The sequence below is a fragment of the Nicotiana tabacum genome, chromosome 23 (assembly GCF_000715075.1).
Source record: "Nicotiana tabacum cultivar K326 chromosome 23, ASM71507v2, whole genome shotgun sequence".
NCBI lineage: Eukaryota > Viridiplantae > Streptophyta > Magnoliopsida > Solanales > Solanaceae > Nicotiana > Nicotiana tabacum.
In genome coordinates, this window is record NC_134102.1 from 91,668,400 (window position 1) to 91,740,488 (window position 72,089).

Below are 72,089 nucleotides of genomic sequence, written 5' to 3' on the forward strand. Positions count from 1 at the left end.
GCATTTTTATCCATCATTTGTTTGAACATATTTTCAATCCATCCCATCTCATTGTTGGAAGAACTAGGACCTTGAGACAGATAAGGAGGCGAGTTATTTGGTTATTGATACATCGGGGGCCTTTGAGAGCCCGGCACCCGATTCCCTTGGTTATCGTTTCAACCCCCTTGGTTGTTGCCTCCCCAATATCCTTGATTGTTGCCACTACAATTACCTTGGTTGCCTTTATTGTTCCAATTGCCTTGATTATTGTTATTGTTCCAATTACCTTGATTGTTGGTACCACCACTCCAATTGCCTTGGTGGTTTTGATTGTTCCAATTTCCTTGATTTCCTTGAGATCACCATTGTTGTTGATTAGGGCCTTGAGAGTTGTTCCTTTGCCCTTGGTAGTTATTAACATATTGCACTTCTTCCTCTTGCTCATTGTATGGTTCGCCCACTATCATCTTGCACAAATTGTTCCACACGGTTTTGCACTTGTTGACCCTTTTGCCTTCGCTTGTTCACCATCATATTTACACCTTCCATTGCATTTACTTGCTTAGGACCTTGAACCTGTTGAAGTTGAGCTTTGGCCAATTGATTCATTGTAGTGGTCAACTCGGCAATTGTTTGCCCGTGATCATGCAATTCTTTATGTAGGTGAATCACATTTGAATCACCTTGAGGAACATTTGCTCTACTTTTCCATGCCGATGAAGTATCTGCCATTTCATCTAAGATTTCACAAGCTTCGGCATATGGTGTTGTCATGAAATTTCCACCGGCAAGTTGGTTGATCATGCATTGATTGGTAGTATTGATCCCCCTGTAGAAGGTTTGTTGAATCATAGCCTCGGTCATGTTATTATTCAGGCACTCTTTTACCATAGTACGGTACCTCTCCCATATCTCGTGCAAAGGCTCATTGGATTCTTGTTTGAATGCTAGAATCTCGTCTCTAAAAGTATCCATATGCCTAGGAGAAAATAACTTGTCAATGAATTTTTCCGCCAATTCATCCCATGTATGGATATAATGGTTTGACAATCTTTCTAACCAGTCCAAGGATTTCCCCCGTAGAGAAAAAGGAAATAGTCTCAACCTTAAAGCATCATCAAAAATGTTGGTCTGTTTACTCCCTAAGCAGGTGTCCACACATCCTTTCAAGTGCTTGTACGCATTTTGATTCGGCGCCCTGGTGAAGAATCCTCGTTGCTCAAGCAATGTAAGCATAACATTTGTGATTTGAAAGTTACCCGCCCTAATGCGGGGCGGGATTATGACACTTGCGTACCCTTCATTCGGCAACACCCGGTGTGGAGCCGTTCTTAGTGGATTTGGGAGAGGAACAGGAATGTTGTCTTGAGGCGGTCGGCCTCATCTATTTGCTTGAGGTTCTAGAGGAACCTCTTCAACTGGGTCATCTTCCACGTCCACATCCCCCAAAGGCATATTTCCAAGAGGATCATTGTTGAGAGCCATTTTTGTACCTACAATCGATTCACAAAAAGGTTAGTAACCCAGAAGGAAAAGAAGACAAGTCACACAAAAAACCAAATATATAGCTAAATCTGTTTTTAGCTCCCCGGCAACGGCGCCAAAAATTGATGTCGCCCAAACTCACACCACTAATTGGGATTGTGAAGCGGTAGATGCAATTATAAAAACCCAATGCTAGTCGGGGTCGATTCCACAGAGAGCTTTATGTTGGATTAGGTATATACCTAGTCTAAGTATATGACGTGCCCAAGATTACACTTCCACATATTTGGTTGTTTCTTTTCTAATTCTAAATCTTATGTTAATGCTGTAATTGTAAAGCTAAGAGATGATATTTTTGATATTGTTGTTTTTCAGGTTATAAAAGATCTAGGGTTGTAACTTTCTCTTAGTTGGTTACCTAACAGATTGAGAGCTTTAGGGCATGTTTGGTTGGTCGGGATACAATATAGCAATCACACGCGATTACTCACTCTATGCCTCTCGGTAGTTTGAATGATTTTGCCCAATTTGGCTTTCTCAAGTCCAAATGGGTATCTCACGAAACAAGTGATAGGTGCTCAAGCCGGGTCTTACTATCTCTAGATTCAACACTTTAATTGGGGCAATCAATTTCTTGAGTTCACCCCAATTTATTGTTAGCCAAGTTTTCCTAGACTTAGTCTCTCTTTCTCAAGTAGAGACTAAGTTAATTAGGCATGAATCAATGTTTGCAACCATTAATTCTCAAATTCAAGCAAGAACTAGGCTAAATATCATATACCTAATCATAAATAAGCCCTAATTCAATCACCCATTAAGTACTCATACTAGGGTTGGGTCACAACCCTAGCTAAGGATTTAGCTACTCATAGAAAATAAAGAAATTAAAGAAGAAACTAAGATAAAACTCATAATAGATAATTAAGGGAAGAAAATCTAATGTTAAAATGATAAACTATTACAAAGTTGCCCAAAGCAGTAAAGAGAAACGACTATCTATTTTCTGGAGTTCAAAACTTAACCTAAAACTGACAAAAAGATCTATTTATACCCAGCTAAAATTATCGGATAAAATTGCCCCTACAGAGATTCTGCGTCTGCACAATTATATGTGTGGTCCACACTTTGACACTAGCTTGACAGGATGGAATTCTGCGGCCGCAAAATTCTGGGTTGCGGCCGCACTTCTTAAAATTCCGTGGTCCGCATATTTCTGAGTGCGACCACACTCTCGAGTTTTAGCTTGGACATGCAAGACTTCTGCGGACCGTACATTTCTGAGTACGGTCGCACTTTTGATTCTGCGGCCGCACAATAATGGTGCGGTCCGCACTTCTTCATGACCTCAGAATCCATCTCTCTGAACCTCATCTTCTACGGCCGCACAATAATTGTGCGGTCTGCACTTTACATGGAAATTTTATCAGAGGCTTCCTCATGTTCTGCGACCGCACTCAATATTGCGCGGTCCACATTTTGCCCTTTTAGCTTTGTTTTGGTCCTTGTCCAAAATTACTCCTTCTTGAGTTATTTTTCATCTCTTTGACTCATATTCCAACACTCCTGCAAGAAAGCACATTTCATCAGTTTTCGGGAATACCTTTAAGCAATTTTAAGCTAGAACGGAAGTAAAAGAGAGCAAATAAATAGTCAAAATCCTTACTTATCAAAACGGGGGTCTACAAAGTAAAACGACCGGTCCGGTCGTTACCCTACCCTAGACAAAATAACAACACAGAATGAAAGAAATTAAAAGAAAAAAGGTAAAATTGAATTTGTGGCACAAGCCAATGGAATCAAATTTTACAAATATTTTATTTAATCTTTTCCTTCCCTTTTCCATTTAAGTTGCCTTTTTATTCTATTTCCTTTTTCTTTCTTTTTTTGTTGCGCAAGATCGTGGGTTAACTAGCACACAATTACACACATAGAAAATAGAGAAAAAAAATTAACACAATGATTTAACGAGGTTCGCTCAGCCTAATCCTCGGCCAGAAGCTTTTCATAGGAAATTGTAGAATCCCGAGCACGAATGGCAGCAGAGAGTTCGCGAAATTCAGATGCGAGTCCACTGAGTATTTTAACGATGAGTTCGGCGTTTGATACAGGGGCACCAACAATTGCAAGTTCATCACATATCGCACAAAATAACATTTTCTTTATTACTCCTTACACATTTATTTTTCAAAAAAATAATAATTACAAAGCTCTTTTTTCTTCTTCTCTAATTTCTCACAATAAAGATAGCAAGTAACCAAAGAACCTCAATCTATAATAACTATAGGTAACCAATGAGATTCAAACGCATAATAATGGTATGTAACTAAATAGGCACAATGCATTTTTATGTAGTTTTTTAAAATAAAACTACAAAAAAAAAAAGGAAAAATAAGAATTCTTTTTTATTGAAGGTTATTGAAAGAGTCATAAAAAGCATTAGTAATTATTCTCATCTTCGTATAAGAAGGGTACTCTCACCTCTTTAATTCTCTCTTATCCCCTGAACAGCAATGACAGAAAAATCAAACGTATAAAATAGAAAACACATAAAAAGATTAAAAGGGAATATGCACCAAAAACCATTGCCTGCAATTTTGGAATAAATGAATAAGGAAAGTCAGCATCCCATTCAACACAAACAAAAATAAAGAAATTGAGAATGAACTATCAGAAGTCCCAATCTCCTTTGAAATCAGAAAGAAAAAAAGTCACATGAATCAAGAAAACCGTAACACCAAAGCAGAGGTTTCAATAGTTTTATTTATCCATCCGCATTTTCATATATAGCTGTGAGATATTTTGAATACAAACAATATGGTAGGTACTCAACAATGAGAATGAAAACTCATTACCAGTATATGCTACATTAAAATTTATACGGTAAAATAGTAGTAAGGCATGGAAAGAAATACATGATCATACCTTCACGAATGAAAGATCACAAAAACTCTTTAAGACAAACAAAAACGTAAATGGGAAACCAGTTAATGTTTAGTACGATTCATGTCATTCCAAATCCATTTAAACTCAAGAAAAATGATAAAAGGTAGAAGGCATAAAACACGTATCAATCTACATAAAGTAGAAACTATGAAGACTTACAACTTCGTTTTTCTTCTTTCCTTCCGGCCATGGCGGCAAGAATGTAATTCAATCTTGGAGTTCACAGCTGAGTAAATCACTGTATAGAGAAAGATACAGATAGTATTGACATAAGCAAAAATTGATTTATCGTCATTGTTTAGAAAATAAACAATAGTCAATATGTGCGAACTTCCAAACGTCTAATGCTTTGCCTTCTGATCTATCCAACATTTATGCTTTTGGAATATGAAAGCTTTGAATAGTGATAGCCATTCTTCTAACGTATTTTCTTTCATTAATGTGTGAGCATTGAGCATTTAATTGCATTAAGTTATTGTTTTATGTTGGCATGCATATTTTACAGCTTTTAATATTAATTTTTGACCAGAACCAAAAATTTGAGAAAATAGATAATTGTGATTCTTGGCCAAAGAGAGGTGGAACATCACTTTCTCTATTCCCAACTTTATATATATAGAGAGAGGGAGATTTGATTCTTTATACTCTTAATGAAATTAAAATTATAATTTAATAAAAAAATAAGGGTATTTTAATTCATATTGTTGCATCAATATTTATCGGTTGGCAGGTTTATATAATAATATTATCTACTATTTCATGAAGAAAATAAAAAAAATGATAAATATTTAATAATTGAAAAAAAAATTAAATAAATATCACTCAAAACATTAATTGATAAATTTAAACAATAGAAAATATTTGAATAGTAGACAAAGATTTGATACTATTTCGATAAATTATGTGCCAAGTGTCATAACTATAACATGTCAAAGTTTAATTTTTTAAGACAAAACTCCAACAAAAGTTTCAAAATTATTAAATAGAATATAGAAAATAAAAATAAAAAAATTAAACCTGCCAATTTTAATAAATTAATACTTCCTCCCACGTTTAAGAAAAATTAAAATTTCCTCCCATGTTTGTTTGGCAATTTTTTTTATTTTATTTATTAAACCTTCCAATGCCAAAAAAAATAAATATATTTTCTCCCACATTATTTTGGCTGCAGTTTGTAATTTAATTTTATACTTAATATTTTTTTAACACAGAAACAACAAAAAAGGAACGAAAAAATAAATCACCCAAAAATTTAACCCCACGATTGATGTCTTCCCAAATGTGAGTTTGAAACAACAATTCCAACCTACCTCCATAATTGATTCATATCCACATTTTCCTATGCAAATAATTGTTTATGTTTTTTTTTTCTCCCAAGTATCCACATTAAGCCAAGTTATATAGTAATAAGTCACTTGGCATTGCTCAAGACAATCGACAATATTACGATAAGATAAATAAATTTTCACAACCCAAATTTCCCTCAGTGAGATGTCGCGACGGCATCTAGTCTCTATGACTAAGTAAGCCTAACAATTGTGCGGAACAACAGAATATAAGCTGAACTCAAACCTCCACACATGAAATATAAATAGAAATTGTTATTCAAATAATTACAACTCCCAAAACCCGGTAGGAATAAGTCGCAAGCTTCTAAGAGAAAATACTGAGTGTCTCTATACATCAAAGTCTAAAGAGAATAATGAAAAACAATATAATAAGGATAGAGGGGGACGCCGAGGTCTGCGGACGCTGGTAGAAGTACCTTGAAGTCTCCACGCACGGCTATCTCACTAGTATCCAGCCTGGTAGGACGAACCTGGATCTGCACAAAATGATGTACAGAAGAGTAGCATGAGTACACCATAATGGTACCCAGTAAGTGATAAGCCTAACCTCGGTAGAGTAGTGACGAGGTCAGGTCGGGGCACTACTAGAATAAAAAGGGAACAAGGCAGAAGATATAATAACAAAATGAAACGACTGAGAATTTAATAATGAGGAACTACAGAAAGGTAACAACACAACAAATAAAGGTAAACAAACAGGGGCACTCCCGAGGTACCGCCTCATAGTCCCAAATGTAAATACACAACAAGGGAGCTCTCGAGGTACCACCTCGTAGTCCCAAAAGTAAATATGCAATGGGGAGCTCCCGAGATACCGCCTCGTAGTCCCGAAAGTAAATATACAACAGGGAGCTCCCGAGATACTGCCTCGTAGTCCCAAAAGTAAATACACAACTCATAACTTATGGAACAACGAATTTACGGCAAGAAATCCTACAATTAAGGACTGAATACAAAATCAAGAAAGTAGGTAATTCAACTAAGCATGTTGCACAAATTGCAAGTAAGAGTTAAGACACATATACATATGATACTAGACTAAACATGAAAACTACACATGCTAAGGCAACTCGGTTAAGGAATTTAAAAGAAGACTACTCAGCAAGAACTGAATTTTTCACCTTTATCCCGTGTACGCACTTGTCACCTCGTGTACATGGCACTCACATATCACAAATTATTACAACGGTACCAAACCCTAAGGGGATTTTCCCCACACAAGGTTAGACAAGTCACTTACCTCAAACCAAGCTCAATCAGTCAATAAGAATGCCTTTCCCTCACTTTTCCGACTCCAAACGACCCAAATCTTGCCAAAAGCAATTACACACTATAAATACAACTACAAGAAACTAATTTAAATAATGAAACCACGAATTTAGCAAAGAATCGAAAAATCGCCCCAAAAAGTCGATCCGGGTCCACGTCTCGGGATCAGGTAAAAGTCACAAAATACGAACTCCCATTCGATATCGAGTTCACCCATACCAAAGTTACTCAAATCCAGAACCAAATCGCCACTCAAATTTCCAAATTAAACTCTCCAAATTCCTAGCCTCAAACTCCCAAATTCCACCTCAAATACACACAAACTAGGTGAAAAATTCAATGGGAAAACAAGATTATTGAATAAAAATGTCTACAAGTGGCTTACCTTAAGAAATCTCTCGAAAGTCCTCTCAAAAATAGCCTTAGACCGAGCTTGAAATGTCCAAAAATGATAAAATCATGAACCCTCGAATTGATATAATCTACCCAGCATTTTCGCTTTTGCGATAAAAAATTCGCTTGTGCAGTACCGCTTTTGCAGTGAAATCTCCGCATCTGCGGAGTTCACTTAAACTCCTAGACTCTGCACCTGCGCGCAATCATTCGCATCTGCGAAAGTGCTTCTGTGGTCCCTCGTCCGCTTCTGCGGAAGGTCACTGCAGCTGGCTAACTGCTTATGCAGTCCAAAGTTATCGAGTTCACCCATACCAAAGTTACTCAAATCCAGAACCAAATCGCCACTCAAATTTCCAAATTAAACTCTCCAAATTCCTAGCCTCAAACTCCCAAATTCCACCTCAAATACACACAAACTAGGTGAAAAATTCAATGGGAAAACAAGATTATTGAATAAAAATGTCTACAAGTGGCTTACCTTAAGAAATCTCTCGAAAGTCCTCTCAAAAATAGCCTTAGACCGAGCTTGAAATGTCCAAAAATGATAAAATCATGAACCCTCGAATTGATATAATCTACCCAGCATTTTCGCTTTTGCGATAAAAAATTCGCTTGTGCAGTACCGCTTTTGCAGTGAAATCTCCGCATCTGCGGAGTTCACTTAAACTCCTAGACTCTGCACCTGCGCGCAATCATTCGCATCTGCGAAAGTGCTTCTGTGGTCCCTCGTCCGCTTCTGCGGAAGGTCACTGCAGCTGGCTAACTGCTTATGCAGTCCAAAGTTATCGAGTTCACCCATACCAAAGGACGGGCCCCCCAAGCACTCGTCCGCTTCTGCGATCAATCTTCCGCAGAAGCGACTCCACTTATGCAGCCTTCACGTCGCACCTGCGATCACTGGCCATCCTCATCATTCCCGCATCTGCGATCGCCTGCTCGCGTCTGCGAGCTCGCACCTGCGGTCAATCTTGCGCTGGTGCGATTGCACCAGAACTGGTGCACTTCAGCCATTCTCACAAGTTCAAATTTTAGTCTGTTAAACATCCGTAATCGACCCGAGACCCCCGGGACCTCGACCAATTATACCAACCAATCTTAAATCATCATATGAACTTAGTCGTGTATTTAAATCATATCAAACAACGCTAAAAATATGAATTGTGCATCGATTCAAGCCTAATGAACTTTAAAGCTTCAAACTTCTACATCCGATGCCGAAACCTATCAAATCAAGTTCGATTGACCTCAAATTTTGCACACAAGTCATAATTGATATTACGGACCTACTCCAACTTCCAGAATCAGAATCCGACCCCGATATAAAAAAGTCCACTCCTGGTCAAACTTTTCAAAAATTATCCAATTTTCGCCAATTAACGCCGAAATGACCTACGGACCTCCAAATCAATATACGGACACGCTCCTAAGACCAAAATTATCCTACGGAGCTACTGGAATCGTCGAAACTATATTCCCGAGCCGTCTTCACACTAATCAAACTACGATCAATTTCTACGACTCACACTTCCATTTTGGGGACTATGTACCCCATTTCACTCCGAAATCAAAAATAAATCCTCCCGATAAGTTATGTAACCACAAAATGAAGTAGAGAAAGCAATAATTAGGGGTTCAGGGCTAATACTCTCAAAACGGCCGGCCGGGTCGTTACATAATTAATATAATTAAATTATTTATTTTAGAATTAGTGTGGTAAAATTTGCTATATGATTGTCAAAATGCGGAATTTCTAATTACATTATACGTAAAAAAAAATTAAATGATTTTATTCCTCAGATAAGAGATTGTTATGATATCGTATAATATGCTCTAAAATTAGAGGTTTGAGTTGATTTGGTTAAAAAATTTAGCACATAACCTAGCAGATTTAAGTTTGCTATAGGTTTTTTTCTCCTAAAGTGTAGGAAGCTAAAAATTATGCAGATTTATGGAAGAAAAAAATAGGAGTCCTTCATTAACAAATTTTTATTATTCATGTTCTTCAATCTGTCTAAATTTATAAATAATACTTCTATATATTATTTACTGACTTTATAATTTTAAAGATCAAGCATATTTGAAGGATCATCTAATTAGTTTGAATTGCCTGAATTGCAGAATTTAATAAACTACGTGATTCCTACGCGGGGTTATGTATTTGAAGATAACTACCATATTAAGAAGAAAACTACTCCCCAATTTGAAGTGACTGTTTTTATTTTTGAGCTTTTATTTTAAAATAATTCTAAAACTCAAACTATGTTGGAGCTTTGTCCTAAATATTTACAATGTCATCTTATAGTTATGCCACTTAGCAACATATAATTGTTTTGCTTCTATTTTTCCATATAGATAGCTTAATTATTTTTATTATTCACATTCTTCAATTTGTCTAACTTTATAAATAATACTTCTGTATATTATTTTAAATACTAGATGAGTTTTGGCTCGCGCTTAGCACAAGCCCAATATCGTAAAGTTGGAATAGTCATATATGATTTTTATTTTTTTTTTGACATGAAATTGTAAAAAAAGAAATTGAAGCACCCTAAGTAAATATCAAACCAAATATCTATAGCATTGCATACTAGTTACTTCATAGTATTTACATGCATTTAGGAGCAACGTTTTTTAAGCTGTAAAAAAGCTAACAAAATATTTATTTGTGGATATTGAACGGCTGCAAAATGACACATGCTGTACATCCACGAGAAATTCATATTGCTTACGTTGTGTGGTTTGCAAAATGGCATATTCTTTGCATGCACGGAATTAACTTATTTACACATACTTTATTTTTCTATTAGCAAAATGTAATGCAACCACTGTACAACGATTAGCCTCGTTTGTTCAATCTTTATATTAGTACCTGTAGAGATTATTTGTTAGCCTTAACTCACCTCATTTTTCATTGTAAAAACAGAAAAGGGTATAAATGAAAGGAGTTGAGAAAAAGAATAGAAACATGAGAATTGAATTAGTTGATAGTCAAGCATCAAGGTTTCAAACAGGAAGTTGTATTTGCTTTTTATATAGTTTGATTGAATTTTAACATTTAAACATGTGTGGTACTCTGAGTAGGATAGCTGAACAACTAATAAAATATAGAAGTTTTATCCAACACTCTCTATGTACAGTTCTACCTCATTTAGAGTAAAAACAGAATAAGAAAACTACCAATTTTCTATTCCACAAAAGTTCTATATCAAGTCTGTTACGACACAATTTCTCCTATAGGCCGTGATTGCACCCAGCGTCATCGTTAGGCAAGTCAACAATGAACTAACTACGTGAGTACTCTTTTTAATAAGGTTCCAAGTAATTAAATTTACATCGATTAGAAATTTAGAAGCAGCAGATTTATATAAGTCGAAAGTAGCTGAGTGCAGTCATGATAATGGTAATAATCCAAAACCATAAAGTCTACTAGTGTGTGTGCCAAAACCCGGTGTCACAAGTATATGAGCGCTAGTGGAATATATAAAACCCTAACTACTGTCTGAAATAAAATAGATAGAAAATGAATAGAAAAGAGAGACTCTAGGTGCTGCAGAACGGCTCAGGAAGTAGCTCACCACTAGGCCTCATTGTAACGGGGATGCGCGCCGGTGTGATCGCCGAATGCACTGTCACGACCCAAAATCTCACTTGTCGTGATAGCGCCTATCTCAATACTAGGCAAGCCGACAATCTCAATAAAACACCATATCTTTTAAGTTTAAAAATATAATATTTAAATTCAACAGAAGAAATCTCATAATACAGTTATAATCACTCCCAAAACCCGGTGTCACTGAGTATATGAGCATCTAATATGAATACAAAGTCTAACTGATAAAAACACTGTCTGAAAGTATAGAACAATACACTAACTGAAAGAAAGAGAGTCAAGGTCAGCGGACTCCAGGCAACTACCTTGATAGTCTCCAATTGATAGCACTCTGAGATCTAACGGTCGCCGTGTCCGAAAGCACCTGGATCTGCACACGAGGTGGAGAGTGTAGTATGAGTACAACCAACTCAATAAGTAACAAGACTAACCTCTGGGCTGAAAGTAGTGACGAGCTTGTACCAAGGTCAGAGTTCAACTCCAATAACCAACAACAGTTCATAACAACATAAAACAAGTAATAAAAGAAGTAACTCAAAGATAAGATGCTCAACTTAATCATAATTTCTGAAAATAATTCTGCCTTTCAAGTGTATCAGTGAAAACCAAGTTGTTTACCAAAATTTCCAAAAATATGAGTAAGTTTGAAAAACAGTAATTCTCCCAAAACTCCTTTCAACAATAAATAAAATATTTTATTTTCTTTCCAGATAGTCAGTGTAAAATGCATCACTATGCCCATATGTCAATATGTGTGAGAATTCATAAATGACGTGATACCGTACAACATGAGAAAAATACATCTCTATGCATGTATGTCATGTGTGCATGTCAATGCTACGTATCTCAGAGATGAACTCACGTAATCGCACTCTCAGAGTATTCAATCACTCAGTACTATATATGGCAATCCAGCCTAGGAAAGATCCATTCCAATATATATACATAGTAACTGACATCTAGTCACTCAGTACTGTACAAGGCCAATCCAGCCTAGGGAAAAGATCCATCTCCAAATATCAATAATTCGGACAAGATCCATGTCCAGGGAAGATCCATCCCTCAATATAAATGCTTCGGACAATATCCATGTCCAGGAAAGATCCATCCCTCAATATAAATCAACTGCGCTCACTGGGGGTATGTGCAGACTCCGGAGGGGCTCCTTCAGCTCAAGCGCTATATAAAGCCGATGTGGCCTACTACGGTGTGCAGTCCGATCCCATAATAATAAAGCCTATAAGGCCTGCTGTAGGCGGGCAGCCCCGATCCATATAATAATATATATATATATATATATATATATATATATATATATAAAGCCAATATGGCCTGATGAGCGTGCAGCCAGATTCCATAAATATCCTCACAATCAGGCCCTCGGCCTCACTCAGTCATCAATCTCTCCAGTCTCTTGGGCTCAAAATGTCATGAAAATCAGCCCAAAAATGATAATATGATGTATCAATAAATAACAACAGAGACTGAAATATGATATGAAATGAATGAACATGACTAAGTATGAAATTACAATTTAAAACAAGTAATTCAACAACAATACAACCCCATGGGTCCCAAAATATCGGTACGTAGCCTAAACATGATCTTTAATAAGAGCCTCGGCTCAATTTCTCTAACACGTGGAGGATACACGGGTAATAACATGGTTCTTTAATTTATCAACTCCACAGAATTTACTTAAGTCACAATTTCTATGGCGCACGCCTACACGCTCGTCACCTAGCATGTGTGTCACCTACAACAATTGATATAACACAACATTTAGGGATTCATACCTTCAGAACCAAGTTTAGAAATGTTACTTACCTCAAATCGCGTAATTTCTTACTCCGCTATGACCTTGCCTCGTGAATTGGTCTCCGAAAGTCTCGAATCTAGTCATAATTAATTCGATTCAGTCAATACAATTTATTAAAATTAATTCCATATGAAAAATACTAATTTTTCAATAAAATCCGAAATTTAATTCAAAAATTGCTCGTGGAGCCCATGTCTCGGAACCCGACAAAAGTTACAAAATTCGAAAACCCATTCAATCACGAGTCTAACCATACCAATTTTACCTAATTCCGACATCAACTCGACCCTCAAATCTTCTAATTAAACTAAGAGGGTTTTCTAAGTTTTCCAATTTAATTCACCGATTAAATGTTAAAAACAACCATGGATTCGGGTAATTTGACCAATATTGAGTTAAGAACACTTGCCCCATTGTTTTTCTTCAAAATCTCTCAAAATTCGCCTCTTCCCGAGCTCCACTTCGTCAAAAATGGAGAACTTAAACTTTTTGTCCAGACCTCTCTTCTTTGTGAATGTGAGACTCTGCTCGCGAACGCGATGCTTTACCGAGCTCCTCTTCGCGAATGCGAGCTCCCCTTCACGAACACGAAGGCAAAAACCCACCCCAACTATTTTTACTCCGCGAACGCGATACCCAATCGTGAACGCGAAGAACAACCTCGCCTGACCCCAGCTCCTCTTCGCAAACGCGAGACCCTCTCGCGAACGCGATGAGCAAAATTTTCTTGCCTCAAATTCCCCTTCGCGAACGCGAAGAAGGAAACTAGAAAAATACACCATCAGTCTTCAGCCACTAAGCCAAGTCCAAAAATGATCCGTCACCCATCCAAAACTCCCGAGGCCCCCGGACCTCAACTAAACATACCATCAAGTCCCATAACATCATACGAACTTAGTCGAACCTTCAAATCATATCCAACAATGCTAAAAAACGAATCACACCCCAATTCAAATCTAATGAACTTTGAAATTTCAAATTTTCACAAATGATGCCGGAACCTATCAAATCAAGTCCGATTGGCCTCAAATTTTGCACACAAGTCATAAATGACATAACAGACCTAATAAATTTTCAAAATCAGATTCCGACCCCGATATCAAAAAGTCAACCCCCCGGTTAAACTTTTCAAAAATTTGACTTTCGCCATTTCAAACTTAATTCCACTACGGACTACCAAATAATTTTTTGGATACGCTCCTAAGTCCAAAATCACCACACGGAGCTATTGGAATCATTAAAATTCAAATCCGAGGTCATTTACACATAAGTCAATATGCCATCAACCTTTCCAACTTAAATTTTTAATTATGAGACTAAGTGTCTCATTTCACTCCGAAATCCTTCCGGACCTGAACCAACTAAACCGGTAAGTCATATAACAACTGTAAAGCACAAATGGAGCAGTAAATGGGGGAAACATGGTAGTAATACTCAAAACGATCGGCCGGGTCGTTACATGCACCTGCCTCAGATCCTACACGGTTAGTGCAAAAGTGTAGCGTGAGTACATAAACAACATGTACCCAGTAAGTATCAAGTCTAACTTCGAAGAAGTAATGACGAGGGGTCGACATCGACATTTACTATGGGCTAACAATTAAATACAGAAGCTCTAAATAAGCATGAGTTATGTACATAATTACAATCATTCAATAACAAACAGGAAATAAATAATTCTTTCACACATGATAAATCCCAAACCAATTTCTGTTTGATATTATTTTAACCTCTCAAGCCATGAAATAACATCAAATATATAATTAAACTCTAAGTATTATCACGCACGATTATGCCGAGGTCGTACGGCTCGATCCAGAATAACATGTATATTGCCGAGGGGCGTGCGACACGAACCATAGATGCATTTATCTACTGCCGAGGCATGCGGCCCGCTCCACAAAAAGAGAAGATACTTTATAAATATTTGGTTTAAAAGTTATTACAAGGTGTCACGCCCCAAAATCCCACCTTAGGCGTCGTGATGACACTTAGTCTCTAAGACTAGGTATGCCGATTACAATTTCATTTGAAGCCATTTTTTTAAACATATAAATTAATACAAGTGTCGAAACCAAAAGCGAAAAAAATATAAAAACCTCCCAAGACTGGTAATATTGAGTCACGAACTCTAACTGGATACATGTAATGATCTCAAGGATCGAATATACAATACTGTTCGAATAAGAGTTGACAGTACAAGAAAATAGAAAGACTCCAAGGGACTGCGACGACCAAACAACTCTACCTTGAATCCTTGCGATCACAATTTAACTTTGTCCGAGTCCGATATCTCTAATACCTGGCTCTACACAAAAATGTACAAAAGTGCAGTATGAGTACACCACAGTCGGTACCCAGTAAGTATCAAGACTAACCTCAGTGGAGTAGTGATGAGGTACAGTCAAGACACTCACTAGTCTAATAACCTGTGTAATATAGTATACAAAAATAATAGTAATAATAATAATAACACTCACTAATCAATTAACCTGTACAGTGTAGCAATATATAATAATAATAAGAATAATAATAGAAACAAATAGCAATGATATAAACAACAAGACAACAAGAATACCATAAATATTGCTCAAACGAATAAGGATGACAAATACAACCAATCAATCAAGTCCTTCAAATATACGTCTTTCAAATGTAAGTACTTCAAGTATAAATCTTTCAAATATAAGTTTTTCAATAAAAATCCTTAGAATATAATCCTTTTAAATAAATATATATTTCGAATATACTCCCTTCAAATAAATATCTTTCGAATATAATTCTTTCAAATAAATATCTTTCGAATATAATTCTTTCAAATAAATATCTTTCAACTATAATTCTACGGCACCTCGTACCCATATTTCTATCACAACTGCACGGACAACTCACGTGCCAAAAATATCAGTATATAAAAATTCGCACGATCAATTTACTTTAGAAATTGTTTGAGTGAAGAAAATGACATTTGCACTTAAATTAAATCATCAGATAATCTACTGATTTGGATGTAAAACTTATTAATTTCAAATATAATAGTAACTTCTTTTATTTAAAACAACCCAGTCATCGAAAATCAGTAAAAACCATCAATATAAATCTTCATAGTCTCGTACTAAAAAGCCAAAGCCAATACAATACAACAAGGAGCACAAAACACATAATAATAAAGTCAACTAGTACATCACGGAAGAAGACAAGAATTTATATATTACGGAAAAATAAAATAACCAAAGGCAAGTGCAGCCATAGAAAAAAATATTAACAAAGAGAACTCCCGAGATACCGTCTCGTAGTCCCTAAAGTAAACGCTCAACAGAGGATCTCCCAAGATACCGCCTCGTAGTCCCAAAAGTAAATGCTCAATAGGGAATCTCCCGAGGTACCGCCTCGTAGTCCCAAAAGTAAATATGCAAGACATGGGGATCTCCTGAGGTACCGCCTTGTAGTCCCAAAAGTAAATATGCAAGACATGGGGATCTCCCGAGATACCGCCTCGTAGTCCCAAAAGTAAATATGCATCAATAGGGGCACTACAAGTGCTCAAATATCACAACATTTTATAAGTTACACCTCAAGTGCTCAATTATCACATCATTCACAAATTGTACTACAAGTGCTCAAATATCACAACATATCACAATTTATACCTCAAGTGGTCAAATATTACAACTTGCCACATAAATCAATAATAATATTATTTTTCACAATAAGGGGACCACGACTCGACCATAATGTGCACAACATCTTACAAAATATTCGAGAATGAACAATTCAACCGAATAATATTTTACAATTTGGCACTTTGCCTCAATATGATTCACGGCCTTTATAATTCAATACCAAATTTTCAACAACATGAACTGAAAGGTAATTCATCAAGGAATAACACCTCTTTTAAATCACAACTTCAGAAACTAAATAGATTTATTCATCTTATTAATTAAATTTCACATTTAAATTATCTATAGATAAAATCAATAATGAAAGTATTTCCATAAAAATGGTATATGAAACAAACACAGAGTTCACATAAAGATCAAGTGTCAATCATACCAAATTATCATATAAAAACAACCTCCGCAAACAAAGAATGAGGCATGACAAATACGGGATTTAATACGTTCCAACAATTTTCCAATTTAATACATAAGGGTGTCTACGAATTTTAACCGACATAATTTGCACATATAAATCAAGTACGCACTCGTCACCTCACGTACATGGCTTTTAATCACACAATTTCCACATAAGACTCAATGCCTAAGAAAAAATTCCCCCACTCAAGGTTAGGCAAGATACTTACCTCCTGACAGCTCAAATCTATCCAAATTAATTGTATAACTTCATTAAAATTTATCGAAAATAATTTTGGATAATAAAACATCAACTTAAAATTTTATTCTAAAAAGTCAACAAAAGTCAACACGGGGCCCGCCTCTCGGAACCCGGCATAATTTTTACTAAATCTGAACATCCATTCCGATACGAGTTCAACCATACCAATTTTATCGCATTCCAATAACAAATCATCCTCCAAATCTTGAATTTTCATTTTTGAAACATTTTTACAAAAATCCCAATTTTTCTCCATTAAACTCGAATTAAACGATGAATATAACCATAGATTCATGAAATATAATCACTTTCGGATATAGAACACTTATCCCAACCAACCTTGTGAAAAATCTGTCACGACCCAAAATCTCACCCGTCGTGATGGCGCCTATCTCGATACTAGGCAAGCCGTTAATGTCACTTAACCACATTTTCTTTTAAGTTTGAAAATATAATATTTAAATACAATACAAAATCTCCCAAATACAAATATGAACACTCCCCAAAACCTGGTGTTACTGAGTACATGAACATCTAATATGAGTACAAGTCTAGAAAATATGGTCTATAATAGTTTGAGACCAAATATAGTAAACAAGGAGATAGAGAAGGAGAGACATGGTCTGCGAAATACGACAGCTACCTCAAAATCTCTTGAAAATCAACTGCGCGAAATGATCAACACCCGCTATGTTTAGGAATACCTGGATCTGCACACGAAGTGCAGGGTGTAGTATGAGTACAACCAACTCAGCAAGTAACAATAATAACTAAGGAACTGAATAATAATGACGAGCTACACAGTCATAGTTCACTTTCAGTAGTTCCAGCAAAGAATAGACATGCTTCCAAATCCGGCAGTTTAAGTCAAATAATTTTATACAGTTCAATTTCATGTAATCCGGATATAAAATCTTTCAGAGATTTCACAACAATGACAGATAGCAATCAAGTGCAATAACAAATGCAAAGCAAGTACAACCTCTCAGGCGACAGTCACTCAACTCATCACAACAGCTCAACCACTCGGCTCTCAGCCCTCAGCACTCACACTCAATGGGTACCCGCGCTCACTGGGGGTGTGTACAGACTCCGGAGGGATTCCTACAGCCCAAGCACCATAATCCGCATGGACAACTCAAGTGCTGTACGGATAACTCACGTGCTATAATATCCTGCACGGACAACTCACGTGCCATATATCCTTACCTCACCGACAGGCCCTCGGCCTTACTCAGTCCTCAACCTCTCTAGTCTCTCGGGCTCTTGAAAATCACAAAGATCAGCCCAAACAAAGATAACATAGTAAATCAACAAGTATCAAGAAAGACTGAGGTATGATGCACAAGTAAAATCACGACTGAGTACAAGACAACATTTAGCAAATAATTCAACAAGTACGCGACCTTTGTGGGTCCCAACAGTACTATCACATAGCTTAAGCATGATTTTTAACATGATTTACAGCAGTTGTTGTAGTTCAATTTTTGATCCGTTAACCATCCAAAACTCACCCGGGGCCCTCGGGACCTCAACTAAATATACTAACAAGTCCTAAAACATCATACGAACTTAGTCGAATCCTCAAATCACCTCAAACAATGCTAAAACCATGAATTACGCCCCAATTCAAGCTTATTGAACTTTGAAACTTTCCATTTCTACAAACAACGCCGAAACCTATCAAATCACGTCCGATTGACCTCAAATTTTGCACACGTCATAAATGACATAACAGACCTATTAAAATTTTCAGAATCGGATTTCGACCCCGATATCAAAAAGTCAACCCCCTAGTCAAACTTCCCAAAAATTCAACTTTCGGCATTTCAAGCCTAATTCCTATACAGACATCCAAAATATTTTTTGGACACGCTCCTAAGTCCAAAATCACCATACGGAATCATAAAAAATCAAATTCGAGGTTGTTTACACATAGGTCCATATCCGGTCCACTTTTCTAACTTAATTTTTTAATTATGAGACAAGTGTCTCATTTTACTCCGAATTTCTTTCGGACCCGAACCAACTAACCCGATAAGTCATAAATTAATTGCAAGGCATAAATTGAGCAGTAAATAGGGAACGAGGTTATAATATTCAAAATGACCGGTCGGGTCGTTACATTCTCCCTCTCTTAAACAAACGTTCGTCCTCGAACGGGTTTAGAATAATACCTGGAGTCTCAAATAAGTGTGAATATTTTCTCCGCATATCCTGCTCAATCTCCCAAGTAGCTTCTCCGGCTGGCTGACTTCTCCACTGCACCTTCACTGATGCTATACTCTTTGACCTCAACTTTCAAACCTGCCAGTCTAAAATAGCCACCGGCTCCACATCATAAGTCAAATTACTACCGTTTAGTTGTACTGTACTGAAATCCAGAATGTGATACGGATCCTCGACATACTTTCAGAGCATGGATATATGGAACACTGGATGAACACCTGATAGACTAGGTGGCAAAGCAAGTTCATAAGCCACCTCCCCAATTTTCTTAAGTATCTCAAAAGGCCCAATATACCGAGGGCTCAACTTGCCCTTTTTCCCAAACCTCAACACACCCTTCATGGGTGAAATCTTGAGCAGAACCTTCACCCCAACCATGTGAACAACATCACGAACCTTCCTGTCGGCATAACTCTTCTGTCTAGACTGTGCCGTGCGAAGCCGTTCCTAAATTACTTTGACCTTCTCTAAAGCATCCTGAACTAAGTCAGTACCCAATAGTCTAACCTCACCAGGATCAAACCAACCCACCAGAGACCGACACCGTCTCCCATATAAATTTTCATACGGAGCCATCTGAATGCTTGACTAGTAGCTATTATTGTAAGCAAACTCTGCGAGTGGCAGAAATTGATCCCAAGAACCCCCAAAATCAATGACACAAGCACGTAGCATATCCTCCAATATCTGAATAGTGCGCTCGGACTGTCCGTCCTTCTGAGGGTGAAATGTTGTACTCCACTGAACCTGTGTGCCCAATTCTCACTGCACTGCCCTCCAAACCTGTGAGGTAAACTGCGTACCCTGATCTGAAATAATGGACACCAGCACACCATGTAGGTGAACAATCTCGCGAATATAAATCCCAGCCAACCGCTCCGAAGAATAATCAGTACCAACTGGAATAAAATGTGCGCACTTGGTTAGCCGATCTACAATCACCCAAATAGCATCAAACTTTCTCAAGGTCCGTGGGAGCCCAACTACGAAGTCCATGGTATTACGCTCCCACTTCCACTCCGGAATTTCAAGTCTCTGAAGCAATCCTCTTGGCCTCTGATGTTCATACTTTACCTGTTGACAATTTAGACACCTTGCTACAAACCAAACTATATCTTTCTTCATTTGCCTCCACCAATAGTGCTGCCTCAAATCCTGATACATCTTCGCGGCGCCTGGATGAATATAATACCGCAAATTGTGAGTTTCCTAGAGAATCAACTCATGCAAACCACCTACATTAGGCACACATAGCCTGCCCTGCATCCGTAATACACCGTCATCTCAAATAGTAACTTCCTTGGCATCACCGTGCTAAATCGTATCCTTAAGGACAAACAGATGTAGATCATCATACTGGCGCTCTCTGGTGCTATCATATAAAGAAGACCGAGAAACCACACAGGCCAAAACTCGATTCGGCTCGGAAACATCCAATCTAACAAATTGATTAGCCAAGGACTGAACCTCCAAGGCTAAAGGCCTCTCTGCTACTGGTAAGTATGCTAAGCTTCCCAAACTCTCTGCCTTATGACTCAAGGCATCGACCACCACAATGGCCTTGCCGGGATGATAGAGAATGGTGATATCATAATCCTTAAGCAACTCCAACCACCTTCGTTGCCGCAAGTTAAGATCCTTCTATTTAAACAAATGTTGTAGACTCCGATGATCGGTATATACCTCACACTGGACACCGTATAAGTAATGCTGCCAAATTTTCAAGGCATGAACAATAGCTGCTAACTTAAAATCATGGACTGGATAATTCTTATCATGTACCTTTAACTATATGGATGCATAGGCAATCACCCTACCGTCTTGCATCAGCACTGCACCGAGACCAATACGCGACGTGTCACAATACACAGTATAAGACTCTGAACCTGTAGGCAATACTAATACTGGAGCTGTAGTCAAAGCTGTCTTGAGCTTCTGAAAGATCTCTTCACATTCATCCGACCACCTGAACGGAGCACCTTTCTGGGTCAATTTAGTCATAGGCGATGCAATAGACGAGAAACCCTTCACGAAACGACGATAATAAGCCAAGCCAAGAAAACTACGAATCTCAGTAACTGAGGATGGTCTGGGCCAATTCTGAACTGCCTCTATTTTTTTCGGATCCACCTTAATTCCTTCATTGGACACTATATGTCCCAAGAATGCCACGAACTAAGCCAGAACTCACACTTAGAGAATTTGGCATAAAGTTTCTCCTCTCTCAGCCTCTGTAATACAATACCCAAGTGTTGTGCATGCTCCTCCTGGCTACGTGAGTACACCAGAATATCATCAATAAATACCACTATAAATAAATCAAGATATGGCTGGAATACACTAGTCATCAAATGCATAAATGATGTTGGGGCATTGGTTAGTCCAAAAGACATCACAAGAAACTCATAGTGGCCATAACGAGTTCTGAATGTCGTCTTCAGAATATCCGAATCCTGAATCTTCAACTGGTGATACCCAGACCTCAAACTGATTTTGGAGAACACCCTCGATCCCTGAAGCTGGTCAAATAAGTCATCAATACGTGGCAAAGGATATTTATTTTTGATTGTAACTTTGTTCAACTGCCTATAATCGATGCACATCCGCATAGTACCATCTTTCTTTTTCACAAACAGAATCGGTGCACCCCAAGGTGACACACTAGGCCTAATAAACCCCTTTTCAAGGAGTTCCTAAAGTTGTTCTTTCAATTATTTTAACTCAGCTGGTGCCATACGATACAGAGGAATAGAAATGGGTTGAGTGCCTTGCACCAAGTCAATACCGAAATCAATATCCCTATCGGGCGGCATACCCGGCAGGTCTGTAGGAAATATATCAGGAAAGTCTCTCACTACCGGTATTGAATCAATAGTAGGAGTATTTGCATCAACATCTCTCACGAAAGCCAAGTATGACAAACATCCCTTCCCAACCATACGTTGGACTTTCAAATAAGAAATAACCTTGCTAGGAACAAAATCTAGAGAACTTCTCCACTCAACCTTTGGCAACCCCGGCATGGTCAATGTCATAGTTTTTGCGTGACAGTCCAGAATAGCATGACATGGAGACAACCAATCCATACCCAAGATTACATCGAAATCAACCATACCGAGTAATAAAAAATCAACCCTAGTCTCCAGTTCCCTAATAGTTACCACACACGACCGATACACGCGGTCCACAGTAATAATATCACCCACCAGTGTAGATACACTAACATGTGAAACTAAGGACTCACAGGGCATTTCCAGATAATGAGAAAAATACGATGATACATATGAATAAGTAGAACCAGGGTCAAATAATATAGAAGCCTCCATGTGGCACACTGAAACAACACCTGTGATCACTGCATCTGAAGCAACAACATCTGGCATGGCAATAAAAGCATAGAATCGGGCCTGACCGCCACCTAATCTGCCTCCCCCTCTTAGGCGACCCCTAGCTGCCTGACCCCCACCCCGAGCTGGTTGGGCGGGTGGTGTAACTGCTGGTGCTGGTGCCGTTGGTCGAGAACTCTGCTGTGGAGCCCCACTCAATAGCCTAGGACAATCTCTCTTGAAATGACCCAATTCTCTACACTCGAAACAACCCCTCCTCTGACGAAACTGCTGCTCCTGATAACCCGAAGAATTACCTGTAGAAGCCTGAGCGGAAGAGGCCTGATGAGAACTCTGCGCTGGTAGTGCACTGAACGAAGACTGGCCTGAGTGAGCACTGTAAACACCGTGGCTAGCTGATGTACTCGATGAACTGGACGACCCGCCTGAGCGTATCTGTAAGAACGACCCCTACCACGGTAAAACTGACCCCCTGAAGGAACTCCGCTGAAATCACCGGAACCACGAGGACTCTTAGCCACCATTTCAACCCGCTCCTGGGTGCGAACCATCTCAATTTGACGAGCAATGTCAACAACCTCGTCGAAAGTAGCACCAGACACTCTCTCTCTAGTCATGAATAATCGCATCTGATAAGTGAGGCCATCTATGAACCTTCTGGTCCTTTCCTTGTCTATAGGAATCAACCAGATAGCATGACGGGCCAATTCTGAAAATCTCATCTCATATTGTGTCACAGACATATCACCCTGACGAAGCTGCTCAAACTGCTTGCGCAGCTCCTTTCTGCGGGACTGAGGTACGAACCTCTCCAGGAATAGATCGGAGAACTACTGCCAGGTAAGGGGTGCTGCACCTACCGGCCTACACCTCTCGTAAGACTCCCACCATCTGCAAGCAGCCCCAGAAAACTGAAAAGTAGTGAATGAGACCCCACTGGTCTCCAGAATACCCGTTGTCCGAAGCATCCGCTGACACTTATCGAGCAAACCCTAAGCATCCTCTGACTCAGCACCGCTAAAAGATGGAGGTCGAAGCCTCTCAAATCTCTCAAGTCTCCTATGCTCATCATCTCCCATAACAGGAACTACCGGGGCCTGAGCAGCTGCAACCGGCTGGGCTGGTAGTGCCCCCGGTATCTGAAGTCCCTATACTACTTGGTCTGGAGTACGGGTAACGGGGGTATGAGTACCTCCCCCGGCCTGAGAAGCGACAGGTGCGGCCTGGGCCGAAACTCCCTGAGCCAGACCAGTGCAAACTGCCAATATCTGGGCCAAAGTCTCCTGAAGGCCTGGAATCTCAATGGGCACAACTGGTGCCTGAGCTGATCCTGTCGGCTCAGCTATATCTGGAATCTGCTCCTGAGCTGGAGAAACTGGTGGTACTATAGGTGCTGGCCCAACTGTGGTACGAGCTACATCTCGGCCTCTACCTCGACCCCGGCCTCTACCACGGCCCCAGCCTCTCGCGGCCCTAATTGGTGGCACTGGTAGCTGACCGTCCGATCCGGTAGTACGTCTTCTCACCATCTGTGAGAGAATAGAATAACATAAATTTAGTTTCCAGAATCAACAATATCGCACGACGAAACACAAGAAAGTGAATTTTCCTAAGGGTTCTGCAGCTTCTCGAAGATAAGTACAGACGTCTCCGTATCGATCCACAAGACTCTACTAAACCTGCTCATGACTCGTGAGACCTATGTAACCTAGGCTCTGATACTAACTTGTCACAACCCAAAATCTCACCCATCGTGATGGCGTCTATCTCGATACTAGGCAAGTCGTTAATGTCACTTAACCACATTTTCTTTTAAGTTTGAAAATATAATATTTAAATACAATACAAAATCTCCCAAATACAAATATGAACACTCCCCAAAACCTGGTGTCACTGAGTACATGAGCATCTAATATGAGTACAAGTCTAGAAAATACGGTCTATAATAGTCTGAGACTAAATATAGTAAACAAGGAGATAGAGAAGGAGAGACAAGGTCTGCGGAACACGACAGCTACGTCAAAATATCCTAAAAATCAACTGCGCGAAATGATCAACACCCGCTATGTTCAGGAATACTTGGATCTGCACACGAAGTGCAGGGTGTAGTATGAGTACAACCAACTCAGCAAGTAACAATAATAACTAAGGAACTGAAAAATAATGACGAGCTACACAGTCATAGTTCACTTTCAGTAGTTCCAGCAAAGAATAGACATGCTTCCAAATCCGGCAGTTTAAGTCAAATCAATTTTATACAGTTCAATTTCATGTAATCCGGATATAAAATCTTTCAGAGATTTCACAACAATGACAGATAGCAATCAAGTGCAATAACAAATGCAAAGCAAGTAAAGCCTCTCAGGACTCACACTCAATGGGTACCCGCGCTCACTGGTGGTATGTAAAGACTCTAGAGGGGCTCCTACAGCCTAAGCGCCATAATCTGCATGGACAACTCAAGTGATGCACGGACAACTCACGTTCTATAATATCCTGCACGGACAACTCACGTGCCATATATCCTTACCTCACCGACAGGCCCTCGACCTTACTCAGTCCTCAACCTCTCTAGTCTCCCGGGCTCTTGAAAATCACAAAGATTAGCCCAAACAAAGATAACATATAAAATCAACAAATATCAAGAAAGACTGATGTATGATGCACAAGTAAAATCATGACTGAGTACAAGACAACAATTAGCAAATAATTCAACAAGTACGCGACTTCTGTGGGTCCCAACAGTACTATCACATAGCTTAAGCATGATTTTTAACATGATTTACAGTCAAACTTCTTCAACACAAAGAGAGCTTATAGCTAACAACACGTTATTCAACTTTACAGTTTCACGGGACGGACCAAGTCACAATCCCTTCGGTGCACGCCCACACGCCCGTCACCTAGCATGTGTGTCACCTCCAAAATAATCACATGACACAAAAATCTGGGGTTTCATACCCTCAGGACCAGATTTAAAACTATTACTTACCTCAAAACGTGAAATTCTTTACTCTTTTATGCCTTTACTTGCAAATCGGCCTTCGAATGCCTCGAATCTAGTCACAAATAATTCTTTTCAATCAATAAAATTTATTGGAATTAATTTTCCATAAAAATCCGAAATTTAGCTCAAAAATTGCCTGTGGGGCCCACGTCTCAGAAACCGATAAAAATTACAAAATCTGAAAGCCCATTCAACCACTAGTCTAACCATACTAATTTTACCAAAATCCGACCACAACTCAACCCTCAAATCTACAAATCTTATTTCCAAATTTCTAGGTTCCAATCTCCGATTTACACCTCAAAATCATGTAATCTAGTCGGATTATTCGATGATAATATAATACTATGGAGTAGAAATGATTACAAGGGACTTACTTCAAGTTTTCCTTGAAAATATATCAAAAATCACCTCTTTTCAAGCTCCAATTTGTCAAAAATGGCGAATGAGACGAAGTCCCTGCTTTATAATTCTGCCCAAACTGCCTCGGTTCTGCCTCGATCTTGGCCTTCGATCGAGATCCTCGATCCTGGGCCTCGATCATGGCCCTCGACCCTGGCCTTTGACCCTGCCTTCGATCGTGGCCCTCGACCCTGGGCTCGATCGTGGCCCTCGACTCTGGGCTCGATTCTGGGCTCGATTTTCTGGGCTCGATTCTGGTAGAAGAAATTTCCAACAGAAGAAAATTGCAGCAGCTGTTGTAGTTTAATTTTTTATCCGTTAACCATCTGAAACTCACCCGAGGCCCTCAAGACCTCAACAAAATATACTAACAAGTCCTAAAACATCATATGAACTTAGTCGAATCCTCAAATCACCTCAAACAACGCTAAAACCATTAATTACGCCCCAATTCAAGCCTATTGAACTTTGAAACTTTTCATTTCTACAAACAACGCCAAAACCTATCAAATCGCATCCGATTGACCTCAAATTTTTCACACAAGTCATAAATGACATAACAGACCTATTAAAATTTTCAGAATCGAATTTCGACCTCGATATCAAAAAGTCAACCCCCAGTCAAACTTCCCAAAAATTCAACTTTCGGCATTTCAAGCCTAATTCCTTTACGGACCTCCAAAAAAATTTTCTGACACGCTCCTAAGTCCAAATTCACCATACGGAACTATTGGAATTATCAAAATTCAAATCCGAGGTTGTTTACACATAGGTCCATATCCGGTCCACTTTTTTAACTTAATTTTTCAATTATGAGACTAAGTATCTTATTTCACTCCGAATTCCTTCCGGACCCGAACCAACTAACCCGATAAGTCATAAATCAATTGCAAGGCATAAATTGAGAAGTAAATGGGGTAACGGAGTTATAATTTTTAAAACGACCGGTCGGGTCGTTACAAAATCCCTCCAAAATTGCCCAAATCCGAGCTCCAAATATCCAAAAACAAAAATGACGAAATGACCATTTTTGGTCCTTAACATTCTGTCCAGTTTCGCACCTACAGACGAGTCGCCGCATCTGTGGAGCCGCTTTTGCGAGCCAAAACTCGCTTCTGCGAAGGCCACTGCCAGTCGAAGCATCGTACATGTGGGAAAAATGTCGCTTCAGCTAGAACCGCAGATGCGGCCAATTATGCGCTTCTCTTTCGCTTCTGCGTTGCAAACCTCGCACTTGCGATATTGCAGGTGTGCACCACTGTTCCGCTCACGCGTTCAACGTCCAGCCCTATCAAGCTTCCGCAGAAGCTATTACACCAGTAAGTCCAAAAATTCCAACAGCTCTAGTTGTCCACAAATCGATCTGTTAACCATCCGAAATCCACCCAAGGCCCTCAGGACTTTAACCAAATATACCAACATGTCCCAAAATACAATACAAACTTAGTCGAGGCTTCAAACCACATCAAACAATGCCGAAATTACAAATCGCGCATCGAATCGAATTATGAGTTTTCAAATCTTCCAAATTCTATATTTTGCGCTGAAGCATATCAAATCAATCCGGAACAACTTTAAATTTTACACGCGATTTATAACGTAATGGAGTTGTTCCAATTTACAGAATTGAAATCCGACCTCGTTATCAAAAATTCAACCTTCGGTCGAACTTTCCAAAAATCTGCTATTTCCAATTTTTGCCAAAATGCGTCGAATTGACCTACGAACTTCCAAATCCAAATCCGTACGTACGCCTAAGTCCGACAATCAACATGCGAAGCTATTGACATCATCAAAACTCCATTTCGAAGCCATTTTCTCAAAAGTCAACTCTCCGGTTAACTCTTTTCATTTTAGCTTCTAAAATAAGAATTGTTCTTTCCATTTAATTCTGAATCTTCCGAACATCAAACTCGACGACACAAGCAAGTCATAATACAAATTATAAAGTTTCTCGGGACCTTAAGTCGCTGAACGGGGCATTAATTCTTAAAACGACAAGTCGGGTCGTTACACAAGGCTAACACACAATGAAGCACAATTTCCATTAACAGTCAAGTAACCCGCCCAAAATTCAAGTAAGTGAAATTCGGTCTTTCATAAATCCTTTAACAACTTCCACATAATTTAGGCACTTTAATTAACAAGTAGGGTGCAAACATTACATGTAATTCATGATTTGGGTCCTAAACTACCCGGACATAAGCATAATTAGTAGCTACGCACGGACTCTCGTCACCTCGTGCGTACGTAGCCGCCCATAATTAGAAGCAAATATTAATTTAAATCACCTATGGGGTAAATTTCTTCTTACAAGGTTAGACAAGAGACTTACCTCATCTCAAAGCTCGCTTTCTAATCTCAAATTCACTCTAAAGTCTCAACTCGGTACCGAAAAATCCGAAACTAGTCAAAAGTTGTATAAATTAATCAATACATGTTCCAAAGTTCATAATTTAACTATTAGAGTAATTACCCAACCAAAATTGGAAGATTCCTAAAATTCATCCCCGGGCCAACGTGTCCGGATTCCGAAAATTTTCAAAGATAATCGCTACCCATAACCTTACGAACTCAAATATATAATTTTCATCCCATTCCATAATCATTTTCATGGTTAAATTCCATTTTTATCAAAACCTAGGTTTTTATCTAAAACCACAATTTCCATAATTTTACATGTTAAACTCTACCCATAATCCATGTATTTAACTTAAAATGGATAATAATTACTTACCTCCAATAGTTAGGTGGAAACCTCTCTCTAAGAGCTCCAAAATTGCCCAAGAGATGAAAGACAATGAGCCAAAAATAGCCTAAGTCCCTTTTTAAAAATGTTTCTGCCTAGTGGTCCTTATGCGCGATCATGGCCAAGCTCTCGTGATTGCGAAGGCTAAACTGAAGAGCCCAGGAAAAAGGCTCTACGCGAACGTAAGAGTAACCTCGCAAACGCGATGCACTAGGTTGCCTACCCCTCGTGAAAGCGGGGCCTAACACGTGAACGCGTAGGGAAACTGGGTTGCCGAGGCCTAGGTCCAGGCTTCTATGCGAACGCGGCATGTCGAACGCGAATGCGAAGGCCAACAGTCCAGGTCTCCGCCAACGCGGCCTTGAACTCACGAACGTGAAGGGAAAAATCCCCAGTACCCCAAATCCTTCATCGCGAACATGCGGGTCCTTCCGCGTTCGCGAAGAAGGAAACCAAAATAACAAATTCTGGTGTTTTCAACATAACTCTGGGAGGTCCGAAACACACCCGAGCCACTCGGGACCCCGACAAAATGCACCAACAAGCCCATAAATATGATATGGACCTGTTCGAACTCCCGAATTGCGTAAAACAACATCGACACTAAGAATCGCACCCCAAAACCAATAGGATCAACTTATGAACTTCAAATTCTTCCAACTTACTCCAAACACGACGATTCATACTTAAACTACTCGGAAAGACATCAGATTTTGCGTGCAAGTCTTAAATAACCATAAGAAACTATTCCTAGGCTTAAAATCTCAAACGGACCTTGATAACACCAAAACCTACTCCAAACCAAATTTAAAGAACTTTTAAACCTTCAATGTGCCAACTTTCAACTTTTTGCGTCGAAACGTTCCTGGGTCATCCAAAACTCGATCCGAACGTACGCCTAAGTCCAAAATCATCATGCAACCCTTTTGGAACCGTCAAATCTCGGCTCCGAGGTCGTTTATTCAAAATATTGACCAAAGTCAAACTTAGCCTTTTAAACCTAAACTAAGGAACTAAGTGTTCCAATTTCAACCTGAACCCTTCTAAATCCCGAACGAATCATCCCCGCAGGTCATAAAACAGTAAAAGCACATGCGGGGAGTCTTATTTAGGAAAACATGGATGTAGAAAGCAAAACGACCGGTTAGGTCGTTACAATCTCCACCTCTTAAACAAGCGTTCATCCTCGAATTGGTCTAGAATCATACCTGGAGTGTTGAATAGATGCGGATATCTGCTCCGCATGTCCTCCTCAGCCTCCCAAGTTGCCTACGCGAATGGTTGGCCCCTCCACCGAACCTTTACCGCCGAAATCCTCTTAGACCTCAGCTGGCAAACCTGTCTGTCAACAATGACAACAAGCTCTCATCTAACTGAACTGTGCTGAAGTCTAACACATGCGACCTGTCGGCATGATATTTTCGAAGCATAGACACGTGGAAAACTGGATGAACTTCCGATAGACTGGGAGACAAAACAAGCTCATAAGCAAACTCTCCAACTTGCCCTTCTGAGATTCCCTTCATCGGCGAGACTTTCAAGAGAACCTTCTCGCCTACCATAAATGATAAATCACGTGCCTTTCGATCTGTGTAACTCTTCTGTCTGGACTGTGCTATGCGAAGCCGCTCCTGAATCAACTTTACCTTTTCCAAGGCATCCTTCACTAAATCAGTACCGTATAACTTAGCCTCGTCGGCCTATAACCATCCAATTGGCGAACGACATTGCCAACCATATAAAGTATCAAATGGAGCCATCTCGATGCTGGACTGATAACTATTATTGTAAGCAAACTCGGCCAAAGCCAAGAATCGATCCCACTGCCCTCCGAATTCAATCACACATGCTCTGAGCATATCCTCCAAGATCTGAACTGTCTGCTCCGACTGTCCGTCGGTCTGCGGATGAAAGTATGTGCTGAGCTCTACCCGGGTCCCCAGCTCGCTCTGTACTGCCCTCCAGAAATGCGAAGTAAACTGAGGCCTCTATTTGATATGATGAAAACAGGCACACCATGCAACCGAACAATCTCCTAAATGTAAATTTGGGCCAACCTTTCTATAGAATACATGGTCACAACCGGATGAAGTGTGTCGACTTGGTCAACTTGTCGACAATGACCCAAACTGCATCAAACTTCCACAAGGTCTGCGGCAACCTAACTACAAAGTCCATAGTAATGCGCTCCCATTTCCACTCAGGTATAATCATCTGCTGAAGTAGGCCACCTGGACTTTAATGCTCATACTTAACCTGCTAGCAATTTAGACACCTTGCTACATACTCAACTATGTCCTTCTTCATCCGCCGCCACCAATAATGTTCCCTTAGGTCGCGATACATCTTTGTAGCACCTGGATGAATAGAATACCGAGAATTGTGTGCCTCCTCTAGGATCTTCTCCCTCAAGCCATCAATATTAGGAACATATAGGCGACCATGGAGTCATAAAACACCATGCTCACCTATAGTAATCTCTTTGGCACCACCCTGCAGTATTGTCTCTTTGAGAACTAACAAGTGAGGATCATCAAACTGACGAGCCTTGATCTGCTCGAATAGTGAAGACTGGGCGACAAAGCATGCAAGTACTCTACTGGGCTCTGAAATATCCAACCTCACAAGTCTATTAGCCAAGGGCTGAATGTCCAAATCTATTGGCCTCTCCTCTACTGAAATGAATGCCAAACTGCCCATACTCTCCGCCTTTCTGCTCAAGGCATCCGCAACTACATTAGCCTTGCTCGGATGATAAAGGATGGTAATATCATAATCTTTTAGTAACTCAAGCCACCTGCGCTGCCTCAAATTGAGATCCCTCTGCTTGAACAAATGCTGCAAGCTGCGATGATCGGTGTAAACCTCACAGGATACCCCATAAAGATAATGCCTCTAGATCTTGAGAGTATGAACAATCGCGAGCAACTCCAAATCGTGTACAAGGTAATTCTTCTCGTGGGGCTTCAGCTGACGTGAAGCATATGCAATAACTCTCCCCTCCTGAATCAATACACAACCCAAATCAATGCGTGAAGTGTAACAATACACAATATACATCCCTGAATCGGAAGGCAACACTAACACTGGTGCTGAAATCAATGCGGTCTTGAGCTTCTAAAAGCTCGCCTCGCAATCATCGGACAATCGGAATGGAGCACCCTTCTGGGTCAATCTAGTCAAAGGTGTCGCAATAGATGAGAAGCCCTCCACAAATCAACGATAATAACTTGCTAACCCCAGGAAGCTCCTAATCTCAGTCGTTGTGGTGGGACGAGGCCAACTCTGAACTGCCTCGATCTTCTTAGGGTCTACCTTAATAACCTCGCTTGATACAACATGCCCCAAGAACGCCATAGAATCCAACCAGAACTCATACTTGGAGAACTTAGCATATAGCTTATGTTCCCGCAATGTCCGAAGCACCACTCTCAAATGCTGCTCGTGCTCCTCCATGGTACGCGAGTATATCAAAATGTCATCAATGAAGACCATGAAAAATAAATCAATATATGGCTTGAACACCCGGTTCGTCAAATCCATAAACACCACCGGGGCATTAGTCAAGCTAAAGGACATCACTAGAAACTCATAATGGCCATATCTAGTCCGGAAAGCCGTCTTTGGAACATCTGAATCCCGAATCTTCAACTGATGGTATCCCGATCTTAGGTTGATCTTAGAGAACACTCTAGCACCCGACAACTGGTCAAACAAATCATCAATACGCGGCAACGGGTACTTGTTCTGAATGGTAACTTTGTTCAACTGAAGATAATCAATACACATCCGCATGGTCCCATCTTTCTTCTTCACAAATAACCCTGGTGCACCTAGCAACTCCTCGAGTTGTTCCTTCAATTCTTTTAACTCCTTCGGAGCCATACGGTATGGTGGGATAGAGATAGGCTGGGTACCTGGAGCCAAATCAATACAGAAATCGATATCACGATCTGGTGGCATGCATGGAAGATCAGATGGAAACACATCAGAGAACTCTCGGACTACAGGCACTGAATCAATCACCGGAGTCCCTGTGGTAGTATCCCGAACATAAGCTAGATAAGCCTAATAATCCTTCTCGACCATGTGTCAAGCCTTCATAAAAGAAATAACCCAACTAGATGCACTGACAGATGAACCCCTCCACTCCAATTTAAGCAACTCTGGCATCGCCAAGGTAACGGTCTTGGCATGACAATCAAGAATGGAATGATATGAAGATAACCAGTCCATGCCCAGGATGATCTCAAAGTTGGTCATATCAAGCAATAGAAGATCCGCTCTTCTCTCATAACCACATAATGTAACAATGCAGGACTGATAGATTCAATCCACAATGACAGAATCATCCACCGATGTGCACACATAAACAGGAACACCCAAGGACTCACGAGGAACACTTAAGTAATGAGCAAACAGAGATGAAACATATGAATATACAGACCCTGGATCAAATAGTACTGAAGCATCCCTACCGCAGACAGAAATAATACATGTGATCACGGCATCTGAGGCCATTACATCTGGTCTGACCAGAAAAGTATAGAACCTAGCTGGAGCGCCACCTAACTGGCTTCTACCTCTAAGACGGCCCGGCCTCTACCCACCTTCCCTCCGCCTCTAGGCGGCCGGATGACTGGTGGGCCAACTGGAGCAAGAATCACAGGCTGCTGACCCTGCTGCACTGCCTTGCCCAAAATCCTGGGGCAGAGCCTCCACACATGATTGAGATCCCCGTACTCGAAACAACCTCTCGGTACGGTGGACTACTGACCTGAAGTCTGACCCTAATGGCCTGGATACCTACTAGAGGAACTCTCTGGCATGGCTCTGAAATAAGGTCGCACTGGAGCACCTCGAGGAGGCGGTGGTGCTGGATATATGGGCCTGCTAGACCGACCCCTCACAAACTGACCTCTGCCCCCAGCCGAGGCACCTCTGAACGCTCTAGAATACCGATACCGCTTGTCCCTCATAGCATGATCCCGAGCATGTTGACGTACACCCTCGATCCTCTGAGCTATCTCTACAACTAGCTCGTAAGAAGTCCCCATCTCAACCTCTCGGGCTATGGTGGCCTAAATACCAGTGTGCAAACCTGCAACAAACCTTCGCACTCTCTCTGCATCAGTAGGAAGTATCATAAGTGCATGGCGAGACAACTCAAAGAACCTCGCCTCATAGTCGGTCACTGACATCTGACCCTGCTGGAGCTGCTCGAACTGAAACCGCAACTCTTCCCTCTGAGAGGGAGGAATATACCTATCCAGAAAAATACGGGTGAACCGGTCCCAAGTCATGGGAGGAGAATCTGCTAGTCTGCCACCATCTACAGGCCCTGCCCTTCAGCTGGAAAGTGGCAAAGTCCACTCCATAGGACTTCAATATTCTCATGTTGTGTAGTCTGTTCCTGCACCGATCAATAAAATCTTGGGGGTCCTCATTCCGCTCACCTCCAAATATGGGAGTATGAAGCTTGGTCCATCTGTCCAATTGCTTTTGTGGATCGCCAATCGCAGCTGGTCTGGGATCAGGTATAGCTGCTGTAACTGGCTGAGCTCCGCCCACGGGTAGTACACCCGGGGTTTGATATACGGAAGCTGCATGCCCTGGACCCTGAGCGGTAAGGGTCTGTGCTCCCCCTCCTGCCTGAGATATGGCTGGGTCTGCTGGAAATAAACCAGTCTGAGTCATAGAGTCCATGAACCACAGGAAATGGCCCATGACCTCCTGGAATCCCGGTGCGAACATGAAATCCACCGGGGCTGGCTCTGTTGCAGGCACCTCACCCTGCTTCTCAATAATAGGATCCTCCACTGGATCTACTGGTGGCATAACTGGAGAAACTGTAGGAGGTCCTCGTCCTCTACCACGAGCTGGAGCCCTCTCTCGGCCTCTGCCTCGGCCTCTAGCAATAGGGGGAGCAGCTCCTGCATGATTGGGTAGATCTGCCGCGTGCGTTCTCACCATTTGTGAGGGAATAAGAGAAATATGCTTAACACAACATCAACTGCACGATTAGCCTCTCGAAGATAAGTACGGACATCTCCGCACCGATCCGCAAGACTCTATTAGGCTTGATCATAATTTGTGAGACCTACGTGAACCTAGTGCTCTGATACCATGTTGTCATGACCCAATTTCTTTTATAGGCCGTGATGGCGCCCGACGTCGTCTCTAGGCAAGCCAACAGTGAACTAACTACGTGAATACTCTTTTTAATAAGGTTCTAAGTAATTAATTTTCCATTGATTAAAAATTTAGAAGCAACATATTTAAATAAGTAAGTCGAAAGTAGCTGAGTGCAATCATGATAAAGGTAATAATCCAAAACCATAAAGTCTACTGGTGTGTGTGTCAAGACCTCGTGTCACAAGTGTATGAGCACTAGTGGAATATACAAAACTTTAACTATTGTTTAAAATAAAATAGATAGAAAATGAATAGAAAAGAGAGACTCTAGGCGCTGCAGAACGGCTCAGGAAGCAACTCACCACTAGGCCAGGGTAACGGGGATGCGCGCCGGTGTGATCGCCAGATGCACCTGCCTCAGATCCTGCACAATAAGTATAGAAGTGTAATGTGAGTACATAAACAATATGTACCCAGTAAGTATCAAGTCTAACCTCGAAGAAGTAGTGACGAGGGGTCGACATCGACACTTACTATGGGCTAAAAATAAAATACATAAGCTCTAAATAAGCGTGGGTTATATATAATTACAACAATTCAATAATAAACAGAAAGTAAATAATTCTTTCATACATGATAAATCCCAAACCAATTTATGTCTGATATTATTTTAACCTCTCAAGCCATGAAATAACATCAAATATATAATTAAACTCCAAGTATTATCACGCACGATTATGCCGAGGTCATACGACCCGATTTAGAATAACGTGTACACTACCGAGGGTCGTGCAGCACGAACCATACATGCATCTATCTACTGTCGAGGCATTCGGCCCATTCTACAAGAAGAGATGATACTTTATAAATATTTGGTTTAAAAGTTATTACAAGGATAATACATAATGAAGCACAATTTCCATTAACGGTCAAGTAACCCGCCCAAAATTCAAGTAAGTGAAATTCGGTCTTTTACAATACCTCTAACAACTTTCAATATAATTTAGGTACTTTAATTAACAAGTAGGGTGCAAACATTACAAGTAATTCATGATTTGGGTCCTAAACTACCCGGACATAAGCATAATTAGTAGCTACGCATGGACTCTCGTCACCTCGTGCGTACGTAGCTCCCACAATTAGAAGCACATATTAATTTAATTCACCTATGTGGTAAATTCCCTCTTACAATGTTAGACAAGAGACTTACTTCGTCTCAAACCTCGCTTTCTGTCACGACCCAAAATCCCACCACAGGCGTTGTGATGGCACCTAGTCTCTAAGACTAGGTAGGTCGATTTTAATTACAATTCAAGCCATTTTTTTTAATAGAAACTAACAACGGAAATAATTACAAATATAACAACCTTCCCAAGACTGGTAATACTAAGTCACAAACTCTAACTAAATACATGAAATGATCTCAAGGATCGAATATTCAACACTATTTGAATAATAAATAATAGTACAATAAAATGGAAAGACTCCAAGGAACTGGGATGACTAAGCAGCTCTACCTTGAATCCTTGCGATCCCACTCTAACTCTGTCCGAGTCCGATATCTGCAATACCTGGCTCTGCACAAAAATGTGCAGAAGTGTAGTATGAGTACACCACGGTCGGTACCCAGTAAGTATCAAGGCTAACCTCAGTGGAGTAGAAACGAGGTACAGTCAAGACACTCACTAGTCTAATAACCTGTGCAATATGATATACAAAATAATAGAAAATAAATAACAATGATGGCAACAATAATCAACCAGTGATATACACAGGAGGGCGACAAGAAAACCATAAATATTACGCAACAAATAATGAATACAAGTACAACCAATTAATCAATTCCTTCTAATATAAATCTTTCGCCTATATGTTTTTCAAATATAAATCTTCAGGATATAATACTTTCAAATAAATCTCTTTTAAATAAATCCCTTTCAAATCTCTTTTAAATATAATTCCTTCAAATAAATATCTTTCAAATAAAATTCTTTCGAATAAAAGTCACCATGCGACACATCATTTCAAAATCATAAAATACGGGTCTCAGCCCACTTTCATATTTTCACGGCACCTCATGCCAATTTCTCTATCAAAACTGCACGGACAACTCACGTGCCAATTCATCGTTATTTACTCACGGCACGTCGTGCCCACATTTTATATCACAAATGCACGGACAGTTCACGTGCTAATATCATCATTATTTACTCACGGTACCTCGTGCCCATATTTTATTTCATAATCCGCCTAGCAATAACCACAGGCTCCCAATTTCAACATAGATCAGACTATTATCAATTTACCAACAACAAGACAAATTGCACAAGGTATAAAATAATAAATACAAGGAAAATCACAACATCACATGAAAATTACCAACGCAATAACCCCACATAATCACATATTATCCCTGACAATAGTCACTCTTATCTCTCCTATAGCCACCCTTATCACTCCTATAATAGCCTCTCTTATCCCTCCGCCCTGACAATATCAATAGCCACCCTTATCGTTCCTATAGCCACCCTTATCTCTCCTATAGCCACCCTTATCGCTCCGCCCAGACAATATCCCAACACATATTAGTGAAATGTCACCCTTATACCACATAATATCAACAGTGAAATGCCACCCTTATACCAACATAATATCAACAGTGAAATGCCACCCTTATATCCTCAAAATAATAACTCAAATAACACAACAATTTACACAGAATATTATCACAGCAACATAACAAAATCAATTCATATCACAATTTGCCCAATGACCACAACCAATTTCAAAGATATAACAAAATCAGTTAATTTCACAACAAATAGCCCAAGACTCCACACAATGTGTATAAAACCTCAAAACAACAACAGAGATGGAAAATACTCAGTATAGGGCAACACCTTCATTAATCCAAATTCTTGATAATTATATAATGTTTCAGCTTAAACTTATTTTATTAATTATTTACAGATGGAAAACCCATAATATAATTATTTCCAGGAAATATCAAATCACCAAACTCACGGAATTCACATAAATATACAAGCAACAACCACATCCAATTGTCGTATAAAAACAAATTCAACAAACGTGAATTGAGGCATGACAAATAGATGATTTAATAAATGCCAACAATTATCCAATTTACTATACAATATTCCTAAGACTTTAACCCAATCAATTTTGCACATATAAGCCCGAGTACGTACTCGTCACCTCGCGTACACTGCTTTTTACATTTCAAAAATGGCACATAAGACTCGATGCCTAAGAGGTAATTCCCCCACTCAAGGTTAGACAAGATACTTATCTTTTTGAAATTATGCCGATGTTCCAAAATTGCCTCCTTGCTTGAATTGACCTCCCGACAGCTCAAATCTATCCAAATTAATTGTATAACTTCATTAGAATTCATCGGAAACAATTCCGGAAAATAAAATGTCGACTTAAAAATTTATTCTAAAAGTCAACGCGGGGCTCGCCCCTAGAAACCCGACAAAATTTTCATGAAATCCGAACACCCATTCCGATACCAATTTTATCCAAATCTGACTCCGGATCGGTATTAAAATCCCAAAAATTTATTTTTATGAAATTTCTACAATTTTTTCCAAAATACTGATTAAATAATGAAAGCAATGATTTATTCATGTATGTTAACCAAATCTGAGTTAGAATCACTTACCGTGATGAATTTCTTGAAAATCCCATGACAAATCGCCACAAACCGAGCTCCCAAAGTCCAAATGTGAAATAATACCCAAACCCTCAGTTTTATAATATGCAATCTAACCCCTCATTGTGCTGACCGCACAATTTTGGTATGGTCCGCACATTCCAGGTACTGCGGTCGCACTCCAAATTGTGTGGCCGCACTTCAACACTTTGCACTACCAGACTTCAGTAAAATACCCATAACTTTCTATACAGTTGTTCAAATGATTCGTGCTTTACCTTTCTGGAAACTAGATTCAAAGGTCTACAACTTTCGTTTTTGAATCATCTCCAAATTCGTTGTATATTAAACGATATAAGCCTCCAAAGTCGTACCATCGAACCTGCAGAACCCCTGATGTGCGGCCGCACACAAAATTGTGCGGTCCGGACTTTTCCTCTAGAGTGCGGCCATACACAAAATTGTGCGGTCCACACTTGTGCTCTGTGGTCCGCACTTTTCCTCTGAAGTGCCGAAATGTCCTATCTCGCTCAAAACTCACCCCGAAACTCATCCGGAACCTCCGAGACATAAACCATATATGAATTACAATCATAAAACACGTTACAGACCTGCTCGTGCACTCAAAACACTAAAAAGATGTCGTCTTGACCCGATATTGACTATGGTCAAACTCCCAAATTTCTTAACTTTACTAATCTCTCAACTGACCCAAAAATACACCCAAGCCCCTCGGGACCTCAACCAAATATACCAACACGTTCCAAAATACAATACGAACTTAGTGGAGGCTTCAAATCACGTCAAAAAATGTCGGAATTACGAATCGTGCCTCGAATCGAATTATGAGTTTTCGAATCTTCCAACTTCCATATCATGTGCCAAAACGTATCAAATCACGTCCAATTGACCTCAAATTTTGCACACAAGTCATAAATGACATAACAGACCTATACAAATTTTCAGAACTAGATTCCGACCCCAATATCAAAAGTCAAGTCCTTGGTCAAACTTTCCGAAAAATTAATTTTCACCATTTCAAGCCAAAATCCACTACGGACTTTCAAATAATTTTTCGGACACGCTCCTAAATCCAAAATCACCATATGGAGCTATTGGAAATCATTAGAATTCGAATTCGAGGTCGTTTACATATAAGTCAAATCTCCGGTCAACTCTTTTTATTTAAGCTTCAAAAATAATAATTGTTCTTTTAATTAAATTCCGATTCTTTCGAAAATCAAACTCGACCATACGCGCGGGTCATAATACATATTATGAAGTTGCTCGAGACATTAAGTCACTGAACATGGCGTTAATTCATAAAATGACAAGTCGGGTCGTTATACTTTCCAGGCTCAAATTCACTCTAAAGTCTCAAAACTTAGGTTTTTCATCTAAACCCACAATTTTCACAATCTTACATGTTAAAATCTACCCATAATCTATGTATTTAACTTACAATGGATAAAAATTACTTACCTCCAATAGTTAGGTGGAAACCCCTATCTAAGAATTCCAAAATCGCCCAAGAGATGAAAGAAAATGAGCCAAAATAGCCTAAGTCCCGTTTCTAAAATGTTTCTGCCCAGTGGTCCTTATACGCGATCGCAGCCAAGCTCTCGTGATCGCGAAGGCTAAATTGAAGAGCCCAGGAAAAAGGCTCTACGCGAAAGCGAGAGTACCCTTGCGAACGCGATGCACTAGGCTGTCTACCCCTCGTGAACGCGGGGCCCAACACACGAACGCGTAGGGAATTGGGTTGCCCAGGCCCAGGCTTCTATACAAACGCGGCCTGTCGAACACGAACGCAAAGGCCAATAGTCCAGGTCTCCACGAACGCGGCCCTGAACTCGCGAACACGAAGGGCAAAAGCCCCAGTACCCCAAATCTTTCATCGCGAACACGAGGGTCCTTCCGTGTTCGCGAAGAAGGAAACCAAAACAGCAAATTCTGGTGTTTTCAACTTAACTCCGGGCGGTCCGAAACACACCCAAGCCACTCGGGACTCCGCCCAAATACACCAACAACTCAATAAACATGATACATACCTGCTCGAACTCCCGAATCACGTAAAATAACATCGACACTAAGAATCGCACCCCAAAACTAATAGGATCAACTTACGAACTTCAAATTCTTCCAACTTACTCTGAACGCGCCGATTCATACTTAAACTACTTGGAATGACACCAAATTTTGCGTGCAAGTCTTAAATCACCATACCGAACTATTCTCAGGCTCGAAATCCCAAACGGACCTCGATAACACCAAAACCTACTCCAAACCAAATTTAAAGAACTTTAAAAACTTCATTGTGTAAACTTTCAACTTTTTGCGCCGAAACGCTTCCGGATCATCCAAAACTCGATCCGAACGTACGCCCAAGTCCAAAATCATCATGCGAACCTATTGAAACCATCAAATCCTGGCTCCGAGGTCGTTTACTCAAAATATTGACCAAAGTCAAACTTAACCTTTTAAAGCCAAACCAACGAACCAAGTGTTCCGATTTCAACTTGAACCCTTCCAAATCCCGAACTAACCATCCCCGCAGGTCATAAAATAGTAAAAGCACATACGGAAAGTCTTGTTTAGGGGAACATGGATCTAGAAAGCAAAACGATCAATTAGATCGTTACAAAGTTTTCTCCTAATTTAATCAATTTGAAATTAGTATTTAAGTAAGCTTTCACGTATGGCGGGATATTTATCATGCTATGTGCACTATAATGAAACATTAAATGGGCAGTGAATAATTGACAAAATCTATAGAGTTATCAACTAATACATAAATTAAGGTTAAATGATATGAGCTACAATGTGAATAACAAATTTCTCATCAAGTATCTCTGTGTCACATATTAAATGTTTAGCTACGGAAAATTAAAGCTATTGTTTTTTCCATCTACATGAATTGTGTATGGAGAATATTTGTATTTGTAGGGGAAGGAGAAGCAAAAGAGCTAGGCATCAATGCGAAAACCAGCGGTTCCTCATTCCAGAGCACATACCATGTTCTTTCTATACTCTATCCAAATAATGATTTGTACAATTTTACCTTCTTAGCAAAGTGATTAATTTTCTAACCAGCCTTTCTAGAAAATATTGAGAAGAAAAACTAATTTCTTTTGACAAAAATCACTTCTTCAACATTGTTTATTCATAGCAAGGTTGGCATTGCGATAGACGATGACACATGTCAGATTGAAATGTTGGAGAACATAAGCATATGAACATGAGTTCAGAGGGATACAAGATCATGTCAATATGGTAAAAAAAAATTAATTGCTTACTTTTAGTACAAAGCATCAATTTCTGTCATTCAAACGATTAAATATTTGCCACATGGCCAAAATATCGGAGCAGATGGACTATCTTTAACTTGCACCTTCATTCTCTCCGGTCTACAGTTAAACTCAAGAAAATTTTGACCTTGACAAAGGCAGTAATTGATCAAGATCAGAAGACCTCAATTTTTACCAAAGATTAGTATTAAATCAAGGATCTATTGTACTTTTGTATGCAACTTCTATACCGACAATTTTCTATCTCTATCAAACAAAAATAATTAGTCATCACATATTAAGGAACTACTAAAAATTGTATTTTGGTTAGGCGCAAACCTGCAGAGGATCTCATAAAAATTTCTTATTTTCTTTCACAAGAAGTGAGCAAGCTACGTACAAGAGACATGTAGTGCAGTGTAACTCATTGTAAGAAGCTTTCTAAGTTCATCAATATACAAATTAGACTAATTGTGATGATCCAAAATGTCATCTTTAAATTTAATAAGTAATTTTGTGTTCTAAGACCTCGAAAATCACCATTTATCATTCCTCGACTTGCGTGTGCAGTCCTTAAAATGTTCCGGAAAGTTTTCACGTGAAAAATGGATTAAAATGTGAAATAGAACTTTAAAACTCAACTGAGTTGACTTTGGTCAATATTTTTAGCAAACGGATCCGGATCAGTATTTTGACAGTTCCGATAGCTACGTATCGTGATTTGGGACTTGGGCGAATGCCCGAAATTTAATTTGGAGGTTCCTAGCTCAAGTTATGACCATTTAACGAAACTAGCAATTTAAAGGCTAAAGATTTCCAAGTTTGACTATGGGGTTGACTTTTTGATATCGGAGTCGGAATCTAATTTTGAAAATTTGAATAGCTCTCTTATGTCATTTATGACTTGTGTGCCAAATTTGAAGTCATTCCGGATTCATTTAAAATATTTTGGCATAAGATTTGCAAATGGAAAAGTTTAAATATTTTAGCGTTGTTTGACGTGATACGAGACCCCGAGTAAGTCCGTATTATGTTAATGGACTTGTTGGTATAATTATACGGGATTCCGAGTACCCCAAAAGTGATACCGATTGAAATCGGATCAAGAATTGGACCTAAGCAAAATCTGAATTTTTCCTTCTGTTGTAATCGCACCTGCGAATTTTTGCCCGCAGGTGCGAGCTCGCAGAAGCGAGCCTTCCATCGCAGATGCGCCCAGGCATGTCTAGGCTTCGATCGCAGAAGTGTGTCCGCAGATACGCACCAAATCACGCAGATGCGGGACAGGGCTAGCCTGGGGTCTTCGCAGGTGCGGCCATTTTGCGCAAAAGCGGATGTCGCAAGTGCGACAGGAGTGTCTGCAGATGCGGAACTTCACCTGGCAGCCTTGCATCGCAAATGCGAGCTTTGTCTCGTAAATGCGAGTCCGGAAATGCGGAACTTTTATCCGCAGATGCTAAAATGACTAGGCAGAGCCCATAAATTCGAAAGTCGCCATTTTTACTCATTTTTGAGTTTCAAGTCTCGGATTTGGGCGATTTCAAGCGAAATTTTTACGACTTTGAATTGAGTAAGTGTTCTTTAACCAAAAGTAATTATATTTCACAAATCCATGTCTATATTCATCATTTATTTCGGATTTAGATGGAAGAAATTGGAATTTTTGTAAAACTTTCCAAAAAACGAAAATTTAGATTTGAAGGTCCATTTGATATCGGAATTGGATAATTTTTATATGGTTGAACTCGCAGAGGAACGGGTGTTCGGATTTCGTGAGTTTTTCCAGAATTTGAGACGTGGGTTCCACTGTCGAATATTTTAATGAATTTCGGATTTTTATCCGGAAAATTAGTAAATTCATATGGAATTAATTTCTATAATTAGTATTGAATATATCGAATTGTTTGTGAATAGATTTGAAACTTTTAGAGACGAATTTAAAAGGAAAAGATGTATTGAGTGATTGATTGGAATTTGCAAAGCGAGATAAGTGTCGTGGTTAACCTTGACTTGAGGGAATATAACCCTTAAATTAATTGTTATGTGAATTGCATGTGAACGACGTATAGGCGAGGTGACGAGTGTCTATACGTCGTCAATTTAATTGTTTGCATAATTATTTAAAAATCCTAAATTTGTTTTAATACATGAATTAATTGTTATAATAATTGTTTCTCTCCTATTCATTTACCAAATATTAATTCTTAAATTTCTGTAATAATTGCTACATGCTTATTTGAATTATGTGCACTAATTGCTACTTGACATTTAGCATATTAATATTAAACTGTCTATTTTCTTCCTGATTTCCAAAATAAATTGTTATTGCCATTGTTTGTTCATAAATAAATTATAATTATTGTGTGCCTTGATGCTTAATAGTTTCTTATTGGACGTGGTATTTATTGGAGTAATTTTTATTTACATTATGAGTTGTTTAAAGTTATATATATTGGGGAAACGGGTTGCACGCCGCAACGGAAATGAAAGTAAATATAATATATATTGGGGGATCGGATTGTACGCCGCAATAGACTTATTTAAAAGTCAATATTGGGGGATCGGATTGCACGTCGCAATAGACTTATTTAAAAGTCAATATTGGGGGATCGGATTGCACGCCGCAATAGACTTATTTAAAAGTCAATATTAGGGGAACGGATTGCACGCCGTAACTATACTTGATTGAAATAAATATATGACAGACTTGATTAAAAGGAATATATTGGGAGAGCGGGTTACACGCTGCAACAAAATTGAATGTGAATATATTGGGAGAGCGGGTTGCACGCTGCAACAGAATTGGTTGAAATAATAATGAATTATGACTGCTCAGTTGGCTTCAATTATTATAAATTAGTTACCTGATTTATTTCTATTATTTGTTGTTGTTATTAATATTGCGTACAGGTTAATGTAAGTGACCCGCCTTAGCCTCGTCACTACTTCGTCGAGGTTAGGCTCAGCACTTACCAGTACATGGGGTCGGTTGTACTGATACTACACTCTGCACTTTTTGTGCAGATTTCGGAGTTGGTCCCAGCGGCGTGCCATAGACTTGCTCGGATTTCAGCTACTCGAAGGAGACTTGAGGTATAACTGCATGGCGTCCGCAGTTCTGAAGTCCCCGTTTATTTTACTTTAGCTGTGTATTTATTTTCAGACAGCTTTATTTTATTCAGACCTTTATTTGTATTATTCTAGAAGCTTGTGCACTTGTGACGCTAATTCTGGGGTGGTATTTAGACACTGTTATTTTTATGGATTATTCACTACATTTCAGACTTCACTTCTGCATTTGTTCTTTGATTATTAATAAATTTAAAAATAGTTTTAAAAATAGATAATATTATTCTAATTTTGGCTTGCCTAGCAAGTGAAATGTTAGGCGCCATCATGGTCCGAAGATGGGAATTTCGGGTCGTGACAGTTGGTATCAGAGCGCTAGGTTGCATAGGTCTCACGAGTCACGAGCAAGCTTAGTAGAGTCTGAAGGATCGGTACAGAGACATTTGTACTTATCTCTCAGGGGCTATGGAGTTTAGGAACAATATCACTTCTTTCTTATTCTATCGTGCGATTTTATTCTATTATCGATGATTGAACCATTCTACTCTTATTCTCTCGCAGATGGTGAGAACACTTAATACCTCTACCGATGGTCAGGGACCAGAACCCCCGGTGGCAACTATGGCCAGGGGTAAAGGTCGAGGTCGAGGTCGAGGTCATGCTAGAGGCCGAGGCAGAGGCCGAGGTAGAGCTCAGTCCGGAGCTCGAGCAGTTGCACCTGTTATAGAACCTCAGGTGGACCTTCAGGAGTAGGTTCCAGTTCAGAATGTAACAGTTGGACCAGTTCAGGTCCCGGAAGGATTCATAGCCACTCCAGTACTTCAAGACGCTCTAGTCCGTTTGGTAAGTCTTATGGAGGGTGTGGCCCAAAATAGTACATTTCCAGTGGCACCAGCCATCTCACAGGCTGGGGGAGGAGTACAAACTCCCACTACTCCCACACCGGAGCAGTTGGCTCCCCATAATCAGGCTCCAGCAGCCCCCCCAGTTGGGGTAGTTCAGCCAGTTGTTGCAGCACAGATCGGTGATAGGCCTGCCATGTCTTTTGAGGCCTTATTAAGACTGGATAAGTTTACCAAGCTCTTTCCAGTTCACTTCAGTGGTACACCTTCTGAGGACCCACAGGAGTATCTTGAACGCTGCCATGAGGTGCTGCGGAACATGGGTATAGTTAAGACCAATAGGGTCGATTTTGCTGTATTTCAGATGACGGTTTCCGCCAAGAGGTGGTGGAGAGATTATATATTGACCCGACCAGTCGGATCGCCTGCACTTACATGGGAGCAGTTCTCTCACCCGTTTTGTAGATTTGGCCTGTTATCTTCTCCTTTTATTACCTATGGAGGGAAAGAGAGTGAGGAGGTTTATTGAGGGACTCACTCACCCTATCAGACTTCAGATGGCCAAGGAGACCGGAAGTGAGATTTCTTTTCAGGTAGCTACTAATGTCGCAAGGAGGATCGAGATAGTTCTTGCACAGGAGAAAGGGCAGAGGTCCGATAAGAGTCCTCGTTAGTTCGGTGGTTTCAGTGGTGCCTCGTCTGGAGGCAGAGGTAATTTTGGTAGGGATCATCCTCCCAGAACGTTTCATTTGGCACTTCATGTATCTCCCGGTACTTCAGGGAGTCATGGTCCTATCATGCCTTACTCTTGGCAGCCAGCATTCAGTGCACATTCAGCTCCTATCAGTGCATCACCACTCCAGAGTTACTACAGCGGTTATCTGGCCCATTTGGGTCAGTTTCAGCTTCAGCAGCCACAGCATCAGGATGGGTGTTATGAGTGTGGGAACATTGGTCACATCAGGAGGTATTGCCCTAGATTGGCGAGTAACAGATCTCGACAAGATTCTCGTGCCATCATATCGGCACCGGTTGCTTCATCGCCAGCTCAGCAAACTAGAGGTAGGGGTCAGGCATCTAGAGGGGGAGGTCAAGCCATTAGAGGTGGAGGTCAGGCCATTAAAGGCGGAGGTCAAACCGTTAGAGGTAGAGGCCAGCCAGTTAGAGGTCGTCCCAGAGATGAAGTTCAGAGTGGTAGGGCCCAGCTCCGATTTTATGCTTTTCCAGCTAGGCATGAGGCCGAGTCATTTGATGTTGTGATCACAGGTATTATTCCAGTTTGCCATAGAGATGTTTTAGTTCTATTTGATCCAGGATCTACTTATTCATATGTGTCCTCCTATTTTGCTTCATATTTGGTTGTGCCTTGTGATTCTCTGAGTGCTTCTGTGTGTGTATCTACACCGGTGGGAGACTTTGTTGTAGTAGATCATGTCTATCGTTCATGTGTGGTTACTATTGGTAATCTTGAGACTAGTGTGGATCTGCTACTTCTTGATATGGTAGATTTTGATGTCATCTTGGATATGGATTGGCTGTCTCCTTATCATGCTATATTGGCTTGTCATGCCAAGACAGTGACCCTAGCTATGCCGGGGTTACCTCGGTTAGAGTGAAAAGGAACTCCTGGTCATTCTGCCAGCAGGGTTATTTCTTATATGAAAGCTCGGCGTATGGTAGAGAAAGGGTGTCTAGCCTATTTGGCTTATATTCGCGATCCCAGTGCGGATGCTCCTTCTATGGACTCAGTACCAGTTGTTCGTGAATTTCCAGAAGTATTTCCTGCAGATTTGCCGGGGATGCCACCCGACAGAGATATTGACTTCTGTATTGATTCGGCTCCGGGCACTCAGCCCATTTCTATTCCACTATACCGTATGGCCCCGCCAGAGTTGAAAGAATTGAAAGAGCAGTTACAAGACTTGCTTGATCAGGGATTCATTAGACCCAGTGTCTCGCCCTGGGGTACACCAGTATTATTTGTAAAGAAGAAAGATGTCTCTATGCGAATGTGTATAGATTATCGGCAGTTGAATAAGGCCACTATCAAAAACAAATATCCGCTGCCAAGAATTGATGACTTATTTGATCAGCTTCAGGGTGCCAAGGTATTTTAGAAGATCGATTTGAGGTCTGGTTACCATTAGTTGAACATTAGGGCATTTGATGTCCCTAAAACGGCTTTTCGAACTCGGTATGGGCATTACGAATTCCTAGTGATGTCATTTGGGTTGACAAATGCCCCAGCAACATTTATGGATTTGATGAATCGGGTGTTTAAGCCTTATTTGGATTCTTTTGTGGTTGTATTCATTAATGATATCTTGATTTACTCCAGCAGTCGAGAGGAACATGAGCAGCATCTTCGAAGTGTGCTTCACACCTTGAAGAATAATCAGTTATATGCCAAGTTTTCAAAATATGAGTTTTGGTTAGACTCAGTTGCCTTTTTGGGGCATGTTGTATCGGCAAAAGGCATAAAGGTGGATCCTAAGAAGATTGAGGTTGTTCAGAATTGGCCTAGACCTACTTCAGTTATAGAGATCCGGAGTTTTCTAGGTTTAGCAGGTTATCATCATCGGTTCGTGGAAGTGTTTTCATCTATAGCAAGCCCATTGACCAAATTGACCCAGAAAGATGTCCCATTCAGATGGTCAAACGAGTGTGAGTTGAGCTTTCAGAAGCTCAAGACCTCTTTGACTACGGCGCCAGTGTTGGTATTACCCACAGGTTTAGGATCGTATACGGTATATTGTGACACATCTCACATTGGGCTTAGTGTAGTATTAATGCAAGATGGCAAGGTAATTGCATATGCGTCGCGGCAGTTGAAAGTTTATGAGAAGAATTATCCTCTACATGACTTAGAATTGGCAGCCATTGTTCATGCGCTGAAGATTTTGAGGCATTACCTCTACGGTGTCTCGTGTGAGGTATTTACTGATCATCGTAGCCTGCAGTATCTATTCAAACAAAAGGATCTTAATTTGAGGCAGAGAAGATGGTTGGAGTTGTTGAAAGACTATGATATCACCATTTTGTATCACCCCGGAAAGGCCAATGTAGTGGCCGATGCTTTGAGTAGAAAGGCTGTGAGTATGGGCAGTCTTGCGTATATTCCGGTTGGTGAGAGGTCATTAGCTACAAATGTTTAGACTTTGGCTAATCAGTTCGTGAGGTTAGATGTTTCAGAACCCAGTTGGGTTCTAGCTTGCACAGTCACTCGGTCTTCTTTATATGAGCGCATCAGAGAGAGGCAGTATGATGATCCTCATTTACTTGTCCTTAAGGACACGGTGCGGCACGGTGATGCCAAACAGGTTGTTGTGGGGGAAGATGGGGTTCTGCGAATGCATGGTCGTATTTGTGTGCCTAATGTGGATGGGCTTCGTGAATTAATTCTTTAAGAAGCACACAGTTCTAGGTATTCTATTCATCTAGGTACCGCCAAAATGTATCAAGATTTGCGGCAACATTATTGGTGGAGGAGAATGAAAAAGGATATAGTTGCATATGTAGCTCGGTGTCTGAATTGTCAGCAAGTTAAGTACGAGCATCAGAGACCTGGTGGTTTGCTTCAGAAGTTAGAAATTCCTGAGTGGAAGTGGGAGCGTATCACTATGGATTTTGTTGTTGGGATCCCACGGACTGAGAGAAAATTTGACGTAGTTTGGGTCATTGTGGACAGGTTGACCAAGTCAGCACATTTCATTCCAGTGGCAGTTGCCTATTCTTCATAGAGGTTAGCTGAAATTTATATTTGTGAGATTGTCCGCCTTCACGGTGTCCCCGTGTCTATTATTTTAGATCGAGGTACGCAGTTTACCTCACATTTTTGGAGGGCTGTACAGCGTGAGTTAGGCACGCGAGTGGAGTTGAGTACATCATTTCATCCACAGACAGACGGACAGTCAGAGCGCACTATTCAGATATTGGAAGATGTGCTCCGCGCTTGTGTTATAGACTTTGGAGGTTCTTGGGATCATTTCTTGCCACTTGCGGAGTTTGCTTATAATAATAGCTACCAGTCGAGCATTCAGATGGCTCCATATGAGTCATTATACGGAAGGCGATGCCGATCGCCAGTTGGTTGGTTTGAACCGGGAGAGGCTCGGTTGTTGGGTACCGATTTGGTACAGGATGCCTTGGATAAGGTCAAGATTATTCAAGATCGACTTAGCACAGCTCAGTCTAGGCAAAAGAGTTATGCCGACCGTAAAGTTCGTAATATTGCATTCATGGTTAGAGAAAGAATATTGCTCTCGGTTTCACCTATGAAAGGTGTAATGAGGTTCGGAAAGAAGGGCAAGTTGAGCCCTAGGTATATCGGACCCTTTGAAATTCTTGAAAGGGTGGGTGAAGTAGCCTACATGCTTGCATTACCACCTAGTATATCAGCAGTTCATACGGTGTTCCATATGTCTATGCTCCAAAAATATCATGGTGATCCGTCCCATGTGTTAGATTTCAGCTCAGTCCAATTGGACAAAGATTTGACTTACGAGGAGGAGCCGGTGGCTATTCTAGCACGGCAGGTCCGACAGTTGACGTCTAAGAGTTATCCTTCAGTTCGGGTGCAATGGGGTGGTCACCCGGTAGAGGCATCTACCTGGGAGTCCGAGTCAGACATGCGGAGTAAATATCCACACCTTTTCTCCAGCTCGGGTACTTTTTCTAACTCCGTTCGAGGACGGACGTTTGTTTTAGAGGTAGACAATGTAATGACCCAAAATGTCATCTTTAAATTTAATAAGTAATTTTGTGTTGTAAGGCCTCAAAAAGTACCATTTATCATTTCTCGACTTGCGTGCACAATCCGTAAAATTTTCCAGAAAGTTATCAAGTGAAAAATGGATTAAAATATGAAATAGAGCTTTAAAACTCAACTGAGTTGACTTTGGTCAATAGTTTTAGCAAACGGACCCTGATCAGTGTTTTGACAGTTCCGGTAGCTCCGTATTGTGATTTGGGACTTGAGTGTATGCCCGAAATTTAATTTGGAGGTTCCTAGCTCAAGTTATGACCTTTTAACGGAACTACCAATTTAAAGGCTAATGATTTCCAAGTTTGACCACGGGCTTGACTTTTTGATATAGGAGCCGGAATCCGATTCTAAAAATTTGAATAGCTCCATTATGTCCTTTATGACTTGTGTACCAAATTTGAAGTCATTACGGATTCATTTAATATATTTTGGCACGAGATTTGCAAATGAAAAAGTTTAAAACTCAACGTTTGAATCGGGGTGTGAATTGTAATTTCAGTGTTGTTTGACGTGATACAAGACCCCGAGTAAGTCCGTATTATATTATTGGACTTGTTGGTATATTCGTACAAGGTCCTGAGTACCCCAAAAGTAATACGGATTGAAATCGGATCAAGAATTGGACTTAAGCATAATCTCAATTTTTCCTTTTGTTGTAATCGCACCTGCGGATTTTTGCCCGCAGAAGCGAGCCTTCCATCGCAGATGCGCCCAGGCGTGTCTAGGCTTCGATCGTAGAAGCGTGTCCGCAGATGCGCAGCAAATCACGCATATGCGGGACTGAGCTGGCCTGGGGTCTTCGCAGGTGCGGCCATTTTGCGCAGAAGCGGATGTCGCAGGTGCGACAGGAGTGTTCGCAGATGCGGAACTTCACCCGGCAGTCTGTCATCGCAAATGCAAGTTTTGTCTCACAAATGCGAGTCCGCAAATGCGGAACTTTTATCCGCAGATGCGAAAATGACTGGCCAGAGCCCATAAATTCGGAAGTCACCATTTTTACTCATTTTTGAGTTTTAAGTCTCGAATTTGGGCGATTTCAAAGGGGATTTTCACGACTTTGAATTGGGTAAGTATTCTTTAACCAGAAGTGATTATATTTTACAAATCTATATCTATATTCATCATTTATTTCGGATTTAGATGGAAGAAATTGGAAGTTTTGTAAAACTTTCCAAAAAAACAAAAATTTAGATTTGAAGGTCCATTTGACATCGGAATTGGATAATTTTTGTATGGTTGAACTCGTAGCGGAACGGGTGTTTGAATTTCGCGAGTTTTTCCGGGATTTGAGATGTGGGTCCCACTGTCGAATATTTTAATAAATTTCAAATTTTTATCCGAAAAAATAGTAAATTCATATGGAATTAATTCCTATAATTAGTATTGAATATATCGAATTGTTTGTGAATAGATTTGAAGCTTTTGGAGATGAATTTAAAAGGAAAAGTTGTGGTTGAGTAATTGATTGGAATTTGCAAAGCCAGGTAAGTGTCGTGGTTAATCTTGACTTGAGGGAATATAACCCTTAAATTAATTGTTATGTGAATTGCATGTGAACGATGTATAGGCGAGGTGACGAGTGCCTATACGTCGTCAAATTAATTATTTATATAATTATGTGAAAATCCTAAATTTGTTTTAATACATAAATTAATGTTATAATAATTATTTCTCTCCTATTCTTTGCCAAATGTTAATTCTTAAATTCCTGTAATAATTGCTACATGCTTATTTGAATTATGTGCACTAACTGCTACTTGACATTTAGCATATTAAATATTAAACTGTCTATTTTCTCCCTGATTTCCAAAATAAATTATTATTGCCATTGTTTGTTCATAAATAAATTATAATTATTGTGTGCCTTGATGCTTAATAGTTTCTCATTGGACGTGGTATTTATTGGAGTAATTTTTATTTACATTATGAGATGTTTAAAGTTATATATATTGGGGGAACGGGTTGCACGCCGCAACGAAAATGAAGGTAAATATATCTATATTGGGGGGATCGGATTGCACGCCGCAATAGACTTATTTAAAAGTCAATATTGGGGGATCGGATTGCATACTGCAATAAACTTATTTAAAAGTCAATATTAGGGGATCAAATTGCACGCCGCAATAGACTTATTTAAAAGTCAATATTGGGGGATCGGATTGCACGCCGCAACAGACTTATTTAAGAGTCTATATATATACTTAATTGAAATAAATATATGACAGACTTGATTAAAAGGAATATATTGGGAGAGCGGGTTGCACGCTGCAACAGAATTGGTTGAAATAATAATGAATTATGACTGCTCAGTTGGCTTCAATTATTATAAATTAGTTACCTGATTTATTTCTATTATTTGTTGTTGTTATTAATATTGCGTACAGGTTAATGTAAGTGACCCGCCTTAGCCTCGTCACTACTTCGTCGAGGTTAGGCTCAGCACTTACCAGTACATGGGGTCGGTTGTACTGATACTACACTCTGCACTTCTTGTGTAAATTTCGGAGTTGGTCCCAGCGGCGTGCCATAGACTTGCTCGGATTTTAGCTACTCGGAGGAGACTTGAGGTATAACTGCATGACGTCCGCAGTTCTGAAGTCCCCGTCTATTTTTCTTTAGCTGTGTGTTTATTTTCAGACAGTTTTATTTTATTCAGACCTTTATTTGTATTATTCTAGAAGCTCGTGCACTTGTGACACCAATTCTGGGATGGTATTTAGACACCGTTGTTTTTATGGATTATTCATTACATTTCAGACTTTACTTCCACATTTGTTCTTTGATTATTAATAAATTTAAAAATGGTTTCAAAAATAGATAATATTATTTTAACGTTGGCTTGCCTAGCAAGTGAAATATTAGGCGCCATCACGGTCCGAATGTGGAAATTTTGGGTCGTGACAATTGGTATCAGAGTTTAATCCATTTTCAACTTATGTATGGAGCTTTGAATGCACATTTGTTAGTGCGAAAATTTCAGTATTGAAAGAGAGATGGGACATAGTTCAATGGAAGACCTGATATTCACGCGATCTTGTCATATTTTTTCACCAGAAACATCAGCACTCAAGATAACCTTAACTTGACGTTGATTCCAACAGTTAGACCTTTCTTTGATATATATTCTCTATTCCTAATTGCTGTTTTTCGGAAAATACTGGAAAGATTCAACACAAAAGATAACATGTTAGAATTAAACCTTGGAACTCTTGTTATCTCAGCAGAGCAACATATAACTAAAAAAGGGAGCGAAGCAACTAAAGATATATCACCTCAGGAAAACCATTTCGATATTGCAACCTGGAACACGCGATTAATAAGTCCCTCAATGAACTTTGTCACAACATCTGCAAATTATTACACTTCAGTATGTATAGAGAATAGATATTATTCTTTCAATAGATAACATAAGACCTGTAGGACCTATTATATAAGCATGACAGAACCATATATCATACACACAAATGTACATAAAACAAAATCGTTTTCACTCCTCAATACGAAAAAACTAAGAAAAAATAAAAGCGAATAAAAGAGCAATATTTATCGGCCTCCGAAGTACTGAACAAACGAACGTATAACAGACATTAACAAAGAGCAAAAAGTTTAAATAAATAAGATGAAACAAAATAAATTAACAAAAAAAAAATTAGTAATAGACATTCGCAAAGAAAAAGCTCGAAAAAGACAAAACTTTACAAAAACAAATAAAGTAATAGTAATGAATATGCAACTGAGAAATCAAGAAAAGATGTATTATTTCTTGCTTATCTTTGATTGTGTAGGAAGCACAAAATGAATGTTTTTTAAACTTTCTGAACACAACGTTAATCCTACGCCAATAATTTAATATTATTGAAGTAAAAAAAAATCTTCACCTTCTGAATATGCCTCTCATAAGAAATTGAATATCGGGAAAGTCGGTACAGAAATAAAAATGAATTGGACTATAAATTTTAATAACCAAAGCAGATAGATTTATATATAGTAAATTGCAGTTCTCCCACGAACGCCAATTAAAGATTAGATTGCATTCACTTGAATAGACGGAGCATCCAAAAGATTGAGGGAGTTCTTCTCCCTCATGCCTTACTTTCAAATCCCAAAAATATCCGATGGAAATTATAAGTCAGATATGATAAGGATGGAGAATCCGACAGATTGAGCGAAAAATGAGCTAAGATTTAGCTGAAAATTCATTTTTCAAACCCATAATGAGAAGTCCACCATTGTTCTTGTGTTTAGCTAGTAGAACCGAAAAGTAGGTAAGAAAAGAAGAACAGAGACGGTGGTTGAAAAGCTCAATAACATGTAAGCACCTTTATGGCTGAGAGAAATGATTCTTCTACCCTTGGTCGATCATTTACCCTTTTCTACGTAATAATATAATATAACCAGATGGGTATAGCCCGTGCTAGCATGGGCCCAACATTTACACTTTGAAGTGATTAGTTTTTTGCTATTTGGAATATTATCAGGATATAAAATATGTGAATACTGCAATTGAAGAAAATGCAATTGAATGCAAGCACTAATTTTAGCATTTTAAGCTTTGATATTACAAATGATTAGATCCTATTATTAGCTGAGTATATCGACTCCCGTATTGATCTTCCTGTAATAAGTTAATCGCAGGGATGAAATAAAACAAAATGTAACAGCTAAAAATATACACACGTCTTAGGAAATTATTCCTTCTTATCACAACAAAAGCTGGCATAATAAAATAAATGATTAGATACTTAGGCATTTGTCAAGTCTAATATAGCTCGCTTTAGTTGAGTAACCTGAATACATCTGCGTAATCTTAGCATCTATAGGATCTCTATGGAATATTTTCTACATAGAAAAGTCGATCAAAGTCTTAATCCAAGCAAAGTTTCTGTAAAACAACTTTGCTTTTTTCACTAGTATACCTTGTCTTCTAAATATATTCCAGATACACAAAATGAAGTATTACAAAAATACCTTTAGTAACACAATGTTGAATGACATATCGCACCTTTTTGCATTGGTTAGTAAACAGGACACTGAGGATCGCGTGATAGGAAAGAAATTCAGTAAGAATTACAAATAAAATGGCAGCCAAACTTAATTTGACCAATCCATGTATAAATAAGAACTGTTCAAAGTTCTTCACTATACACAATGTCCTGAAATCTCTGTAATGGTACAAGGTACTTGATGAAAGACTGTATGAGATGAAGAAAAAGAAGGTATACGAAGCTTACCATGATACTTTTACTGGAAATTGTCCATTTATCATGAACAGTCCTTCTCTCTGAGTCAGGATCATTAACCTTACCTACCACAGTAAGTGCAATAAGATAAATCTCCAGATAAAATACATCATAGTCTAAAGTATTCCACTAAATAACAAAACATTGACGTACCTTCTTGGTCATCTCAGAAAGCAGATAATCAAAGCAAGACTTGTAATATCTCAGAGCCTTGAATAGCAAAGTCCACATGTTGTTAGGCTACACATTTAAGTCTTAAATTCACAGGTTTCTGTTCAACCCACTGTCGATCTGATCTGAATAAACATACAAAAAATATTGTCACCCCTCAATTATGCTGAAATAGTTTACATAATAAAGAAAAACAAGCACAATTGCCTCTTATTACTGAGAATGCTTATGCTTCATGGATATCTTTATATTTGTAAGTAGTTTTATCCAGCGCAAGAAAACCTCTAGTGATATCCTGGAAGTTGTTTTTTATTTTGAATTATTTGTGATTTTGTTTTGGTGGCTTTTTTCCTATTCTTCCTTTGTTTGTTCTTTAAAAATTCATCCTCCTACTTAAGATATTGCAAGCAAAAAAAAAATTCTCAGTTTCTTTTTGCCCCCAAATACGCAGTAAAGGTGAAAATCAATAATCAAGTGTTTTAAAAGTAATGAATAATAGAATAGATGAAACTCACAAGTCATAACTTCTAAAACACCTTAAAAGAAAAGGAATTAGCAAGATTTCTATCTCCATTTTAACATTAAACTTTAGAATTTAAGACTTCTTTAGATCTGAACAATAACAAAAAGAAAACACCCATTAAGTTTTTTAACAATAAACTTAAACTTATGGATACATCATGGTTAATACACATATAATATCCAAGAAAATAATCATTTGGTGCATGCAACCAAGCATAGTCATTAGCAACTTCATTCGCTTATTCAATACTCTATTTTACAAGTCAAACAGAAATAGCAATTCTTTTCCTCTTTCATTTGGATACAAAGTTAGACTTTGACAACTTCTAGTACTATATGAACGACTCCACAATTCTACTACATGTCGTCACACACAGCTAAACACATAGTAAAATTGTATACGATCGAGCACAGAAACCTATGATCTTGCATGTGACAACTAAAATCAGAAACCAGATAAACATTGCGCTCTTAAAAACTGAATCTTCCACTACCCGAGCTCCAACAATACTTTTCCTTCACGAAATCAATCCACATAAACTTTCATTATTTATACTGAAAAAAAAGAGAGGAATTTTCACTTTTTTTTTTACTATGGTAACAATAATAAAGAGGAATTTACACTCTTTAAGAATTGAATTCCCCCCAATATTTGAGCTGCCAAATTATTTAACCTAAGTGGAGCCACATAGAATTATAAGAAAAAATACTCATAAAATAAAATAAAATAGGATTGAACTCATACTGAGAATTTTTTCGAGAACGACATCTTTTCCAACACTTTGAGCTACCGGAAAATAATCTCATTTTACATAAATGAACCATATAAAATAATAACAACAAATAGTTACCAAAAATATAAAATAATAATAACCGAAACAATGAAATGAACAAAGAAGAAGAAAAAAAGGCAATCTTACCGGCTATACGGGTGAATCTAGCCGAAGGAAGGACACATAATCTGGAGAATAAATCTGCAGCTATTAAAAAAAGGATTGCAGTTATGTGAGGATGACAATTGAAAAACCTTCACATCAGTAGTGAAATTGGGGAGAGAATTAGATAGAATAGTGAGGACATCAGACATAAATTTCAGTTGTGAAATTCGGGAGTCAGGAAGAAATTTGGGCAAAAATGAGATAAAAGCTAACCTCAAATGTGTAGAGATTTCAAAAAGCCATTCTTTAAAAGAACTGATTGTTCTCGAAAGAAGCACTGGAAGAAGAAGGCATTTTTATAATTGAGCAAAATGTCAAATTTGCCCTTGGTCGACCACACTTAGCTCTTCTATATAATAGAAAAAAATATATAATATAATATAACTAGTTTCTCGGTGTCACGACCCAAAATTCCACCTCAGGCGTCGTGATGGTACCTAGTCTCTAATATTAGGTAAGCCGATTTAAATTATATTTTTGAAGCCATTTTTTTAATTAAATAAGTAATCAAAACTAACAGCGGAACAAATATGAATATACAACCTCTCAAGACTGGTAGTATTGAGTCACGAACTCTAACTGAATACATGGAATGATCATGAGGACTGAATATACAATATTGTTTGATTAAAAATTAACAATACAATGAAATGAAAAGACTCCAAGGAACTGCGACGACCAAGCAGCTCTACCTTGAATCCTTACGATCCCGCTTTAACTCTGCTCAAGTCCGATATCCCCAATATATGGCTCTGCACAAAAATGTGCAGAAGTATAGTATGAGTACACCACGGTCGGTACTCAATAAGTATGAAGACTAACCTCAGTGGAGTAGAGACGGGGTACAGTCAAGACACTCACTAGTCTAATAGCTTGTGCAATATAATATATAACATAATAGAAAATAAATAACAATAAGGGCAACATAAAACAGCCAGTGATATGCACAACAGACAACAAGAACACCATTAGTATCGCTCAATAATTAATAAATATAATTACACCTAATTAAATCAAGTCCTTCAAATAAATGTCTTTCACATATAATTCTTCCAAATAACTCTCCTTCAAATAATTTTCTCAAATAATTATCTTTCAAATACAATTCTTTCAATAAATCTCTTCAAACATAATTTTCTCAAATAAATATCTTGAATATAATTCTTTCAATTAAAAGTCACCATGTGACATCTCATTTCATAATCATAAGAATACGGGTCTTAGCCCATTTTTATATTTTTCGTAAATACGGGTCTCAACCCATTTTTTATATTTTCACGGCACTTCGTGCTCTTAGTTAAATTATATTATTTTCCCGGCACCTCGTGCCCTCATTTCATATCACAACTGCATGGACAATTCACGTGCCAAATATCATTATCATTTACTTGCGGCACCTCGTGCCCACATTTCATTTTATAATCTGCTTGGCAATAGCCACATGCTCCTAATTTCAACATAAATCAGATTGTTATCAATTTACCAATAACAAGACAAATTGCATAAGGTATAAAAATAAATACAAGAAAATCACATGAAAATCACCAACATCACAACTCCACATCATCACATATCGTCCCTGACAATAGCCACCCTTATCTCTCCTATAGCCACCCTTATCCCTCCGCCCTGACAATATCAATAGCCACCCTTATCGCTCCTATAGCCACCCTTATCGCTCCACCCAGACAATATTCTAACAAACATAACAACAGTGAAATGCCACCCTTATACCCATATAATATCAATGGTAAAATGCCACCCTTATCTCCTCAAAATAAAAACTCACACAATACAACAATTTATACGGGATATTATCACGGCAACATAACAAAAATCAATTCTTATCATAATTTGCCAATGGCCACAACCAAAATTTCAAAGATACAACCAAATCAATTAATTTCACAATAAATAGCCGAAAGCTCCACACAATGTGTATAACACCCCAAAAACAATCAACAGAGATAGAAATTACTCAGCATAAAACAAAGCCTTCATTAACCCAAATTTAGATAATTATATTAACACTTCTTTTTAAACTTGCTTAATTAATTATTTGCATAGGAAAAATTCATATTGAAATTTAATTTTCAAAAAATATTAAATCAACAATACTTATGAAATTACATGAATATTTCAAGTAACAATCACATCAAATTGTCATATAAAAATAAATTCAACAACAAGGATTTAGGCATGGCAAACAGATGATTTAATAAATGTCCACAATTATCCAATTTACTACACAATAGTTCCTAAGACTTTGATCCAATAAAATTTGCACATATAAGCCTGAGTACGCACTTGTCACCTCGCGTATAAGATTTTTCACATTTTACAAATGACACATAAGACTCGATGCCTAAAGGTTAACTCGAGGTTAAGCAAGACACTTATCTTTTTGAAGTTAGGCCGATATTCCAAAATAGCCCTCTTGCTTGAAATGACCTCCGGACAGCTCAAATCTATCCAAATTAATTGTATAACTTCATTAAAACTCATCGGAAATAATTCCGGATAATAATATGTTGACTTAAAAATTTATTCCAAAAAGTCAACAAAAGTCAATGCGGGGCCCGACCCTTCAGAACTTGACATAATTTTCATGAAATCCGAACACTCATTCCAATACGAGTTCAACCATACCAATTTTATCAAATTCCAATAACAACTCGACTTTCAAATTTTAAATTTAAACCGAGAGGTTTTTTCTAAATTTTTTAACTTAATTTACCCATTAATTGATGGATTCAAAGACAAAATTATGGAAATTAATTAAAACTGGATAAGAATCACTTACCCCAAACACCCACGCAAGAATCTCTCCAAAAATCGCCTTCTACCGAGCTCCCAATTTATTTTTGTGTTAGGAACTCAAACCCCCATTTTGGGACTTTTAATTTCGCCCAGATAGGCCTTCTTCGCGTTCGCCACCATTGCTTCGCGTTCGCGAAGCATAACCTCGACTGCCAGATTTAACCCTTCGCGAACGCGAAGGTTTACTATCCCCTCGTTCGCGAACGCGACGCACATCACGCAAACGCGAAGGCCAAACGCATATGGTCCCCAGCTGCTTCCTTTTCTTCTTCGCGAACGCGTAACATCTCTCGCGTTCGCGATGCACACCCTGTCCACCCTTCGCGAATGCGAAGAGCAAATATTGCCAGCTTCTCAGTTCCTCTTCGCGAACGCGATCACTCGTACGCGAAGAAGACTTGCCCCAACTCTACGCAAATGCGGACTAATATTCGCGAACGCGATAAAGAAAATTCTACTGCCATCCAAATACACTATGCGTTCGCGATCCTTGCCTCGCGAACGCGATGAAGGATTGAGGCACCAGATACCAGCAGAATACATCAGTGGAAAATGAAAGGAAAATGGTCCGAAATCAATCCGAAACCCGCCCGAGCCCCTCGGGACCTCAACCAAACCTACCAACAAGTCTTAATATATCATACGAACTTAGTCGAATTCTCAAATCACATCAAACAACATCAAAACGACGAATCGCACTTCAAATCAAAATCTATGAACTTTAAACTATCAAATTCTATATCTTGTGCCGAAACACATCAAATCAATCCGGAATGACTTTAAATTTTGCACACAAGTCATGATTGACATAACGAAACTATTCAAATTTCCAGAATCGAATTCCGACCCCGATATCAAAAATTTAACCCCCCCGATCAAACTTCCCAAAAATTCATCTTTCGCCATTTCAAGCCAAATTCCTCTACAGACCTCCGAATAATTTTTCGGACACGCTCCTAAGTCCATAATTACCATACGGAGCTATTGACATTATCAAAATTCTATTCCGGAGTCGTTTGCTCAAAAGTCAACTCTCCGGTCAACTATTTCCATTTAAGCTTATAAATAAGGATTGTTCTTTTCCTTAAATTTTGAATCTTCAGTAAATCAAACCCGACCATACCCACGGGTCATAATACATATCGCGAAGTTGCTTGAGACCTTAAGTCACTGAACGGGACGTTAATTCTTAAAATGACAAGTCATGTCGTTATACTCGGTAGGTGCATTGCACGTGTATACCGAGTCATATTGTATACGATTTTATAAAATAATTCAATATAATCAAAATAAAGATTTCAATAAATAATCATACACAAATGAATAAAGTGCAAGTTTCTATAAATGATTAATGTTGATCGTTGTATGATGACTTATTTGTTGTAGTCAAGATGATTGGATATCATCTAAATCTATGAAGATGAACAATTAAGTTTTAATTAGGTACGTGTGTTTTTTCTTACTTATTTTGATTTTATAAGGTACGCGTATCTCAACTGATATTTCCTTATAGATGATATTCTTAATGTAATTTGCTTTCATCGGTTTCGATTAATTTCTTTCATGATTAAGACTCTTGTTGGTCGATATTAATATCTCTCTTGAAAGTGTAACATAAAATTGGCACATGTAGGCGGAGCCAAGATTTGAAGCTTATGGGTTCAGGATCTATTTTTTTAAGTTATTGGTTTCTAACTTAATAATATGCGCAAATTTAATAAATTTCTTAAAACAAATATAATGTTTGGATCAAACCTACTGGGTTCGGCAGAACCCGAAGCCGAAGGGCTAGCTCCGCCGGGCTAGCTCTGCCCCTTCATGTAAAGAAATATGTATATCCCCAAGTAAGTTATTTAGAGACTTTAAATTCGTAGATAAGTTACCTAGGGATTACAGATAACGATCATTTTTTATAAATCTTCTTAGATAAGTTACCTAGGGATTACAGATCGGTAAGGTTAATTATCTTTATAGATAAAGTTATTGCATTCACATGTTTCGTTAGTTCTTCTAAACCTCCGATATGTGTTACACAATTTTTTTCGTACGTCACCCAACTTTTTTACTCTATCTCTATTTTAGTGTCGTTTATCTTGCAATTGAGTATAGTTCAAAAATTGAAAGAACAACCTAGGGTCTAATAATCTCATCAACTTTTCATTATAGCAATTGTTGATTGCTCATGTTTATAAAGGTCTTCATCGTATTAAAATATATCTGACATAGTTACCATATCAGTCTAAGAACATTTTACATTATAAAGTAAATGAACCAAAATACAATTTAGCATTTTCCTCGCCCTTCTTTGACTTTCTTTTTAGGATTTTTTGTTTGTGTCAAGCTTTTACGCGAAATTCGCTTATTACCGGTTGTTCTACAAATAAACAAACAAACGTAAGATCACTTGATATAATACCAAAATATTGATAAAATATTAAAACTTACCTTGTGGCTTCTCCAATATAAGTTCATCATCACCAATCATGTGCGAACACTGAACATCTTGTATAGGATAAATTACTTTTGCTTTTTCTGCAAAAATTCTCGAATTAGAAATCATGTTATTGTAGTTTCTCTCTACACACTTCGAGAATTTAAAATTATTTAAACCTCAACTGAGAAAATTGGTCATTGTTTGCCACCTTCTGCAATAGAAACTTGACTCAGCGGAGCAACAAAAATCTCCTCAATCTCTCACCTAAAAGAGAGTAAAATAAAACTTGATACATAAAAAGAGAAAATATCTTCTGATTGGAAACTTTCCTTGTGCAATAGATATTAACCTATTGACTTAGCATCCAAACCAGTTAGCCAGTTACCAAAAGTAAAAAATGACAAATATCGAACCTAGATATATCAGTCAGTTACCATAACATAACAATGGTACTCCATAGTTTGTATTTTTAATGTAAATAGTATAATTATTAAAAACTTAATAAAGCTACTATATATCTTAGAAAAGTAACAATAAGTGTATAAATGCTAATGGCAGTAACATTTTATCTACGTTTTTATTCATGAACTTTAAAGATAAAAAGGTTGAGAAAGTGATCACTACCGTTAACATAGAGTTAATATGCATATTTAACTTTGGAGATATAAGAACGGATTGCAGGGCATTTGTATATCAAGGATTATACATATTATTATGCATTTATACTCGTGGCATTTGTGTTAGAAGAAGAAGTTAGTTACGATTTTGAATGAACACAACTTTTAGGAAAAGACATATCACATAGTTTTCTTCTCGTCCCGCTCTATTTAATAAACATTAATTATTAGATAATATTTATATAATTAAAAGTAGGGTATTTAAGTCATTTAAAAGAATATTTTTGTAATTTAACGTTTTGGTTTTTGGGGTTCCTACAAATAACATTTAATTTTTCACACAAAAAAACTTCCACACATCATATATCGGTTGAATAAACTTTCACACAAAAAAATATTTAATTAAATACTTATTAAAAAGACATAAATTTTTTAAAATGACACTTCAAATCAAATTAGTTTTCTTTTTCTTAACAAATACTATTGTTAACAAATATAGAATTATATATATTTATATTTAAGGATTTTTATAAATAGGATATTTATGGTCAAAAGCATACCTGTTTAGTTCTCAAAACGAAAAGGAAGAACATTGTAGAAAAGTATGGATAAAGGAGGAAAAAGTGTAAAATGGAATGCATTAAGAGGTAACTAAAGATAATCATTAACAGTGGTAGGTTATAATTAAAGATGTACTAATAGTATCATTTTTTTTATGTACGTTGTCAATACATAGTACAAAAATCTTAGTTAAAATAGGATCCGAAGGAAAGATAGTTAAAATAGGTCTTAGTTACCGAGTTTGATGACAATTGACGGAGACCCAATATTAAATACGGCGAAGGGCAAATATATCCTTGTACTTTTGAAAATGGTTTAAAAATATCCCTCGTTATACTATTAGGCTATATATACCCTTCCCGTCATACTTTGGAATAAATATATCCTTATTTTGGACGGAGTGCCACGTGTCAGCACCAGATGAAAACGACTCATTTCTTTTTTCTTACCCGATCCGTTTTAAAAAACTCACCACCCGACCCATTTTAAAATTCAATTTTTTTAAAGCATATATTTTGTAAAAACTGAATTTTTCTTTTGTAAAAACTGAAAAAAAAAAATTGTAAAATATATATTTTTAAGTCTTTTCAGTTTTTTTAAAGTATTATTTTTGTAAAACCTGAAAATAAATATATATTTTTTAAAATTCTTTAAAAACTAAAAAATATATATTCCGTAAAAACTGGAAAATAAAAGGATTTTGTAAAATATATATTTTTAAGTCTTTTTAGTTTTTTTAAAGTATTCTTTTTGTAAAAACTAGAAAAAAATATTTTTCTTAAAAGCTGGAAAAAAAACTCTCCTAAAACAGTGGACTACATATGCATTAGTTTTAAAAAAATAAAAATATTATACAATTTTTATTTTTCTTTTCAGTTTTTACAAAACTAATACTTTAAAAAACTGAAAAAACTGAAAAATATATATTTTGAAAATTCCTTTTTTTTTTTTCAGTTTTTACAGAATATATATTTTTTAGTTTTTAAAGCATTTTTTAAAAAAATATTTTTTTTCCAGTTTTTACAAAAAACATACTTTAAAAAAACTGAAAAGACTTAAAAATATATATTTTGCAAATTCTTTTTTTTTTTCCAGTTTTTACAAAATAAAATTTCAGTTTTTACAAAATATATGCTTTAAAAAAATTAAATTATAAAGCGGGTCGGGTAGTGGGTTTTTTTAAAACGGATCGGGTAAAAAAAAAAAATTATCGTTTTCATCTGGTGCTGACATGTGGCACTCCTTCCAAAATAAGGGTATATTTGTTTCAAAGTATGACGAGAAGGGTATATATAGCCCAATAGTATAACGAAGGATATTCTTAGACCATTTTCAAAAGTATAGGGGTATATTTGGCCCTTTGCCGTATTAAATAAGATACGGGACTTGAGCGGTGTCACATGGGAAGAGAAGCAGAGTCGAGGGAGGTGGGTAAAGGCCGAGTCTTGTGCTACATAACATGCATGCCTAAGCCAACAATAGCAATGGCTGAATACTATAGAAAATAGGAATGGTTACTCACATTAGTAATATATAAAATCTGAAGGGTTACACCCCTTCAAATATATTTAATATTTTTATTTATTTATTTAAATAAGTAAAGAATTTTAGATTAATAAGAGGGGTAATTTGGTAATTTAACTTTTTAGTTATGGGCTTCCCACTTTTAATATAATATAAATATAGATAGATAAATAGATAGAATATAATAGAATAGAATAGAAAAAATAGAAATCAAACATATTTGCAGGATCTTCAAATTAATTTGGATTATAGAATTTTAAAAACTACATGATTCCTACGTTGGGTTATCAATTTGAAGAAACTTACCATATTAGGAAGAAAACTACTCCCAATATGAATTGACAATTATTATTTTTAATTTTCGATTTTTTATTTTAAAATTTTAAAATAATTTTGAAACTCCAACTTTTTCGGAGCTTTATCTTAAAAATTTACACGTGTCATCTTATAATTATGCCACTTGGCATTATATAATTGTTTTGCTTCTCTTTTTCTATTTATAGAAGAAGATTAGTTTGTGTGTCATATCACGTGTTCCACTATGTATTTATTTTGTGCTGTCCCAAAATTGAGTTCAATTTCTCAAAGAAAAACTTATTGCTCGCCGTTAAACTTTTTAAACCAAAATTTTGTACAGTAAATTGGGTTGGATACCAGATTGGGCTTTGCTTAGTGGACGACCAGATTTTTAGAAATTGAAAGTATCTTTAACAAGAATAGGCAAACCCCATGCCCAGACAACCTTAGGATGAATGAACAAAAGGGTCATTAAAAATATCCAGAATCAGAAAGAACGGGTATTGGTGATAAAGTCCAATAAGGCTTTCAACATGAGCACTTGCTCATAACTACCAGCTCGTACTGAGGTAACAAGTAATTAGTAATGTATAAGCTGAACATCGAGAAAATCAAGGTCCCTGCAAGAACTTTTTGGTTCACCTCCTGTGGTGATGACCACATCACTTACTCCGTAGTTATTCATATGCGGATAAATGACATGATGTACCGACTTAAATAGCACATTGCAGATGCTGCTAAACCAATTGTCCAGCTCCACTTCACTGGAGAACAAGAGCTTTCAGCAGCAGGAGCACTTAGCTGCTAGTTTCAATCACTAGCAGTCTCAGGCCTGGCAACACCCTCAGTTCTTTGGGTCTCAATTTCACAAACCGTATACTCTGTTCAATGAAAAATAAAATAAATTTTCTAGAAAATGTTTTCTTAAGAAAAAACAGTAACGCTGAGGCAGCTTCGGGCATGAGGATTTGCATGCAATAGATATTTATCTAAAGGTTTGCAAGTTACAATATTGAGTAATAGATCATTTCATTCATGAGGAATTGATGAAACCCCTTTCGCTTAATTCAAATGTTTTACTTCTATCCAACCTTTTACTATTTTGATAGTCCAACCCACTTTATCTTGGATATGAAATTAGGTCAGCATTCTTGCTGTTGGCAATGGCTTCAATCTTATACATTTCAAAGTATTGTGAGTGCAGTGAGAACCATTCTATGCACAAGGCCAATGAGCAGAACACAGAAAGGGCATTCCAGTTCTCTCTCTTTAACACGGTTTGCTGAAGTCAAAATGTAACCCTCTCGCTTGGATCAGGATTAACTGTTCTTAACCAAAGTCATTGAAGCGAAGGCTGCAGTTCATTCTTCTGCATTAACGTGCAGCACTGCTTTTCTATAGTGTATCCTACTAGACAATCAGGTTCAGGGAAAATGTGTCGGCTGTGAATTTTCATCAAGCAAAACTTGTACGGATGAAGCTTCAGATAATAGCATAATCATAATCATGAAGGGTTGATAAAGAGATATTGAAGCAGCGGAGCGACTACTCCCACACTTAAACTGTTTCCTAGCATTGCATAACTGCAGCAGAAAACCAAAAGGCATATCTTAGCAAGCAATTTTTTTATGAAACCCAGAAAAAAATTGCTGAAATCTTGTGAAGTAAAAAGCCTGGAAGAACTCCTAGCCCTCCTCGCTGATTCTTGTCAGGATAGCATTTAAGCTAATTAAAGTGACGAGTCTAATTTCACAAGGCAATCTCCGGCAATTTGGTGTGGTATTGCCATGTTTACTTGTTTGTTCATTTAATTGTTCACTTCTGAGAATATGGAGTTTTAAATAAGGTCTGCATGCCTTCTATACCGATTCAAATAATTAAATGATCAGAATCATCATATACTCCGTCTTCTTCATGTTATATGGCACTCATTCGGTTTTAGCATGTTCCAAAATGATTGACATGTTCTATATTTGAAAACTCTTTAACATTAAATGATATGCTCTTATAGCCATAAAAATGCCATGGCATGTCTAAGACCACAAGTTTTAAGAGTAATTTTATACATAAAAAAAGTTTTTCTTCTTTCTTAAACACGGTGCCCAGGAAAAACCCGCCACATAAAATGGAGCGGAGGGATTACACTGTTTGTAGCAGGGCAGGGACATGGAAATTTTTCTAAAATTTCAGTCCAACCACAATGTCCCTATGGCCTATGCAATATCAGCTTCTATAAATAACAAACAACAACTATACACTAACAATTGAACTATAAAATCACAAGAGTTAAAGAAAAAAAATGATTCATTACTATTGAAGTATGAGTACTGGGAAAAAAGACATACCGTTGACGAAGACTGATATGTTGTGGAAACTGGAAGTCTTCCGGAAAAGAATGCAAATTTGCAACCTACAATATCAAGAGGCATGAGATGTCTTGAATCTATATTGCTTTATTTCCCAAAAGAAAGCTAACAAGTAAGAAGAGAAGTAGTTCATGAACTGAAGAGAATGAATACCTCCCTAGGTGTGAAGTATCTTAGACACAGATCCTGCAGTGAAGGTGTTCTTTTCTCTGTCTTTTCCTGGATTTATGAAATGGTACCCCATGAAATCACTGGAGAGAAGTGCTTTTAAAAGCGAAAAGCGCAAAAAATGACAGCGTTGATGAGGCTTGAAGCGAAAAGCATTGAAGTGAAGCATCCAAGTTACGAAAAATTTAAAACTACTAAATACATATGAGTTTAGTACTGTAATAACCAAATTGCAATTAAACTAACCAATTTCAGCCTCCAAAATACAATAATGCCGCCACAAATCCAAAGATCCTCAAAGTTGAGATTCGACAAACCGCCTGCTTCTTATTTGAAAGAGGGAGATGTGAATGATGCATTATTTTGAGCCCCACAAATGCCACCTTGGCAAGCAGTGACCATCCTTACACAAGTATTACAAGTTGTATTTAACATAATGTAAAATTTCTGTCTCTTACAGTCTTCATTCCAATTTCATTGACTGCTAGAACATCCTTGGATGCTAAAACTGCTCCTAATAGTGTAATGTCTGACATCTACAACAAATTTATTGTAGAGAGAGAGAGAGGGAAGAGAGATAAACCTCCACAACTTGCAGTTAAAAAGAACCTATGTGATCACTGTTAACAGGATGTACATATGTCTCATAGAAACAACACGCTCAAGTAGGTGTTTTCAATTTATGAAAATACAGAAGGAGGCATAAAAGAGAAGGAATAGATCTCTCGTAAAATTATAAAGAATGTGGAACTACTTAGGGGTTGTTTGGTTCAAAGATCAGTTTAGGAATAAGTAGTGTAGGAATAAGTTATCCAGGGATTATAGTGCAGAGATATTTCTTGTTGAATTTTTAATCCAAGTCTGCTAATACCCATATTGTTATTCCACATCCTATCCGACATAAAATAATACATAATTTCCCGCATAACTTATACAAGTATAATTTATGAGGAAAAACAAACTAGTAATCAAACGATGTACAAAACAATGCTGAGTTTTATATGGATTAATTCTCCATAATAACCACCCAAACGAGCATTTATTGTAATGGGCTACGGAAATGAGCAGTAATCAATATATCCTCCATGATACGCGGAATCATAGTTGCATGTATGACATCTTATGTTCCTTAGAATTACCACAAACTTGCATTCAGTTATTCAATGTCCTTCTCCATTTCTATGAATGCCTAAACAAGAAATATCAAGGTAATCCCATAAAGTAGCAAAAGAAGAAATAAGATTATAAACCACTTTTCAGAAGCTACAGGGATTCTTTCTTAATTGTTATATTATATTATAAAGATAAGAGAAAAAAGTAAACATATTCAAGGAGAAAAGTGAACACCATGACATACTTTAAAGCTTTACCTGGACAGTTGCCAGCAGGGAGCCAGTACCCTTCACATATCTGTAATAGCTTTTTGTAAAACAACAGCAACGCTTTGAATGAGGATAAACAATATCTATAATATTTTAAGGATACACCCCTGCAATAACTGACAAGCAGAGAAAGCTATATTATGGCATAAGAAACAGAGGAAGGAGTGGGAATCAATAGCAAGAAGGATACCCATGGCACTTCCCCATCTCTCTACCAAGCTTGATGGAACAAAGTACACATTATTCTCCTCATCACTTCTATCTGATTTTGCAGAGTCATTGGCATGGAAAGAATAAGTTGATGAGTCCTCCCCCTTGCCAAAAGTTTTAAATACAAGAAAATCATCCACAGGTTGACAAGCTTGAAGCAGCTCATCCCAGTACTCTGCCGATTGCAGCTGTTCCTTTTCCATTGTGCTTTCAGTCTGTCCAAGTAAAGGGCCAGGGGTCCGAAGAAGCTGATTGTTAAATTCAGGGACTTCAAAGGATAAAGGTTTCCTTTTGGCCTGCAGTAAAGTATTTCCAGTCGATTCAAATTTGTGTTTTGCAAAATAAATAAATAAATGATCAATAACTCTTAGTCGATCGTATTATATACACAAGTATAGAACTTACTATGAAATACTTTTTGGTCGCCCCAATAAGCCACATTTGTGTTATACTAAACTCCCATGTCTAACTAGTCTTTAACAAAACTGATAAATATAGGTATTCCTTCTCAAAAAAAAAAAACTAGTCTTTAACAAATAATGACGACGAAAAGCCTTGATTATTTATTTTCCAACTCAAGCATGTCTTCTGCAATCTATAAGCCATTGTTCATAAAGTCACCTAAACGTTTTCAATACTAGATAGTTGTCTGTTGCCTGTGGTTCAAGGGACAGAACGTGTTCTATGAAAAATGGACTAACTTAAGGATAACTTGAAACAATTACAATTTTTTTAATAACCAAGAAATCCTTGAGGACAGCGGGTTCAAAACTCGGCGGATGATCGCCCCCTTCCCTCACCCTTCTCCATTTAAATATACACGCTTTTGTCTGCCACATAGTCCAACCACGCGATGTGCGCCTAACCCACACATTACACGTTACACTCTTACCGCTAGATCAAACCCCGCTCTAGGGAAACTCAAAACAATGAAACATTAGAACAGATTAAGTGCTTCAGAAAGGTCTGGCCTAAAATCAAAACAGTACTGCATTTTTACCAAAAAAATGTTTGTCAACTAAGTGGCCCAAGTTTTTATAATCGAAGTATCCAACTATAATCTAAAATGTAAGAACTTGTAATGACTGAAGCATATAAAAAAAAGGTAACTGAGGAAAGCCGTTAACAGAAAACCATAGCATACTGAATATAATTCGAAAGTTAAGAGGAACCATATTAGTTACTGGATGTTAAGCATTTGACTAAGAATTTTATCTTTGCTCGTCTATGCCAAATATGATCAATGCCTTTGACTTTCTATTCAAATACAGCAATCTTTGCTCCACACAACATGTTTACTTGAGCACAATTCATTTTAAATTGTGAAAGATGCAACTTACAAGTTTCAATATGTCAAATTTAGTAATTGAGAAGAATCAACAACAATCAGTAGGTAAAACTACCTATCCTTTTCCCATTTGTTGGGAAAAAAGAGAACTTTTATTTAAACATGTGGGTAAGCTTCATAAGCCAAAGAGGAAAACTGCCCAAGTTCTTCCAATTTCTTGAATTATTCTTTGTCTCCTCATTAATCTGTTTCCCACAGAAGACTTTGCTTTCTAAGAGGAAATTTCAGTCAGTTCCCATAATACACTTCAGTCACTTCTCATTAATCATAAAGTGTAATCCATCAATCAATTAACTATACCTCAATCAGAAACTAGTTGGGTTGGCTATATGAAATCCGTTGGTACTATTCCTCTCTATTCAGCTCATTCCATTTCAACACATTGATAAGTGTAATACATTCCCAAAATATTAACAACGTTACAGATGTACAACTCTTTGAAAAAATGAAACAAGGCCAGAACATGCAAAATGAATGAGAACATACATGTGATGACAATGTATACTAGTCCATATTAGATAAAAACCAAAGAGGAAGACATAGAGACATACCAAGCAATAATAACGAGGCCGAGAATATGGCAGTCCAAATTGCAGCGGACTCAAAATAAATTCTTGTGTAACAAAATTATTCTTTTCCAATATTTCGACCAATATCTCATGGGTATCAGAAGTCTGCAATAAAGGAAAAAGTATTACATATTCCAAGATGACCATCTTTGAAAAGTATAGCAGAAGATAGTCGGATAGACTTAGTAAAATATAGGTGGTAGAATGGAGCATCGATTGGAAA

General features: G+C 38.1%; 1 protein-coding gene and 1 long non-coding RNA gene across 14 annotated transcripts in view; both read right to left on the bottom strand.

The window, feature by feature from the left end:
* Window positions 1-35,363: 35,363 nt before the first annotated feature.
* LOC107829335 (uncharacterized) lies at window positions 35,364-57,884 on the bottom strand. 8 transcript variants are annotated; one of them, XR_012705987.1, is made up of 7 exons: window positions 57,553-57,777; window positions 56,093-56,235; window positions 55,931-56,004; window positions 53,972-54,046; window positions 53,717-53,856; window positions 36,578-36,637; window positions 35,364-35,484 (listed from the first exon to the last, which is right to left on the bottom strand). It is a non-coding gene; the product is annotated as an uncharacterized LOC107829335 (long non-coding RNA). The 8 variants fall into 8 exon arrangements; XR_012705988.1 differs by lacking the exon at window positions 35,364-35,484 and adding an exon at window positions 57,784-57,884 and having other exon boundaries at window positions 36,230-36,637; window positions 57,553-57,612; XR_012705991.1 differs by lacking the exon at window positions 53,717-53,856 and having other exon boundaries at window positions 35,372-35,484.
* An 8,900-nt stretch (window positions 57,885-66,784) lies between these two features.
* The window catches only part of LOC107829352 (tRNA (cytosine(38)-C(5))-methyltransferase 2), a 6,452-nt gene continuing 1,147 nt past the window's right edge, over window positions 66,785-72,089 (bottom strand). Inside the window, exons 4-9 of one of the 6 annotated variants that reach the window (XM_016656826.2) lie at window positions 71,849-71,971; window positions 69,930-70,245; window positions 69,728-69,822; window positions 68,343-68,408; window positions 68,169-68,233; window positions 66,785-67,406 (exon numbers count right to left, since the gene is read on the bottom strand). In XM_016656826.2, coding sequence (XP_016512312.1) covers window positions 67,328-67,406; window positions 68,169-68,233; window positions 68,343-68,408; window positions 69,728-69,822; window positions 69,930-70,245; window positions 71,849-71,971 — 744 coding nt within the window. In that variant the 3' untranslated portion in view covers window positions 66,785-67,327. Of the gene's footprint in view, window positions 67,407-68,163; window positions 68,234-68,340; window positions 68,409-68,602; window positions 68,761-69,714; window positions 69,823-69,929; window positions 70,246-71,848; window positions 71,972-72,089 lie in introns of those variants that run through there. The other 5 variants (XR_001657898.2, XR_001657897.2, XR_001657899.2 and 2 more) reach the window with 5 other exon arrangements.